Source organism: Gopherus evgoodei, chromosome 1, assembly GCF_007399415.2.
Source record: "Gopherus evgoodei ecotype Sinaloan lineage chromosome 1, rGopEvg1_v1.p, whole genome shotgun sequence".
Classification (NCBI taxonomy): domain Eukaryota; kingdom Metazoa; phylum Chordata; order Testudines; family Testudinidae; genus Gopherus; species Gopherus evgoodei.
The window spans coordinates 91394038-91466126 of NC_044322.1; the positions used below are offsets into that span (position 1 = coordinate 91394038).

Genomic DNA, 72089 nt, shown 5'->3' on the forward strand with positions numbered 1-72089 from the left:
TAAGAACTCCATAAGCTAAGAGTTGTAGGGTGAGGGCATGGAATTGCTCACTGCAGTTAGTGAACAGTGGTTTAGCCGAAAAAACCCATGCCTCTCAGGGAGCTTCCAGAGGCCAGAGCCTTCCGTATGGCCGCCTTGAGCATCCGTACTGGATACAGGACATCCTGTTCCCATTTTGACTCTTTGTAAGTGCAGCTCCAATAGACTCCATGTTGGTCATCGCACAGGAACCCTAACTTGTGGATCAGGATTTGTGTTTCCATACATCAGTTAATATTGATGTCAGTATTATTTTTTGTGCAGATTCCCTGTTCGGTAGATGGGCACCAGGTGATGCATGCTTTACCTGAGCCTACCCCAAAACTATGTGTGTCTCCTTGATCCTGTAGAAAAGCTTGCAGGGAAGGGACATGATTGCACAGGAAAACTCTCCTTTACCCATCTATGTTTGTATGGGTGTAGGACAGTAGATTAGCAACTCCTTGAATTTTACTAGAATATTTTCCTCCCCACGACATTGTGGTTTTACATAGAAAAAAAAAAGAATGTTGTCATCTCCTCCAGAATATAGTGACTAAAGCGGACTGATATAATTAAAAAAATCTCTTCAAAATTGTCATTAAAATATATCAATGCAGCTGAAATATGAGAGCAATAAAATAGAATATTACTGGGACATGTGAAGAGTTTTACCAGTGGCAAAATTTTATTTTGTCTAAAATTCAGAGTTCTGCAGTATGTGTTTGTTGTTGTTGTTGAACAATAAAGAAAAAACAAACAAAAAGGAGAACTTGTGTGTATTATTTCATAGACCATCACTAATAAAATTATCCTAGTACATAGAATCCACAGGAGATATGACAAGTGTCTCTGAATTCTTTGCTTATAGATTTATTGAACACATTCTTTTTCTTCTATGGGTAAAAGTTTTCCTATTCAGTAGCAGAACAAGTAGAGCAACCTTAGACTCACAGCTGACTGAGCAAAGTCTTTAGTATGCATGCACTTGCATAATATCTGGTTTGTCAGTTTTCACAAATAAGGGAACTCAAAGTGTATTATTGTGCAAGAAATACAGCATTTGGCCTTTACCTTGGAACCCTCACTAGTAGAGGAGCCTGATAGACAGTGGAGGACAAAACTGAATGCTGATTGTTCTAATCAGCAGAATGGAGCCTGTTAAAATGCACTTGCAGCAGCTGCCAGGTTCACAGGTGTCTTTTTGAGTGTAGGAGATGGAGAACAGAAAGGGTACTCACACAATAAAAAGTGATAACACTTAATTCTCTATGTCTGACCTACTTAACTGTTTTAAAATGTCCATTATGCAAAATGTCTGCTGTCAGCTTGGATTCTTGGCTGAACAAAGCTTATATCCTCATTCTTCTATACTTATTACTCTGTTGTGAAATCCTCAACTATATTGTTTCAATCTACAATTCAAAAATGTTTCATAACAGCAAAAGGGCATTTGTCATATGACTGGAGTCACTTAAAATGGAGCACTAAGCTTGTTCTCATCCCTTGGGTATGAAAAATTCAAAATGGGTTAACATTTTCTCTTTTTTTAAAAAAAGTTCACTTTTGTTTACACTTTAAAGTGCATGGTGACTTGCATTAATCTATATTCCATGCTGTTTCATTGAGTGAAAGGGCAATAGCTGTGTGGTAAGATTCATTTGGAAAACAACATTTACAAAATACAGTATGCCATCACTAAAGTGGAAGATAGATATAAAGGACGTCTTTTTATTTAAAAAGAATTGAAAATAAAACCATCATATTAAAATGACTTTTTTGGTCCTTTACCTATTCTGACTCATTAAAAAGCATTCCAACACTCACATATGGCCGTAGTCCATCATTACTTTTTCACTTTCATTCTAAATCAGCTAGTTTAGCAAATCGTGAAGGGACAGATTCAGCCATCTTTACCCATGCTGAGCAGTCCCTTACTCTGCAAATAGTATGATTAAAATAATTTATTTCAGTGTGCCTACTTACTGGATAATGTACTGGTCAATGGCTGAGGGTGGCAGAGTCTAACCCCAATAGGATAACTGAAAATAAAGGTGAATATATGGAACTCTGAGTAAAGAGTTAAGCTGTAAAAGGGAGCAGCTTTAACAAGCACCAGAAACAGGTCATGAACATCAAGATAAATCCATCCGTGAGAATGTGCTTTGATGTAACAAGCAAGCTCCTGTGTCCTTTTTCACAGTTCAGGTTGGATTATGGCTGTATTGCACCATCAGATAATTACCTGGGAACTTCCCACTGGTATCACACCATCACAAGCAGTTCCTGGATCAGTCTCTTCCCATGCCTGCGGGATCTACCAATTCATGAGGGAGTGAGAAGCTGTGTTGGCCATGTGTTTAAGCACTGCACTGCTATGCTGATCCTCCACTGGCATAAGTTCCCTTGGGAACTATAAATGTAGCACAAATTAAATTGCTCTAACTCTGAGGACAGGCCAGTGCATATTAAAAGAGTTGTAATTGGTTCCCTGTTGGCCCGCCTCACTTTTCTGGAATTCAGGCACAGAGGAGACTCAAACCCAGTATTTTTCACCTTGTTCTCCACTGACTGACTTTTGTCATGTCATACCTTGCTGGAGAGTTTGGGGTGTTGTCATCTGTAGGAAAAATAATTTTGGAATCTGTCTGTCCAAGTGCACTCCAGCTGTGTTCTTATTAAGCTCAGTTAAGTTGTTTCTTTATTATTGGAATGGACACTTATATTGGCTCAAAGAATTGGAGTGTGACTTGCAGAGCTCAGCCACTATTCAATATTTGATGCCGATTTGCTTTTTAAAGTAACATATTGAATGAATGTTATATTTTATCAGATGATATATTCTCGTGCTCCTTGAAAAGTAGTTTTGCATTGGGAGGACCCTGAATGGAATGTACAAAACTAGAATTTAAAGCTAAATTATTACAAATTCTTTCACCATTTGACTTCCACTGACTTCAGTGGGTTTTGGATTAGGCTTTTAGTGGCATAGTGGCAAATTCTTTTAATACTTTAATTACATAACATGTAGAGTGATTGATCAGGGATTAGATATTACTGATGGGAGCAACAGAAAAAAGAAAGGTAGATGGACTAATAAATTTGTATGTTCATTTTTTTGCAAGCATTCTCTATCTTTTTTGATCAATCAATAACTTTTTCCCTTTAGTCCTTATTTACATTTAATTATTTTAATCGGTATTTCAATCATTTAAGAGCCATTTAAATGGCATTATCTGGATGCTAGTTGAGCAATTTACATTCCTGAAGAACTAATAATTATTTGTATATGGATTCATGATTTAAAATTTAATGTGTATTTTCAAAATATTGCTTTCCATTACTGCAAAATAAAAACTAAATTCAGCTTGCTATAATATTTGCAACAGTTTGAATTTATTACCTAGTGCTGGAACATTTGAAAGTAAAGAGTGTCACAAGGAATTGCTGAATAAATCAGAAGATATTTTGCAGTAAAAGTTTGTTGAAAATATCTCAAGTACTTTTATTTGTCCATGTTAACTAACGTCATAGTTTCACTTCTGAGGCCTGGTCCACACTACGCAGTTAAACCGATTTTAACAGCGTTAAATCGATTTAACGCTGTACCCATCCACACTACAGTGCACTTTATATCGAATTAAAGGGCTCTTTACCCAAAGAGAGGAGTAACGCTAAAATCGATATTAACACATCTATTTAGGGTTAGTGTGGTCGCAAATCGAAGTTATTGGCCTCCGGGCGGTATCCCACAGTGCACCACTGGCCGCTCTGGACAGGTAGCTGAACTCTAATGCACTGGCCAGGTATACAGGAAAAGCCCAGCGAACTTTTGAATTGCATTTCCTGTTTGGCCAGCGTGGAGCTCTGATCAGCACAGGAGACCACGCAGAGCTCATCAGCACAGGTAACAATGCAGTCTCCTGAGAATAGAAAAAGAGCACCAGTATGGACCGCATGGGAGGTACTGGATCTGATCGCTATATAGGAAGAGGATTCAGTGCTAACAGAACTCTGTTCCAAAAGATGAAATGAAAAAACTTTTGAAAAAATTTCCAAGACCATGATGGAGAGAGGCCACACCAGGGACTCAGTGCAGTGCAGAGTGAAAGTGAAGGAGCTCAGACAAGCCTACCAGAAAACCAAAGCAGCAAACGCAAGATCCGGGTCAGGGTCAAAAACATGCCGCTTCTACGCTGAGCTGCATGCAATTTTAGTGGGCTGCGCCACCACTACCCCCCCCCTTGTCCGTGGATTCCGAGGTGGGGGTTATAATCTCAACCATGGATAAGGATTCAGTGGAGGGGGAAGATGAGGAGGAGGAAGAGGAGGATGAGCTTGCAGAGAGCACACAGCACTCCATTCTCCCAACAGCCAGGAGCTTTTTGTGACCCAGACGGAATTACCCTCCCAGCCCTCCCAAGCCACTAGCCCAGACAGTGAAGCCATGGAAGCGACTTCTGGTGAGTGTACCTTTGTAAATATAAAGCATGGTTTAAAAGCAAGAGTTTTTTAATGATTGATTCGCCATGAGGGCTTGGCATGCATTCGCAGTCAGTAAAGTTACTGGAAAAGTTTGTTAACATGCCTGGGGATGGAGTGGAAATCCTCCAGCGACATTTCCATGAAGCGCTCATGGAGCTACTCCAAAAGCCTTTGCAGAAGGTTTCTGGGCAAGGCAGCCTTGTTCCGTCCACCATGGTAGGGACACTTACCACGCCATGCATGTAGCAAGTAATCGGGTATCATTGCATGACAAAGCATAGCTGCGTATGGTCCTGGTGATTGCTGGCATTCAAGAAACATCCGTTCTTTATCTCACTGTGTTATCCTCAGCAGAGTGATATCGTTCATGGGTAACCTGGCTGAAATTAAGGAATTTTATTCAGGGGACAGAGATGGCCATTTTCCTACTGGGTTCTTGCTTAAAATAAAGCCTTCCTTCCACGTAACAAAGCAGAGGGAGGGGAGGAAGGATAGTGCTGAGCTTTTTAGCATTTGGCCAGCAGGAATCTTCCCAGCTACCAGCCACGCTGTTGGGGGTGGGCGGAGAAAGGGGTGTGATTAGCAGTGATCTTCCATGATACCAGCCATGCGGTGGGGGGAGGGGTAAAGCAATTTAGAGAATTGGATTGGGAGGGGAGGGTTAGTGTCTGCTGAGCCTTGTTAACAGGAAAGAAGCAGCAAAGGGAACTGTATATATGAAGGCTGGAGAAGCTGTGCCTTACCATGACTGCATGCAAGCTGAATTGTGATGCCTGGACATGCATCTGTGAGATCTGTAACACCAGAGCCGCAGGCACTTAATATTAAAAGTTTCCAAAAGTGACCTTGTAGTGAAATCACATGTGCTATGTAAGGTGAATAGTGTTGTTCACTATGAAAGAGTATAACCCTTGTTCTGTAAAATGTATCTTTTTAAATCCTTCTCTCCCTATTTTCCCTCCCTCATGCAGCTGCACATTTTTCAAGCCTCCCTACTCCATCCCAAAGGCTAGCTCAGATAAGGTGGAGGAAGAAGAGGACGCGAGATGAAATGTTCTCTGAAATCATGGAAGTAACCCTCAATGAAAGAGCTCATCTGAAGGAGTGGAAGGACGTGGTAGCAAAGCACAGGAAAGATGCCAGTGAATGTGAGGATAGGAGAGACGCTCGAGATGAGAGGTGGCGGCAGGAAGATCAGAGGTGTAGGCAGGAAGATGAGCGATGGCGGGATGCAACACTGGAGCTGCTGTGTGATCAAACTGATATCCTCTGACATCTGGTGGATCTTAAGGAAGACCAGCGGGGTCACAGAGTGCCGCTGCAGCCCATGTTTAACCACCCTTAGTACTCACCATGTTCCATATCTTCCACACCCAGACATGTAAGAATGCGTGGGGGAAGGCTTTGTGCACCCGCCCACTCCACCCCCATAGAGAGTCCAACCCAAAGGCTGTCATTACATTGAAATGTCCTTAATGGCCTTTTCCTTCCCTCCTATCCTCCTACCAAACCACACACGGGATACCTTGTTAATTCTCTTCCTCTTTTTATAATTACATGCTTTTTAAATGATAGTGACTTTATTTCCTTAAGCAAGCTGTAATCAAATGGGGAGGGTGGGTTACTTACAGGGAATGACTTTTAATAAAGAATACATGCTTTTTAAATGATAGTGACTTTATTTCCTTAAAAAAGCTGTAATCGAAGGGGGAGGGTGGGTTGCTTACGGGAAGGAGTCAATAAAGGGGGGGAGGTTCATGAAGGGGAAACAAACACGGCAGTCACACTGTACCCTGGCCCGTGATGAAACTCATTTTCAAAGCTTCTCTGATGTGCACCGCTTCCTGGTGAGCTCTTCTAATCGCCCTGGTGTCTGGCTGCACGTAATCAGCGGCCAGGTGATTTGCTTCAGCCTCCCACCTCGCCATAAAGATCTCCCCCTTACTTTCACAGAGATTGTGGAGCACACAGCAAGCAGCAATAACAAAGGGGACATTGGTTTGGCTGAGGTCTGAGCGAGTGAGTAATGTTCGCCAGCGAGCCTTTAAACGGCCAAAGGCACATTCTACCACCATCTTGCACTTGCTCAGCCTGTAGTTGAACAGCTCCTGACCACTGTCCAGGCTGCCTGTGTCTGGCTTCATGAGCCATGGCATCAAGGGGTAGGCTGGGTCACCCAGGATAACGACAGGCATTTCAACATCCCCAACTGTTATTTTCTGGTCCAGGAAGTAAGTCCCTTGCTGCAGCCGTTTAAACAGAACAGTGCTTCTGAAGACTCGAGCGTCATGAACCCTTCCTGGCCATCGCATGTGGATGTTGGTGAAACGTCCCTTGTGATCCACCAGTGCTTGCAGCACCATTGAAAAGTACCCCTTGCCATTTATGTACTGGGTGCCCTGGTGCTCTGGTGCCAAGATAGGGATATGGGTTCCATCTATCAGCCCCCCACAGTTAGGGAATCCCATTGCAGCAAAGCCATTCACTATGACCTGCACGTTTCCCAGAGTCACAACCTTTTGTAGCAGCAGCTTAATGATTGCTTTGGCTATTTGCAATACAGCAGCCCCCACAGTAGATTTTCCCACTCCAAATTGATTCCCGACTGACCGGTAGCTGTCTGGCGTTGAAAACTTCCAGAGGGCTATTGCCAATCGCTTCTCCACTGTGAGGGCTGCTCTCATCTTGGTGTTATGCCGTTTCAGGGCAAGGGAAAGCAAGTCACAAAGTTCAAAGAAAGTGCTCTTACGCATGCGAAAGTTTCGCAGCCACTGCAAATTGTCCCACACGTGCAAAACTATGCGGTCCCACCAGTCTGTGCTTGTTTCCCGGGCCCAAAATCAGTGTTCAATGGGTAGAACCTCCCCCATTACCAGCAGGATCTCCAAAGCGCAGGGGCCCGCGGTTAGGGAGAATTCAGTGTCCATGTCCTCATCACTCTCATCGCCGCACTGCCGTAGCTGCCTCCTCCTCGCCTGCCTTTGCAGTTCATGGTTCACCATAGACTGCACGAGAATGCGCATGGTGTTTACAAAGTCTACGATTGCGCTATTGATCTGAGCAGGGTCCATGCTTGCTGTGCTGTGGCGTTTGCTTTCAGTTCACCCAGGAAAAAAGGCACAAAATGGTTGTCTGCTGCTTTCAGGAAGGGAGGGGTGAGGCTGTACCCAGAACCACCCGCGACAATGATTTTTGCCCCATCAGGCGCTGGGATCTCAACCCAGAATTCCAATGGGCAGGGGAGACTGCGGGAACTATGGGATAGCTACGGAATAGCTACCCACAGTGCAATGCTCCGGAAATCGATGCTAGCCTCAGACCATGGGCGCACACCACCGAATTAATGTGCCTAGTGTGGCCGCGTGCAATCGACTTTATAATGTCTGTTTTATAAAACCGGTTTAAGTTAATTCGAAATTATCCTTTAGTGTAGACATAGCCTGAGTATTGCACTATATGTGACTGGGTTAGAAATGGCTTGTTTTCTTGTAGGTCAAAATGTGACAGTTGGGAAGAATGTTATGCTTAAATCCTAGATTCTATGGATTTTTGTGTGTCAAGAAAATGGTAAATCTTACTCCAAATTCCTTCCTATCATAAACCTAGCCAGACAGCATATCCAGCCAAATGAAAATATTTTCTAATTCATAATTAGAGTCTATTTGACTGATTGTTTTTTTTCTTAGAGCTAAATCTCCTGTGGGGGCAACCCTATTATTATTACCGGTAGTTATTATTCTTAATTTGTACAGCTCTACAAATATACTTTACAAAGAGAGTAAGAAAAATCAAGTTTGTGAACTACAGTATTAATAATAATTGTATTTTTAATCTAGGGTTTCACTCTATTATTGAAAATACATTCTAAAACAGTGCCACAGTTAGAGCAGTTACATTTCTGATCTCTCAGAATGCATATCCTCAGGTAATAGGCCTCTTTCCTCTAGCTGTCTTGGGGTGGAATCACGCAACTCTTCCACTGCTAGATTGGATCTTGTCTGCAGAATCTCATGTATACCAACTACTTAACATGCTGCAGGTCTGACTGGATTTCAGGCACATGTGATTCCTTCCTTTCTTTCAAAAACTGGGACCAATGAGACTGATAGATTGACCAGCAACATTCTTAAAACTCAGAATTTTTATGTGGTAATTGTAACAAAGCATTAAAGGATTAAAAAAAGCAGGATTATAAAAACAACAAGCAGCCTACACACATATTCTACTACTTCAGTCCTATGCTGATCTAAGTAGGCTTGGCTTCTTCAGACATTCCCACAGGTTCCTGTGTCTGAGTGTCCTTTCAGTCTGGTTCCCTCTGCTTTTAAACCCTGCCAGCATTTTTTTCTCCAGTAAGCTTCTTCAATATTAAGGAGTTGTTTTGGCCCCTCTTCATCATACCAGTTCTGCAGGCTCAAAAGGGAATTAAGCCAGAATGTTAGTGCTAATCATTCTTGCATTATTTCTTAAGTGAAGGCAGACAGTTACCATCTTGACTGACATATCCCTAACAGCTCCCTAGTGTAAAACACTTAAATCAAAATATTTGTGCAGAAAACACAATCCCACGTTCTGATATAACAAACAGATGACAATGGAGGTATGCAGATTATATATCTGTACAGAAATGCCACTGAGATTGTTATTAAAGACATTAGTATTTTGTTTGATACGGGATTCGTAAATGCTCAGATACTACATTGCTGGAAGATGTGGTCTGGCTGGGGAACCTGGCACACAGAAGAAAATGAGAACATGAGGCACTCACACTGGAGCTCCCTTGAGGAACTGTGGCAGCATAGACAGATGCAGTTTAATTTCTTATTAACTCAAAATAAAACATTTTTATTTGGTTCAATAAACTGAAACAGAAAGGTTCAGTTTGGGAACATGAAAATGTTTCATTTCAATCAAAAAAGTTGAAATGAAATGTTTGACGTTTCTGAATAGAATAGTTTTGAACTTTCATTCTTCACAAAGCAGGGAGGTTGTGACTTCTTGTCACAGTTGCCAACTTTCACGCAGTAAATAATCACCCCAACTTTCACAATAAGCCAAAAATCAAGCTAATCCCATTTCAAAACAAGGCCAAAACAAGCCAATCCCTAAGAACCCCAACACTCTATGTGACTACATCCCTGGTGTGCAGTCTAGGACAGTGGTGGGCCCACTGTGCACTCCTGGCTCTCTCCCCTCCTTGCCCCTGCTTGCCAGGAGCCAATCAAAAAAAAACAAAAACAAAAACAAAAAAAGTCCAACAAGCTACTACAAGTAACAAGCCAAAAACTAGCCAACAAGCAAGTCACAAGACAACTAAACCAAAAACAAGCCCAATTTCTGTGTTTTTTTCGCAGGTTTGGCATGTCTGCTTCTTGTCTCAATTCAGGATGAAAACAACTTTCAGAATATCAGAATTTACCACCGGATGGAAAGTCTCATTTTTTAGCAGCTCTGGTTCATAAGTTTCTTTATAGTGCCCATTGCAATAGTTTATAAGCACATCCAGATAGCATTCCTCTGAAGGAAATAATTCCATATAGAGAAACAGCATTGGAAACTGGGCTGGCTTCAGGCACCAGAGTAAGAAGCAGGTGCTTGGGGTGGCCAATTCAAAGGGGTGGCACTCCATCCGGTATTGGGGCATCACGTCCGGGTCTTCAGCGGGAATTCGGGGCTGGTCCCTCATTCCCTCTCTCTCTTTGAGCTGCTGCTGAATTGCCGCCAAAGAAATGGCAAGATTGAGCTGCCATTTCTTTTCTTTTTTTTTCCTGCTTAGGGAGGCAGAAAAGCTGGAGCCAGCCCTGATTGGAAACAAGCTATTGACAAACATAGCATAAACGTATGTTTATGAGCTGACGTAAAAGTTATGTTCAGGAACTGTTTATGTCATAATTAATCATCAAACATGAGAATACAGAAAAAACAATATACACTCAAACTTAAGTGTCCCAAGTTATAATGTTAAAAAGCCATAAAAGGGCCTTACCCAATATCCATTCAAATTCAAGTCTACCATTGACTTTATTGGAAGTTAGATAAGTTGATTAACTCCAGAGCACACATTCAGGGACAGAGTTAAGGATATTTGGGTGCTGGTCAGTGGGAATTTGTCTAATTGGTTTCTATATTTAATGGAATGTTGTCACTTTAAATGCACTTTGCCACTTTAACTAACAAATTGTTGTGTATATGGCCAAAATTTTAAATTGTAGGTGCCTAAGTCACCTTCTGAATATGTGTTTAGGTACCCCAATAAAAGTGGTGTGATTTTCAAAGGTTCTGAGCATCCACTGCCCTCCTTGACTTTAACAGGATTTGTGGAAAATAAGTGAAGGTATATTCTAGAACCTAGCTTTAGGCAACCCAGGTCTGAAAATGTTGGCTATATTTATACAAGTGTAATGTACATTGTAGTACAGGCATCTTGGAAATGAAACATGCCAGCTGGTTAATAGCATATGGCAATATTACACAGTACGTTAAGACAGGAAACAAAAGATGCACATACATTTGAAACTACAAGAATAAATAATGAAAGACTAAAAACAACTCTCACAGAAAGATAAAAATCATATTACTTCACAAATTCTGTGGGAGCCTAATGGGAGTTAATACAATGTTTTCATGGCCTAAAGTCTTTCTAAAGAATATAGTAGAAAGAAATGTATTTTCCACTGTGGGGAAAAATTGTGGTTGATTTTTATGTTGACATAGTTTTAAAGTCAGACTATTTTGCAGGTTTGCAAAGCTAAATTAAAATTGAATTAAGTCTTGTAATGCACCCATTAACAAACCAATTTTTACATCTGGTTGATTTCAGTAGGATTTCTTGCAGGTTCTTAAGTGCTATATAAATATAAGATACTATATTATTATTATATATGCTATGGTGCTTACTCTTTATATACACATGAAATAACCTTTTTTACAGACAATATTCTGCTCTGATTCTGGCTTGATTCTTCATAGTTACTCTATGTGGATTACTTTTTCTAAATGCTTTGATATACCTTTTATTTTTTCAGTTAAATCTTTGAACATGCTTTTGGCACTGCTTTTATTATTATTTCATGCCTTTGATAAAATTATTAATCTTTGGATACTTGTCTAGATAAGCATATGTTCAGAGTGGTGTTGAATTTATTTACACAGAACAAATATTAAACCCATCTGCCTTTTGCACATGCTACAAATGTAACATTTACTATATCTTTGTTTATCTAACTGCAGGGTCATTGTGTGTGAGTATGGGTGAAAGTAAAAGGGCTAACTCCCCCTGCCAAGAAACAAATTAGCTTTTTATGTTGTTTAATAACTGCATCCAATCGTAAATGCCACCAAACAGCTATTAAACAGCAAGCCCCTTGCACAAAAACTCAATGGTGCATGACACCACTGATTACATGCATTCTTTTCTGAAAGGGCCATTATTCTTAGTAGGACTATTTCATTACCATTAATCTGAGTCCAAGTTCATGCACCCACCAACCTAATAACTCCATCTGAATTATCTAATACTATCTAGCTAACCTAAGGATAAGTCTTTTAACATTTGTAAGGTGTCTTATTGAACTATTTGTGGGGCTGAAGTACAGTATTCAAAGTTCTCTGTCACTGATTCTTAAAACTATCATCAGTTGCATTTAGGAGGAAAGAGGTTTTACTATTTTAATGCCTACTTTAAATTTCTCTCAACTGAAACAAAGCAGTATTCTCAGCAGTTTCCAAGCAACGCATCTTTTTCAATTACTGCTTAATATTGGATTCTGTCCCTGGATTACTAAATGCATTTGCCTTTATTCACTCTTTGCCATGCAAAGAATAGTACTTCTGCATTATTATGACCTAATCTGATGCATGTTGTTTGTCAAGTTCTGTCCATAAACAATACTAATAAAATATGCCTTCTAAAACTATATCAGATTGGAGGAGCTGGCTTTTGCTGGGGAATAAATTAGTTTCACCAGTCTGGCCAGAGAAACTGCTGGGTTTATAGAATCCCTGATTCAAGTAATTTTTTTTTTCATTTTGTGAATGAGTCAATGCAGAAAAATCCATGCAGTTGATTTTATTGAACCAGCTACTTGCTACCAGCTACATCATTGAATCTTACAACTCTATATGATAAGCTAACCAAACTAGCAATTAAAAATATATATAGTTCTATACAGTAGCCATATGATTAGCCATTCATAAAGTAACTGAGAATATTCACAAAATATATCCATATTTTACACATATTAAAAACAATCCTTAACCAAGCAGTAATCTATGTAACAAAGTAGCTTTCTTGCAACATTAAGGTGGAGAAATAAAGCACTCAGACTCAGGAAATACAATCTCTAAGGTTGAAGGATCATCTACCACCTCCCTCGGCTGGCACAGTAGAATACACACAGTACGATTCCTAGAAACTGCACCTGCAAATTGCAGCATCCAACTCGATGCTGCTGCAATATTAACTCCCCTTCTTTTCATTAAGCTTCCTCCTCACAGCTGATCCAGTGAGTGTGCTAGCACAGCACCAATGTGAGGTAAATTTTGTTTTCCACAAATCTTAAGGCTCTCTAAAATTTAAAAGCACTCTATACCTTACAACCCAGAGAGCACTGAGGGACTGTGAAAGCTGCAGATTTGTGGAGTCTCTCTCCTCATGATCCTGAGAACTGATCATGTAAGAGAGAAATGGAGGTAATAGTGGGGATCCACAGCTGAATGTTCTCTTGCTTTCAGAAATGCTAAGTTTGGGGGAGTGGCAAAAGTTTGGAAGATGGGTTTTCTTCCTGCTTCTAAATCAGTTTGCCCATCCCTGCTCATGGGCTTGATTCATCTCTCGTTTAGGTCAATGGAAAGGCTTCTACTGTTTATAAATATCATCATTATTACTATTTCTATTAGATTGATCTAGAGACCCACAACTGAGGTTGGAACCCCATTGTGCTCGACACTGCATGCACACACAGTGCAAGACAATCCCTGCCCTAGAATGCTTATGGTCTAAATAGACAAAACAAACAAAGGGAGTGACAGGAACAGTGATGCACAGAAGTGAAATGACTGTCCAAAGGTCACACAGCAGATCAGTTGCAGAGCTGGGATCTGAATCCATGTCACCTGAGTCCCAATCCAATGCCCTGTTCTCTAGAGTATGCTGCTTCCAGAAAGACAGCTATACTTACCCCTAAGGGGACTTGATTTGACAAACTCTGGTTAAGGAGACCTTGTCATAAACAGATAGCTAAGGGTTAATGTCTCTTTCATCTGTAAAGGGTTAACAAACAGTGACCTGAAAACCTGACCAGAGGACCAATCAGGAGACAAGATACTTTCAAATCTGGGTGGAGGGAAGTTTGGGTGTGGGTCCTTTGTTCTTGGTCTGTTCTCTCTGGGCTTTGAGAGTGACCACACGTATCTCCAGGCTCTCTAATCTTCTGTTTCCAATTTATAAGTATAAAGGTAGAAAGACAATATAGGCTTTTACATTGTTTTCTCTATTTGCAAATGTGTAGTTTGCTGGAAATAGTTTAAATTGTATTTTCTTTGGATAAGGCTGTTTATCCATTTTCTATAAGCTAAAAAACCCTGTAACTGTTTACCATCTAAATAGCAGAGATAAACCTTTTACTTTTTCTTTCTTTTTTATTAAAAGCTTTGCTTTAACACCTGTTTGATTTTTTCTCCTAGTTAAGGCTCAAAGGAACTGAATCTGTGTATACCAGGGAATTGGTGGGGAGAAGGGAAAGAGAGCAGAGAGGAGGGAAGAATAAGTTTCCTCTTTGTGTCACATTCAAGGAGCTTGAATTTGTATTGCCCTGAGGGAGGGAAAGGTAAATTTCCTCTTTGTGTTAGATTCACGGAGTTGAATCACGGTGATCTCCTAGGGTACCAAGGGTGGGAAAGATCTGGGGGGAGGTAAAGAGGGGGAAGGGAATGGTTTATTTCCCTTTGTTGTGAGACTCAAGGAATCTGGGTCTTGGGGGTCCCCAGGGAAGGATTTGGGGAAACCAGAGTCTATCAGGCGCTCTACATAAGTCCTGATTGGTGGCAGCCTATCAGATTTAAGCTGGTAATTAAGCTTAGGGGAATTCATGCTAGTACCCATATTTTGGACGCTAAGGTCCAGATTTGGGAATTATACTAAGACAGACCTAAATGAGATGCATTAAGCTACTGGATATGTACAGGGAGTTGGAACAGGTCTATATATCTTTAAAAGATTAATGGAAACATTTGATGTATGGCTAGTAAAGTAGTACCTGAATGTCCCTCCTTTATATGTCATTCCCTCTTAGAGATAATAATAATAAATATTAATTAATAATGCCTTTATGAAACATCGGCCACTCCAGGGGATTTCAAACTTTTTCACAGTATAGACCATATTGTAAGAGAGATGGTTTAGTGGAGACCTTTGCATCCAGTTTGTGTCCACAGTATATCCCTGTGGCAACTACAGCAATTAATTACATGGCAAAGTTCTACTGGGAAAGAGTTTAATGTATTTAGGTGCCTCAAATGGGATTTTATGAGGAAAGAAGGAAGGAAGAAAGATAGGTCACATCTGAGGACAAACCATAAAAACATAGATGATAGGATGATAAGACTAGAAAGTAGCAATGAGTAGGCCAGGTCTACACTAAAAAGTTAAGTCAACTCAGCTATGTCAATCAGGGATGTGAAACATTCACACCTCGGAACAACATAGTTTATATGACCTGAATTCTTCTGTCAACCTAGATATTGCCTCTCAGAGAGGTGGATTACCTACACCTAAGGGAGACCTCCTCCCATCATTGTAGTGAGTGAAGCTGCAGCTGTGCCATTGTAATGGTTTAAATATACCCATAATCTTAGTGCAACCTTCTGCTTCACTAGGAAGGCCCTATTTCACACACACACACACACACACACACCCTTAGCAATATGTGTTGATATAGGAAGAATTAATTATTTCGTACAGAAACAGAGATATACAAGAACAAACACCGCATAGGATGTCATTGTTAACTAAAACAAGATAGTTTTAACACACTGTAAAATGATCCATATACATTAAAGTGGATTAATTTGGTAGGCACATAGTAAAAATTTGTCAAAATAGTAATCCTTGCTTAAATATGTATGTCAAGTGTTCACTTGCACTTTTATTTAACCATTAACATTATTATTCCTACTGTATGCCAGACACTAGTAGCCTGATTCTGCAACTTTTTCTCACACCAAGCAGCATTTATTCACTCAGTAATCCCACTACCATTAAGCAGCCAGTTTACAGAGTCAGGTCCTCAGTGGCAAGTACAAAGTTAAGCTGCCTGTTCCAAAAAATGTCACAACATATAAACACAGGCAGACAAAGAACAGAGGAAGAGAAACAGTAGCAGTCAGCGCAATAAAAACTTTGGTTCACATGCATCTTCCCTTATAAAAATACTACCTATTTTGGAATCATGGTGCACTGCGCTGCAGCATTACTACCCTATGTGGTAATGACCTACCCCATTACTCTAGTTTAAGTGTAGTGCCTTTTGCTTTTCATAAGGATTGCCAGTTCTATAACGTAAGATTTATTTTTTGAAAAATTGCTTTTAATATTCAAAACTTGCAGCTGGTATGGTAATATCGTTCAGATTTTTGCAAAAACTATACCATAACGTTTAAATTAAAAGAAGAAATCTTCCCTGAAATTGGGGTTCTGGATACCGTTCCCTGGGTGAAGAGTGAATAGCAAACAGCACTATAAAAATAATATTGTACTAGAATGGAGATGCCATTTCTTGAGTAGGCACTTAGACCCAAATCCTGTTCTCTTTGGCTACAGTGAGAGCTGGCTTTGGCCTATTACTAACCTTAATTGACTATATTTGTTAGGTTTACTTGAGCACAAAAAAGTGCTCATCATTTCATAGTGAAAACAAAAAATATTATTGCAGATTAATTGTGTTAGAGTAGTATCTCTGATAAGGGCCCGTTGTGCCGGACAATGTATAAATATAGGGGTAAGAGAGATTTACTGGTCTGAAGAATTCACAGTCTAAATAAACAGACAGACTTGTCTTGGGTGTGAGGGAAAAACAGAAGCAGAGAAAGTGCAGCCACTCGCCATGGATCGCAAAGCAGATCAGTGGCAGAACCAGGACAAGAATCGAGGTCTCCTATGTTGGGTCTCAATTCCATAACCACCGCAACACACAGTTCTCAATGTACTGTTTCCTGTTTTCTAAGAATTGTAAATATTAGGTACATCTAAGACTAGTCTACACTGGCATGAATATTCAGTTACTTGACCATGTATATGCTCATGCACATTCCCTATACCTGTGCCAAGGTGGCACATAGGCTTGCTGGACACTACATAATGCTGCATACATGCATATGCTGGCATTACACTTTTGTTATGCAACATTAGTGCTACCTTTTCAGCAGTGGCATTCCAGGGTTCTTTGCATCCCAGGGAGACAATCTAGGAACAGCTTTGCTGTGTGTTGTTGGTAGTGCTCCCGTCTTCACTCATTTGCCGATGGCAGTTTTTGCTTACCTCACCCGTCTGCCAAAATTGGGTGGAAAGTCATGGAGCAATGGGATGATGATGTGATTCTGCTCTTGTCATGGGACAAACGTTTAGGCATGGGATGGAATTTGGAAGAACTTTCTTACACATCTGTACAAGGTGCAGTCCACTCTGCTTTCTTGCACCACAGAAACCTGCTCAGACTCCACTGGTGGGATATCCACACTCTTATTTCTTATCTATGTTCCGTCCACCAGCATCTTTACAGTTTTATGTGAGCAATATTGTTTAATTTTATCCTCAGCCCTTCTCCCCAGAGCCTAAGAAGAGAAGCGATCTCCTTCCTGCAGGCTCTGATTCTGGGCTCAGCCAGCCCTGCTCCTCTCTCTCTGCACTTTCTTCCTGTGCCCTTTTTATCAGTCTTCGGCTGAAGGGCTAATTAATCCTTTAGCTCACCCAGCCTGCTATTCAGATTAGCTAATTGTATTTCATTCCCCAGTGTAGCCTGATCTATAGCTTATGTATTAATTTTAATTGATTACTTAAGAATTTCCAGCTATCACTTTTGAGGGTTGACAGGTTCTTTTCCCAAGATCAGCCTAGTATTATTCAAATTATTATATATCTGGGATCAAATGTGCACAATTTCAACACTCATACTATAAAGCTCATCTATATCTACAAGTCATGTATTAATACATTTAGCACAGTCATACTCTAACCAGCAAGGTAGATAGAGGTAATACAAAATGTACATCTGAATATCCATACTCACACCATCCCTTGCAGAACTACCTGAAATGTTAGCCATTATCTTCCTCATCACCATCACCAGTGTCCATCATTCTGGCACTTTCCAAGGACTACATTTCTCTTTCCTCCCATCCACAGGCTGGGATGTTACTTTTATAATATGTTACATTGATGCCATTTTATCTAATGCATATTCAGAAGGTTCCCCCTCCACTTAAAAAGGTGAACATTAAGTCATGTTCCTGTTCTGTATGCTGTGCCTCCAGCTCCATGAACTAGTTCATCATTGTGTCTTCCTGCTGAAGGGCTCAATCCTAACAAGCCCTAAGGAACCCACAATGCTCCTTGTTCTCCTGGTTCAAACCACTGGTACAGGAGAATGTCTCTGCTGCTCTTGGTGAAGTTGTGGAGGACGGCATACTCCTGCCACACATTGATCAGCAAGCACCCTGGTGTGATTAGCAAGCCAGGCAGCTGCTCTTGGAGCAGAATCCATATTCACTTGGACTGGTCTGTAAAGTTTGCATTGGAAAGAAGTTCTGGTGTGGTCAGAGTAGCTCACTATTATCAGGGGAAATTGGGGAGACAGGAGCTTGTATATAGTGGGTAAGGGTCAGGCAGAAAAAAAAAGTTCATTGCATTGCGGGAATAGGAGTGGAGAATTCATACTCGAGACTCTTTACCACATCCACACTCCCACTGTTGAGTATGGGGCCATGTTATAGCCTGAAGCATGTACTTATCCACTTCCCTCAGGGCATGCTTGCTTACTTGCTCTCTACTCACCTCTGACACATGCTTCTGCAGGTTTACATATGGACAGTAAGGGGATTATGGCAAACCACACACATGGACACATGTGCAGTTGCTAGTGTAGATGTACCTTTCAGACTGTGCTTCTTATATTCAAGCAGTGAACGCAATCAGACGTTGGTGATTGTTGGTGTATAGTTCCCACACACAAACACACACTCCAGTAGTATTTTTGTGTTGGAACAATGGCACAGAAAAAAAAAATGGAGCCACAATCTTGTAGTCTTAATTTAAAAGGAAGTTGCTCGGCTTGCTTTTTCACTTTATAAAATAATGAGATATGTTCCTCATTTAAATTCGGAAGAACGAAAGAGTTAAATAATATTCAACAGACCTTCTTCATGACAAATTCTAAAGAAACTGCAGAAAAGTCTAACTTGTTTTGATTTTACGTTGGCCTGAACTCTGGATTCATGCTGTTTCCTTCATCCACAGTAACCTCACAACACCTCTGTGACATCTATTTATGTCCATCTGCTACCCATTAACACCCAGTTAAGCTGCCCACCTGCAGTGGCTTTATCCTGTGAAAATTGCCTTCATGGCTTTTTAACCCTCTATTAGCCTGTTTCATTTTGTAGGTACAAAAAAGAAAAAGTCATTCTGATTTAGAAATCTTCCAGATTAGTTTTTTGCAATAAGAAAATGTTATGTAGTGTTAGGAGGAATATAGGAAATGGGGTACAACATACATTTTTATTATTTATAAAGAATTATGATTATAAAAATGTAAAAAGGAACATATAATTGAATTTTTAGCTTTTCCACAAAAAGAATGAGACTCTCCTGTTCCCAAATGTCTGATTAATTGTGGTGCGAATATAATCAAAATGATTAAGTTTAATTCTTCATAGTATATGGTTTTAGAGTTAAAACTAGACAAGACAAATAAAAGTTCAAATTCAGGAACTAATCAGTCAAAGTAGAAAGTAGTAGAAATTCAGAGACAAGACAGTAACACTCTAGAACTAGAAATAATTGTCACCTTCACCTTGAAACACCTTGATTGATCAATCTTTCAACCATCATATAGATTGCGCCTATCACAACACATCTTCCATTCTTCTCATGTCCTGGCCTTCCTTCTCTATGTGCTGCCATGTCTTTTCATGATAAAAATCTTTCCATCTTTTTGGAGGTTGGCCAAGTGGTCATTTCAGTTCCTGTGGGTACCACTCAGTGACAGCTGCAGTCCATTAATTGTCAGTCAGCCTTGCTATATGCCCAGCCCATCACATTTTAACTATGCCTACTCTCAAAATGAGTCCCTGCCACTCCACTCTGCTGTCTGATCACTTCATGGGGACTCAGTCACGGATTGAAATTACCAGAATTTTCTTTCCATTGCCCTTTCCATGACAGATAGTTGTTGTCCTCTGTCTTAGTCAGCGCCCATGTTCGCTGCCATACAACATTTCTGGCAGTACTGTTGAGTTTGGGATGGCCGTGTTGCCTTGTCAATTTTTCCTCAGAGGACATCCTTGTGGAATTGAATGTACACCAGCCTACTTTCTTTCTTTGCAAGAGTTCACCTTCCTGATCATTGTGCATGTTAATTTCATGGCCCAAACAGATATATTGGTCAATTTCTTTTATTTGTGCTTTTGGCTTTTGGCAAGGTGTTAGACTGAACAAATTTCATCTTGGAATGGTTAATTTTCAGTCTGACCTGGCTGCTTTTTGTGCTGAGTTCTCACAGCATTTTCTGTAGTTTGATAGCATTTTCGGTGATAAACACAATATTGTCTGTGAATCTGAGATGGTTTAATAATTGTAAAATGAAATAATATATTTTTAAAAAATCTGTTAGCAAAATTGAATAGAGTTTATCTTCATGTTACTTAGCAAAAATTATGTGCATTTCAGCAATCAGTAGTATACATTCATCTCTTTTTGGCTTACATTGTTCTTATGTAGGGCCTGATTTAAAGCCAACTGAAATCCAGGGGAGTCTTTCTATGGACTTCAATGGGATTTGAATCAGGTCTTTAGAGTTATCAGCATATGCTTTTGTCACAATCAGTACAACACTTCATAAAAACTTATTTATTAAGGAGAGTTTAAAGAATAGATATGCCTGTAAGAGAAAAATATGCATAGGTCATACCATGGCAAAGTGACAGCAATTTTTTCTGCAGATTCACAAAGAGAACCCAGCACTTTTAATGCAAAACTCAGAGGCAAAAACAGAATTTATTTTCTCAAGCCTCAAGTCTCCCATCCATCCACACAAGACACACTTATGTTAGTATTGGGCACTAGTAGAATACAAACCATGTTCAGTAAAATATGCCCTTCAGAATTACTTTCTCTCTTTCTGACGTTAATATTCTTTTTCATCACAAAGTTATGTAGAACACAATATAGTAGAATGCACTTAATTGGGACACGATGGTGTACAGTCTTTCATTTGCATTAAGAGTAATCCTTAATTAAGAAAATATACTATTTTAATAGTACTGTTGTTGAGGTAGCTACAGAGTCTGGTACTGCAGTTTGCACCACTGTGATTTTGAATGGTTTTGAAGGTTTGTGATGGATGAAAATTTATCTTCCCCTGCCTTCTTAAAGAACTGGATTACTCAAGAGATTAGTGGGAATTATGAATCCTTTCTGATCTAGTTCTCTCTTATTCAAATCCAACATAGACCATAGTTCATTATTATCAGATAGCTATGCTTTGCAGTGGTGTATGTGCAATGGCTCAGTTGCTTAGAGGACAGGCATTCAAACCACCATTGCTACCAGACTTCACAGTTGCTGAGGTCCTTGTCACAAGTGCTCAAATAACATGGCAATCAGTACTGTATGGAAACCTAAAGAGACAAACTTGGTCCTAATCCTGCAAAGATTTATGCACATGCTTAACTTTGCACACTCTGAGTAGTCCCATCGAGTAATAGGGCTACTCAGAATGCGTGAGTTGAGTATGTACATATACCTTTGCAGATTGGGGTAACAGCTAGAGGCAAGCCACAGCCTGAGTTTAGTTCATAGACACTAAGCTGTCCTCATAATTCCCAGAAGTGGTCGCCCTAAGTCAGGATTCAGAGCATATTTTAGAGAATTATGAGAAGCTTGTATTGCAAATGACATTAACAAATGACATCCATCTTACATTTACACCAAAAAATTACAGAGGATTACAGTCTCCAGGGCTATCAATGTGAAGCATTAACAAGCTAGAATTTGTAAATAATGTTAGAATTGGTTTGGTAGACTTAATTTTTGGGGGAGGGGCAGATTCTCCAATGGCCAATTTATACCAGTTAAGAATCCTGGTGTATTTTTAATACTACTACTTAAACAGCACTATAGACACATACATATATAACATTTAGACATTTTCCATTTTATTGTGTTCTAATATACGTAGCTTGGATTTATTCGGGCCTGATCCTGTACCCACTGGAAACAAATGACAAAATCACATTGATTTCATTGAGAGAGGGACCGGGCCTTCAGTCATACATGTAACATAATAGTTTAGAACCCAGATGCTGGTTAACAAACATTAAGAACAGTAACACATTTAAATATCAAAAAATATCAATTTAAAATTGATTAAGACTTTTTCAAGAACCTTATTGAGACTCCTACACTGATATGAAATGTTGGCAAGTGTGTTTTCAGAAGTGAAGGAGGTGAGTTAGCAAAAATAAAAGAATAGAAAAGTAAAGCGTTATATTTTAATTGAAGCAGAGGAACAGAGAGGATTGTGAAACTAGAAAGAATTATCAGCTCTTTGGATATTTTCTCAAATTATTCAAAGTGAAAAGACAGATCATATTTTTAAAATACACATTTGTCTTCCAAGTACCCTCATAGTAAGATGGTGAGAGTCTTCACAATATTCTATAAATTTCATTCTTGACTTTTATACTTATAAGTACTTCTAATAAATTGTTTGGGCAGGTTTGTTAAAAAAAATTTAGAAATTACATCCAATGTGAGTGGTCATGTACTTGACATGCTTGGTAAGCAAATTCTAAAATATCAAAATTCAGTATGTCACTTTAAAATAATCAGTAAAATAGTGAGAACTGATTTTGTAGAAAAACCAAGATTTTATTTTTTGAGTGTTTTTTTCATTTTGTGTTGGAACAACATTCATGTATATTATTATGATTTATCACAAGACATTAAAAAATTATAATTTTTGAATAAGTCGCAATAATCCACTAAAGAGAGTCTTATCAATACTTTATTACAAAAAGTTTCTGATTGCCGATTACATTAGATCAGTTTTAGGCTGGTATAATGCTGTTAATTTATAATGGTTTAAATTCAATTGACTGGTGAATCAGGCCCTGTCATAACCTTAGTCCCAGATTTGGACCTTAGCGTCCAAAATATGGGGGTTAGCATGAAAACCTCCAAGCTTAGCTACCAGCTTGGACTTGGTACTTGCTGCCACCACCCAAAAAATTAGAGTGTTTGGGGGCACTCTGGTCCCCCTGAAAAACCTTCCCTGGGGACCCCAAGACCCAAATCCCTTGAGTCTCACAACAAAGGGAAATAATCCTTTTTCCCTTCCCCCTCCATGTGCTCCTGGAGAGATCCAGACCAAGCTCTGTGAAACTACACAGAGTGACTCCCCTCTCTGTTCCCAATCCTGGAACCAAAAAGTACTTTCCTCTTCACCCAGATGGAATGCAAAAATCAGCTAGCAAATCCAACACACAGATCTCCCCCCCTGATTTCTTCCTCCCACCAATTCCCTGGTGAGTACAGACTCATTTCCCTGAAATTTCCCAGTAAAGAAAAACTCCAACAGGTCTTAAAAGAAAGCTTTAATATAAAAAGAAAGAAAAAATACATACAAATGGTCTCTCTGTATTAAGGTGACACAATACAGGGTCAATTGCTTAAAATAATATTGAATAAACAGCCTTATTTCAAAAAGAATACAAATCAAAGCACTCCAGCACTTATATTCATGCATACCAAAAGAAAAGAAACCATATAACTTACTATCTGATCTCTTTGTCCTTACACTTAGAAACAGAAGACTAGAAAGTAGAAACTACTTCTCCAAAGCTCAGAGAAAGCAGGCAGACAGAAAACAAAGACTCAGACACAAACTTCCCTCCACCCAGAGTTGAAAAAAATCTGGTTTCCTGATTGGTCCTTTGGTCAGGTGCTTCAGGTGGAAGAGACATTAACCCTTAGCTATCTGTTTATGACAGGCCCACAGTTTTTATTGACAGTAGTTCCAAAGTGATACCTAACATAAACTTCAATCAACCTCAAAGTCATCCAACCGGATTTTTTTCTCCAGAATACAGAGTTGGTCTTTCATTCCACAAAGGGAAAGATACAAAGTTTGTTATAGAAGTAAAACAAAAAGCTAGTTTGAAATTCTACAGATTAATACTATGAAAAAACATTGTGCTGAATGAAGTCCAGTCCTGGAGGATTTTTCCAGATAAATTAATATTAAAAATAAGAGAGTTTAGGAGTTAAAGGCTTCTGTACTCTCTATACTCTAATTTGTTACCCAGGAACTAAAGCTAAATAGAAGCAAAATTGGATGTTTGTTTGATAGGATAAATAGTACTTTATATAGCGTTTGTTTAGCATTTAATACATGTGTGCTCCTGCATTTTGTAGGAAGATTATTTATGAACCGTTCAAAGACCACATAATACATGGGCTAGTGGAATTAACAAGACTATAATTCTATCCAGAGCTTCTAATGATAAAATAACTGGTGAGAGGGAAGATTGAAAAATTTATGTTGTCAGATTGAAAAGTTTATATTGCTATTCAAACTTAAAGATGAATAATCACCATTTTCCTTTACAATACTATGGTGAGTTTTCCATTTATTTCACACCGCCTACCCCACCCCCACCCCCCCATCATCCGGCCACAGAAAGTCATTATGAAACTCACGAAAGAGCAGTTCAATTAACAAATTCCTTCAACTCCTTTCCTGATATAAATAAAAGAGAATATAAGTTGGTTGCTTCTTTAATCTTATCCTCATAAGGATAGTGATCATGATGCAGATTCAAAAAGAGACATAGGAAGTTGAGGATCTCAGCCTAAGTGCCAAAAAAGTTGAGTGTGGTAAAGATTAGTACTGCAACACCTAACTTTCACTGAAGTTTATAGGAGCTAAGCACTAAATACTTAAGGATCTGAGCCCTTAGTGACTCAATGGAATTCAGAAACACTGAGTTAGGTGTTTAGGTTCTTTGAGTGATTGCTCATGTGCAGTCCAATAGGTGTGTGCACGCATTGCATGCATGATCATCAGAAAGTTTTTCCCCTATCAGTACCTGTCGGGGTTGGCTGTGGGAGCCCTCTGGAGTGATGCCTTCATGGTGGTGTATATAGGTCCCTGCTGACCCGCCACCTGCTCAGTTCCTTCTTACCACCAGTGACGGTCATTGGAACAGCTCAACCTCTTGCACTCAGAAGTGCCTACCTAGTGATTCCCCTTTTCTTAGTTGTAAATAGCTTCATAGAGTTAAAGTTACAGTAGGTTGTAGTTTTATAGTTAGTTAAGCTTACTTTGGGGGACCCCCTAGTTTTCCCCAGGGACCAGGACATGCCTCGGTCATACAGATTTAAGGCATGTGAGAGGTGTACAAAACCTATGCCCAGAGGTGATTCACATGCTGCTTGTCTTAAGTGCCTAGGAGAAGGTCATCAGACAGACAAGTGCTCAGTTTGCAGGAGCTTTAGACCCAGGACTAAGAGAGAGAGCGGGACTATCATTTGAAGCTCCTCTTAATGGAGTCAGCCCTCCAACCTCAGCTGGTACCGGAAACTGCATTGGCATCATCAGTGCGCAGCACCCCATCTCGGTGCAGGAGCAGCACCAAACACAGTCCTCAGTATCACATAAGAAGAAGTTAGACAGGGTTCATTTCCCCATAAAGAAACCATGAGGGGATTCCAGCGAGGTCCGTTCCATGTCAGGACACCCATGGACTGGCACTCAAGACCTGGCACTGCTGAATCCAGCCCCAACTGGAGGTCCGTCAAGACTGGTGCTGGTGGGCCTCCTGACTTGGGAGAAATTGAAGACCTCAATCACCCCTCCACACCGGATATCTTCAAGACAACACAAAACATTATTGCCATGATGGACCCGCAGATGAGAACACCAGTACCGCTCCAGACGTCGGCCCAAGTTCAAGCACCGTCAGTGGCACAGATGACTGCACTGTCTACAGCATCCATGGTGGTGCTGCACATGGCACCATCTCTGGCACCCTTTGCGGCACCAATGGTGGCACTGGCCCCTGTTCACCATCGGGGCAAGCACCACTCTTTATTGCCTGGTATGGCTCCCTGGATCCACTGGGCTCCACTTCGCCATGGTTGGGCTCAAAGTACTCTTCCAAGTTGGAAGCTGAGTCATCTATCTCCTGATGCAGACAGTACCACTCATGGTCTCGGCACCGCAGAGTTGTGGACTCGTCAGCATCGAAGGTATCCTGGCCACCAAAGTGGCTTGGCTCAGTACAGTGGCACTTTTGGTCTCCTTGGGCCTATCATCAGGCTCAGGAACAAGGCTCCAGGGCCATATCGGTGGCATCCACACTCCATGCTTTCTCCTCAGCAACTTCAGTGTCATTCCATGCCCCCAGGGCTCTGGAGGACACCCCACAGGACAAGGATTCTGGGCCTTCACACCCAGGCACAGCATCCGAGCCAGCATCACCAGTGGTACTGGAACCACCTCCAGTCATGGGATAGACTTACGCACCTGACCCAGCCTCTAAGGAGCCAAAAGTTCAGAAAGATCCTATCCCACGGGCCGACTCCTCCTCCTTGCAGGACACCAGGGGGCACCAGGACCTTCTTAGCATGGTGGCCTTAAACCTAAACCTCCAAGCGGAAGAGTTAACAGAGTCAGACACAATAGTGGACATCCTTGCCCCGGAGGGTCCATCTAACATGCCCTTGCCCCTGATAAGCACTATCAGGAACACCACTAAGTGTTCTGACAGACCCCAGCCTCAAAACCACCCACTGCTAAAGGAGTGGATAGAAGGTACTTTGTGCCGCAGAAAGAGTATAAACCCCTATTCACCCACCCCCAACTGGGGACTCTAGTGGTTGATGCGGCAAATCATAAGAAGCGGCGGAGCAGCCAGGTCCCATTCCAAAGTCACGGGATGCTAAGAAGCTGGATCTTTTCAGCTGAAAGGTTTACTTGACTGAAAGGCTCCAGCTTTGAGTTGCCAACTAGCAAGTGGTACTCAGCTGCTATTGCTTTCAATTCCTGGAGCGTGTTGACAAAGTTTCAGGAGTTGCTCCCAGCTGACTCATGCAAGGAGTTTAATGCAATTCTAGAGGAGGGCAGGGTGGTCTCAAGAACCTCCCTCCAGGCTGTGTTAGACTTGGCAGATTCGGCGGCTCAGACTATGGCCACCACCATTTCAATGAGATGCAGCGCGTGGCTGCAGGTGTCAGGGATACCACCAGAGATCCAGAACACCATCCAGAACCTGCCCTTTGACTATGCGGGCTTGTTTGCCAAAAATACGGACTCTCGCTTGCACAGTGTTAAGGACTCGCGGGAGAACCTAAGGTCTTTGGGGATCCACAATCCTGCACCTCAGAGAAAGCCATTCAAGGCTCATTCCCCTTCCAGAGTCTACTCTGGGACCCTGAGGAGGAACTCATCCAGGAGAAGGGGCAGGAACAACAGGAGGCGCCCATAGCAGTCCTCCTCAGGCCAAGGCCAGGATTCTTCCAAATAGCCTCTGGCCAGAAGCCTAACTTTTGAAGGTGTGCCTGAGGATAGTGCACCAGTACCAAGCTTGGATCCTTACCTCCCAACCTTTGTGAGTCAACTGTCCCATTTCTACCATGCTTGGTCCCAGATAACATCAGATCACTGGGTTCTGAGCATGGTGGACATGGGATATTCTCTCCAATTCTGTTCCCTCCTTCCCCATCTCTCTCCAGGGACCCTTCTCATGAGCAACTCCTCCTGCAGGAGGTGCAATCTCTCCTCACTCTAGGGACGATGGAGGAGGTTCCTCATCCCCAAGGCCAAGGGTGGGCTCTGGACTATCCTGGATCTGCAAGACCTCAACACATTCATAAACAAAGTGAAGTTTTGCATGATCTCCCTGGCCTCCATCATTACTTCCCTGGATCCGGGGGACTGGTATGCTGTCCTTGACTTGAAAGATGCATACTTTCATATCTCCATTATCCCATCCCACAGATGGTTTCTTCACTTTGTGGTCAGTGGCCAGCAGTATCAGTTCAGGGTGCTTCTGTTTGGGCTTTCAGTGGCCCCCCTGAGTCTTCACAGAATCTATGGTGGTCATGGCAACCTTCCTCCGCAAACGTCAGGTGCAAGTTTTCCCGAACCTGGCACCCTTCAAGGCACAGATGGTGGCACGACTGGGGCAAGGCCACGATGTTACCGCATCACTCCCTATCAACTTTGGGGGAGGGGTGTGGAGGGGAGAGAATACAGAAGAGCAGAGTATTGAACCAAACTTTGCCATCATGTCTGCCATCCCAATTGTGTCCTGGGACCCCAGACATTATTCTTCCTAATCCTGAAAGATGTCCTAACCAGATCAGCTCGGAGAGAGAGATCCACCCCAACCAGCTCCAACTGAATCCCAAACACCAGTAAGACATTTATTATCTATTTTTGAGAGCACCAAAGAGACTGTCAAACAACAGTATTTTTTCCTTCTAAAACTCTCTCAGTTAAAGGAAAGGGAGCAAGAAATGTTGTTCAGCTGAAAGCCTTACTTAATATTTTACATTTCAAATGCTTTTACTATTTTTCCTTCTTTTTGGTATCTTTACCAAAAGTTTTAAAGGATTTGAATAGTGGGTTTGCCATTGTACTAAGCAGGCGATATCTCTGTATACCAAACTATAGACCTTGTTTAACCATGTTGAATAGTGAGTGGATTATGTTAACACCTTAGTCCCATGTATTCCATCTAAATTAATAAAACAGTCCTAAGCTCTGCCCCTCTCAAGTAGCTAGGTATCTATGTCCAGGCTGGAAGGAGGTGCCTATCTCTGCTTGGAATCCACAGCTGGAATCTCTTTGCTGGAATCAGGTGCCTAAGCTGCTGCTTGAAAGCACAGCAGCAGCACATGCCTATCTTCACATTAAAAAAGCCTATGATTGTAGGGGAAAGACAAGGAGAATAACACTGACTCAGTTTTTCCCCTTAGGAACTCACAAAGGTTCTGGAAGATCCTATGGCAGTTCAACTCCACTTACATCCCAGGAAGCAAAGGGATTCAAATATGATTTTTTCACCTCTCAGAAAAGTGCCCTATCCAGTATCCAGCCCTATCCAGAATAATTTTTGTGGTGGTGCTGGCCTGATGTATATTTATTTTTTTATACAAAGTGGAAGAGTTTCAATGGGAGAAATTGAGGGAGACCCACATCTGAATATTCCATAGTCCAATGGAAATTTATTTTCTCATTATGTTTATAAGAAAAGATAATATTAAATATCTATATATATCTATATATCTATATATCGATATGAGTGTACCAAATGCTGTTTTATTGAAATATTAAATATGTACCCTAGAGAAATCAAAAACAAAGGGCACTTCTTCACTAGCAACGTTAAAGCGCTGGGCGTGGCAGCACTGCCGCAGCAGTACTTTAACATGGCTATGTCGTCATGGCATAGCGGCTATAAAAATCCCACCTCCACCAGAGGCTTAGCTACCAGTGCTAGGAGCGCAGCTACCAGTGCTGGGGCACTGTCCGCACTGGCACTTTATAGCACTGAAACTTGCAGCGCTCAAGAGGGTGTTTTTTTCACACCCCTGAGCAAGGAAGTTGCAGTGCTGTAAAATGGCAGTGTAGACAAGCCCAAAGTGTTAGTCTACATAGCTTTCTACAGATCTATAAAATTGAAACATATTTTCATAGTTCATTAATGAATTAATGTTATGCTCATAATTATTTTGTTCAACTGTTGCTAAGGTCATTTATGACCTATACACCTAAATCACTAAATCACTTTAATAAATCACTTAGGCATTGCAATGGTGAGTGGAGAATCTAGGCCTTATCCTTTACCTTGGTGAGCTGAAACTAGAGGCGCAAAAGGACTTAGGTGTCTAATTTCCGCTTTAGGTGCCTGAATCAGAGAATAAGGCCCCACTGGGATTCACAAAACACTGGCTCAACTGCCCCACAATTCCTGTAGACATCTAAACTTGCTTGGCACTACATTTTTACTGTGAAAGTTCCCTCGGCACCTATGTTTCTACCTATGAGCATGCACACTACTGTCGCACATCAGGAAAAGGATGCCTAAGCCCCAGAGCGATTCATGAAGTGGGTGAAGTTAGGATTTCCTCTGCATAACTCACCTCATCTGGTAAGTATGCTGCAACCTTGTCTACCAGATCAGGTCCCCAAAGGTGAATTTGCCCAAATAGGCCAAGAAGAAGAAGCTCTCTCATAATTTTTAGCCCAATGGCTATGGGAGATCCAGCTTCACTTCTTATTGGTTTTCTAGATGCTTTGGTTTATTTGTAACAAAGAGTCCTGTGGCACCTTACAAACTAATGGATGTATTGGAGCATAAGCTTTCGTGGGTGAATACGAACTTAGTCAGACACATGCATCTGATGAAGCGGGTATTCATCCACGAAACTTTATGCTCCAATACATCCGTTAGTCCATAAGGTGCCACAGGACTCTTTGTTGCTTTTTACAGATCCAGACTAATATGGCTACCCCTTTCATATTTGGTTTATTTGTGAATCTAGCCTGTTGACCCACAAAATGATATCTGAACATTAGAAGCAGCTTGTCAATAGAGAGATTTTTTCCACCAAAAATGAAGTTATTCATACTCACCATAATGAGAGCAAAACCCAAACAGTCATAGTTATTCTGACTAATAGTTAGTAAATCAAGCAAAGAGTCCTGTGTCACCTTATAGACTAACAGATGTTTTGGAGCATGAGCCTTCGTGAGTGAATACCCACTTCGTTGGATGCATGTAGTGGAAATTTCCAAGGGCAGGTATATATATGCAAGCAAGAAGGAGGCTAGAGATAACGAGGTTAGTTCAATCAGGGAGGATGAGGCCCTCTTCTAGCAGCTGGGATGTGAAAACCAAGAGAGGAGAAACTGGTTTTGTAGTTGGCAAGCCATTCACAGTCTTTGTTTAATCCTGAGCTGATGGTGTCAAATTTGCAGATGAACTGAAGCTCAGCAGTTTCTCTTTGAACTCTGGTCTTGAAGTTTTTTTGCTGCAGGATAGCCACCTTAAGGTCTGCTATTGTGTGGCCAGGGAGCTGGAAATGTTCTCCTACAGGTTTTTGTATATTGCCATTCCTAATATCTGATGTGTGTCCATTTATCCTTTTCCGTAGAGACTGTCCAGTTTGGCCAATATACGTAGCAGAGGGGCATTGCTGGCATATGATGGCATATATTACATTGGTGGACATGCAGGTGAATGAACTGGTGATGGTGTGGCTGATCTAGTTATGTCCTGTGATGGTGTCGCTGGTGTAGATATGTGGGCAGAGGTGGCATTGAGGTTAGTTGCATGGATTGTAGATCTCTGATGATGAGTTGGAGGGGTTTGAGCTGGGGACTGTATGTGATTGCCAATGGAGTCCTGTTGGTTTCTTTCTTGGGTTTGTCTTGCAGTAGGAGTACCACACGGGAAGAGGGTAGGTTTAGAAGATAAAATAAAAAAAGAGCAAGTAAAAAATCACTTAGAAAAGTTAGATGCCTGCAAGTCACCAGGGCCTGATGAAATGCATCCTAGAATACTCAAGGAGTTAATAGAAGAGGTATCTGAGCCTCTAGCTATTATCTTTGGGAAATCATGGGAGATGGGGGAGATTCCAGAAGTTTGGAAGGGGGCAAATATAGTGCCCATCTATAAAAAGGGAAATAAAAACAACCCGGGAAACTACAGACCAGTTAGTTTAACTTCTGTGCCAGGGAAGATAATGGAGCAGGTAATCAAAGAAATCATCTGCAAACACTTGGAAGGTGCTAAGGTGATAGGGAATAGCCAGCATGGATTTGTAAAGAACAAATCATGTCAAACTAATCTGATAGCTTTCTTTGATAGGATAACGAGCCTTGTGGATAAGGGAGAAGCGGTGGATGTGATATACCTAGACTTTAGTAAGGCATTTGATATGGTCTCGCATGATATTCTTATAGATAAACTAGGAAAGTACAATTTAGATGGGGCTACTATAAGGTGGGTGCATAACTGGCTGGATAACCGTACTCAGAGAGTAGTTGTTAATGGCTCCCAATCCTGCTGGAAAGGTATAACAAGTGGGGTTCCGCAGGGGTCTGTTTTGGGACCGGTTCTGTTCAATATCTTCATCAACGATTTAGATGTTAGCATAGAAAGTACGCTTATTAAGTTTGCGGACAATACCAAACTGGGAGGGATTGCAACTGCTTTGGAGGACAGGGTCAAAATTCAAAATGATCTGGACCAATTGGAGAAATGGTCTGAGATAAACAGGATGAAGTTCAATAAAGATAAATGCAAAGTGCTCCACCTAGAAAGGAACAATCAGTTTCACACATACAGAATGGGAAGAGACTGTCTAGGAAGGAGTATGGCAGAAAGAGGTCAAGAGGTCATAGTAGACCACAAGCTTAATATGAGTCAACAGTGTGATACTGTTGCAAAAAAAGCAAATGTGATTCTGGGATGCATTAACAGGTGTGTTGTAAACAAGACACGAGAAGTCATTCTTCCACTTTACTCTGCGCTGGTTAGGCCTCAACTGGAGTATTGTGTCCAGTTCTGGGCACCGCATTTCAAGAAAGATGTGGAGAAATTGGAGAGGGTCCAGAGAAGAGCAACGAGAATGATTAAAGGTCTTGAGAACATGACCTGTGAAGGAAGGCTGAAGGAATTGGGTTTGTTTAGTTTGGAAAAGAGAAGACTGAGAGGGGACATGATAGCAGTTTTCAGGTATCTAAAAGGGTGTCATCAGGAGGAGGGAGAAAACTTATTCACCTTAGCCTCCAATGATAGAACAAGAAGCAATGGGCTTAAACTGCAGCAAGGGAGATTTAGGTTGGACATTAGGAAAAAGTTCCTAACTGTCAGGATAGTTAAACACTGGAATAAATTGCCTAGGGAGGTTGTGAAATCTCCCTCTCTGGAGATATTTAAGAGTAGGTTAGATAAATGTCTATCAGGGATGGTCTAGACAGTATTTGGTTCTGCCATGAGGGCAGGGGACAGGACTCGATGACCTCTCGAGGTCCCTTCCAGTCCTAGAGTCTGAGTCTATGAGGAGGCTTCTGGGTACACGTCTGGCTCTGTTGATCTGTTTCCTTATTTCCTCATGCGGGTATTGTAGTTTTGAGAATGCTTGGTGGAGATTTTATAGGTGTTGGTCTCTGTCTGAGGGGTTAGAGCAGATGCAGTTGTACCTCAGTGCTTGGTTGTAGACAATGGATAGTGTGGTGTGCCCGGGATGGAAGCTGGAGGCATGAAGGTAGGCATAGTGGTCGGTAGGTTTTTGGTATAGGATAGTGTTAATGTGACCATCACTTATTTGCACCGTGGTGTCTAGGAAGAGCACCACCCATGTAGAATGGTCAGTGCTGAAATTGATGGTGGGGTGGAAGCTGTTGAAATCGTGGTGGAATTTTTCCAGAGTCTCTTTCCCTTGGGTCCCAATGATGAAGATGTCATCAATGTAGCGTAGGTAGAGAAGGGGCATGAGTGGACGAGAGCTGATGAAGCATTGTTCCAGGTCGGCCATAAAAATAATGGCATATTGTGGGGCCATGCGGGTGCCCATAGCGGTGCCACTGATCTGGAGATATATACTGTCGTCAAATTTGAAATAGTTGTGTGTGAGAATAAAGGCACAGAGCTCAGCAACCAGTTGTGCTGTGGCATCATGAGGGATACTGTTCTTGACAGCTTGTATTCCATCTGTGTGGGGGATGTTTGTGTAGAGAGCCTCTACATCCATGGTGGCTAGGATGGTGTTTTCTGGAAGGTCACCAATGCATGTAGTGTCCTCAGGAAATCACTGGTGTCAGAGATAGCTGGGAGTGCTGCTGGCATAGGGTCTGAGGAGAGAGTCCACATATCCAGACAGTTCTTCAGTGAGAGTGCAAAAATCTCCACCAACCATCCTCAAAACTACAATACCCACACGAGGAAATAAGGAAACAGAACAACAGAGCCAGACGTGTACCCAGAAGCCTCCTACTGCAAGACAATCCCAAGAAAGAAACCAACAGGGCTCCACTGGCCATCACATACAGTCCCCAGCTAAAACTCCTCCAACGCATCATCAGGGATCTACAACCCATCCTGGACAATGATCCCACACTTTCACAGGCCTTGGGTGGCAGGCCAGTCCTCGCCCACAGACAACCTGCCAACCTGAAGCATATTCTCACCAGTAACTGCACACCGCACCATAGTAACTCTAACTCAGGAACCAATCTATGCAACAAACCTCAATGCCAACTCTGCCCACATATCAACACCATCACAGGACCTAACCAGATCAGCCACACCATCACCGGTTCATTCACCTGCACATCCACAAATGTAATATATGACATCATATGCCAGCAATGCCCCTCTGCTATGTACATCGGCCAGACTGGACAGTATCTATGGAAAAGGATAAATGGACACACATCAGATATTAGGAATGGCAATATACAAAAACCTGTAGGAGAACACTTCAACCTCCCTGGCCACACAATAGCGGATCTCAAGGTGGCCATCCTGCAGCAAAAAAACTTCAGGACCAGAGTTCAAAGAGAAACTACTGAGCTTCGGTTTATCTGCAAATTTGACACCATCAGCTCAGGATTAAACAAAGACTGTGAATGGCTTGCCAGCTACAAAACTAGTTTCTCCTCCCTTGGTTTTCACATCCCAGCTGCTAGAAGAGGGCCTCATCCTCCCTGATTTAACTAACCTCGTTATCTCTAGCCTCCTTCTTGCTTGCATATATATACCTGCCCCTGGAAATTTCCACTACATGCATCCAACGAAGTGGGTATTCACTCACGAAAGCTCATGCTCCAAAACGTCTGTTAATCTATAATGTACCACAGGACTCTTTGCTGCTTTTACAGATCCAGACTAACACGGCTACCCCTCTGATACTTAGTAAATCACGACACACAAAAGTCATAGTTACAATGAATTTTTTTTTCTAATTTTTGGCAATTGTAACCTAAGAAAGGGAGTTGGAGCACTGCAAAATAATTGTATTGGTTTTATCTGTTTGATTGTAGAGGGGGAATAAGGTTTTGAGAATCTTTCTGGGATAAGGTCATTTGGGCACCTTACCTGTGAAAATTTACATACTGTCTAATATTTAGTATTCATGTAAAATTAGCCTTAACTCCGAATTTCCTAGTTTGTAATTTTTTTAAAAAACTGTCATGTTATTGAAAGGAAATCAACATTCAAGGCACTGATCTGTGCCTGCAGCAGTAACTTTATCTTAACCAGGATTTTTTATGCAAGATTCACACAAGTATCCCATTAGAAATGTTCATGCAGATATCTCAAAAGACTTTTGATGTTACCCAATCAGGGAGGAAAAGAAATTTTATTTCAGTATAAGAAAAGAATGCTCATTATATTTTCACATCACTCTCAAGAGGTATACTTTATAGATACTAAGGGAATTACATCCATAATATTATGTTTTGTTTTTCCCTGCTTCTCCTATCACAGAGCTAAGCACACTTATTCTGTAACTGGTCCTACATTCTGCCAGGAGACTGTGGGACAAATTCAAAACTTGTGCAATTCTATTGTTCTCAGTAAACTTGCACCTATTTACACCATCTGAATATTACCTATCATCCTAAAAAATAAAGAGAAATTAATGTATTTGGCCAAATCCCATTAGTGGGTCCGGAAGCAATTTTACTAGTGCATCATTAAGTTACATGATTTAATCAAGGATTTGTAGAGAGTTTAAACCTGTATCTGTAGACGATAATGACATTGACAGGAGTGGGAGTACAATCAGGCCCTAAAGAAGAAAACTATTACATTTTTACCTGGATCATGCCTGAAAGTGTTCTAAAGAAATTCAGGACCACTAACTGGGGAAAGATACATAGCCCTAAATACACACACAAAACCAAAAATCCACTATACTGAAATACGACGAGCATATAGGTGTTCACACATTTCGTTGATACCTAATGGCCAGTGTGCAGGCTTAGTATCAGAGGGGTAGCTGTGTTAATCTGGATCTGTAAAAACCGCAAAGAATCCTGTGGCACCTTATAGACTAACAGACGTTTTGGAGCATGAGCTTTCGTGGGTGAATACATCTGACGAAGTGGGTATTCACCCACGAAAGCTCATGCTCCAAAACGTCTGTTAGTCTATAAAGTGCCACAGGATTCTTTGCTGCTTGTTCAGGCTTACTAAGAAATTCTTGTTGTTCTTGAGTGTGAAGATTTTGAAGCAAGTATATAGCTATTACCATTTTTGATATCTTGGAAAATGCTTTCCAAGTGACAGATTCCAGCACACAACTGCCATCTTGTCAGTTTTTGCTTTCCGTTCCATCTTTTGTCTTTTCTCCCTAAGCATACTTTTCTCCTTAATGGATTTTGCATTTACATTGATTGGCCCCATGTCAATCCAATAAAGTTTTTCATATTTAGAAGAGCATCTGTATTATCTCAGCTCCTCCAAATTTTCTCTACATACCTATTGTTATTGGAAAGAGAATGAAACCAATTCCTCCTAGATCCAACACCATCATTTTTTCTTACACCTACATACATGACAATAAGGAGTCTTAAAAGTTTAATTTCCAGATGATTTAGTCATCAATATTAGAGATTTACAGAATGAGGGGTGGTCTGGATTTTTCAAAATTTCAAGAGCTCTTTTTTCTCTAAGCAATATTATCATGTATTCCAAAATTAAACCTGGAAACAGACATTATGCCCTCATGCTTCATTTTTTTCTTTAAAGTTTAGTCAGTTATATTCCACATACAAATTCTTGAATGGTGTCACAAGAACAGAAGAATAGCCATACTGTGTCAAACTCATGGTCCATCTAGCCCAGTATCCCATTTTCCAACAGTTGCCAATGTCAGATGCTTCAAAGTTTGTGAATAGAACAGGGCAATTGTCAAGTGATCCATCTTTTGTCATCTGGTCCCAGTACCTGGCACTTAGAGGCTTAGGGTCACCCAGAGCAAGTTGGCTATAGTCATTGATTGACCTATCTCCTCGTGAACTTCTAATTCTTTTTTAACCCTATTATAGTTTTGGCCTTCACAACCTCTTCTGCCAAGATGTTCCACTGGTTGACTACGCATTGTGTGAAGAATTACTTCCTTTTGTTTGTTTTAAACCTGCCTTCCTATTAATTTCATTGAGTGACCTCTGGTTCTTGTGTTATGTGAAGGGTAAATAAACTTCCTTATTCACTTTCGCCACACCATTTATGATTGTATAGACCTCTAGTATAAGCCTACTTAGTCATCTCGTTTCCAGGCTGAACAGGTCCCAGTCTTTTTAATCTCATCCTCAAATGGACGCTATTCCATGCCTTTGATCCTTTTGTTTCCCTTTTCTGCCTCTTATCCATTTAGAATATATCTTTTTTAGATTGGGGGCAACTACAACTGCACTCAGTATGTCAAGGCATGGGCAGAGCATGAAATTTATACAGTGATATTATGATATTCACTGTCTTATTAGCTGTCCTTTCCTATTGGTTTCCCAACATTCTTTTAACCTTTTTGACTGCTGCACTGCACACCGAGCAGATGTTTTCAGAGAATTACTCCACAATGACTCCAAGATCTCTTTCTTGAATGGTAACAGCTAACTGAAAACCCCATCATTTTGTATGTATAGTTAGGATTATATATTCCAATATGCTGTAATTTTCATTTAGCAACATTGAATTTCATCTGTCATTTGTTGCCCGGTCACCAACTTTTATCATACCAAAAACAGTACTGGTATTGTTGCATTTGAGGATCTAAAAGTGCTTTCTAGCTATTAATTAATTATGCCTATCCTGTGAGGTAGATGAGTGATATAGAAGGGTCACTTCACCCAACATTGAAATGTAGCCACCTGGGGTGTGGGACTCAGCAACTGTTTAACAGTGCACACTAACATAGTTTAAGATAGAGATTGAAGAAGGATACTACATCTAATTGCAACTGCAGGGGGGATTTTGTAGACAGAAAGCAATTATCTGAACTGGAATTTATGGCCAAGATATAAAGAGTAAAATTCTCTCTTTCAAAAAGAGAAAAAGTGGGGTCTTTAATGACCACAGGTGATCTAATGTTCTGTTTTATATATCTTCTGAGAGACAGCACTTCCAGTAGCACAAGGCCTTTTAATGCCATGAAGTAGCAATTGTTCAGTTCTTTACTCTGAGGTAAGAATACCATTTTTAGAGTCGTAATCATCATCATCATCATCATTTCCTGTAACATCCAAATGCTCCATCTAGGTCTCCCATGCAAGTGAACCCATGGATTCAATGTAAAGTTTATTCTATTCAGATTGTTATTCCAGAGTCATCACTTAGCATCTGAGCACCTTTTAGAAATGTAAAAACAATGTGACTCACAGCTGTGATGTGTGAGTCTCTCTCATTTTCTTTTCACTCCAATGGGAAAGTTATGAGAGGTTTTTAAAAAGATATTTGTATATATTGTTGTCATAAACAGATAGTTAAGGGTTAATGTCTCTTTTACCTGTAAAGGGTTAACAAACAGGGAACCAAACACCTGACCAGAGGACCAATCAGTAAACAAGATACTTTCAAATCTCGGTGGAGGGAAGCCTTTGTTTGTGTTTTTTGGGTTTGGCTTTGTTCTCTCTGGGTCCTGGAAGGGACTAGACGTGCAGCCAGGTTTCTTGCTAATCTCTCTGCTACAGTCTCTTATATATTCAGAATAGTGAATATTAAGGAAGAAGTGGTTATAGTCTTTTTAATTGGTTTTCTTTATTTGCAAATGTATATCTGGCTGGTAGAGTTTTAATGTGTATTTGGCTGGAAGTATTTTAAATTGTATTTCTGCTGGAGGAGGCTTTTTCTCCAGTTTTCATAATCTGACAGACCCTGTAACTTTTACCATCTAAATTGCAGAGATAATTTTTACTCTTTTTCTTTCTTTTTATTAAAAGTTTTGTATTTAAGACCTGTCTGATTTTTCCCCTTGTTGAGTATCAAGGGAATTGAGTCTGTACTTAACAGAGAGGGAGGGGAGAAAGGGGAATCCCTTTGTTTTAGATTCACGGAGCTTGAATCTGTATTGCCTCTGGGTGAAGGAGAAAGGGGACGGAGGGGAAGGGACATTCCTCCCTGTTTTAAGATTCAAGGAGTTTGAATCACGGTAATCTTCCAGGGTAACCCAGGGAGGGAAATCCTAGGAGAGGCAACGGTGAGGAAAGGGGTTTACTTTCCTTGTGTTAAGATCCAGGGGGTCTGGGTCTTGGGGGTCCCCAGGGAAGGTTTTGGGGGAACCAGAATGTATCAGGCACTGGAATTCCTGATTGGTGGCAGCTTATCAGACCTAAGCAGGTAATTAAGCTTAGAGGAATTCATGCTGGTACCCCAACTTTTGGACTCTAAGTTTCAGATTGGGGAAAGATACTATGACAATTGTTATGCCTACTGTGCTAGGTGTGTATTAGAGTAGGCAAGATCAAAGCACTGCACTTTGCACTTGGAATGAAAAGTGGTGAGGTTTGAGGTTAGAGCTTGAGAGGGTAAGCTCTGACACCATGGACGAACTCCAGAGAAAATTCTGCTGCTGCACACACACAAGCTTTACCCTTGATGTGGAAAGCTGCATTATGCCTGAGGAGCAGAGCTGCTCGCAGTGTTCTTTAGAGCCTCAGGCAATCATTTAGACACAGACCATTTCGCAGCTTGAAGACAAGAACAGAGATCTTGAACTTTGCTTGATATTGAATGGGAAACAAATGTAGAGAATGGAGGACAGTTGTGATGTACTCCAGGCAGCCCCTGTTGCTGAGGAGATGTGCTGTAGCTTTCTATACTAGCAGGAGTTTCCTCAAGGCCAATTATATAATGCCCAAGTATATGCATTGCTGCAATCAGGCCCACTGACAGCAATTCCAGGCCCCAGGGCAGAACAGTCAATAGGCCCCCACGCATGCACAAGCCGCGCCTGCGCAATACGGTCCACCTGACATTTGGGTGGTGCTGCGCCTTCACTGGCTGGTGCCCAGAAAGTTACTGGCTGTGTCGCTGGGCACCCTCTTCCAGCATGGCCAGGGCTTCCACATGCCCACCTGGTAGGGCTGCCAATTGTCTAATCGCACAAAGCCAAAGACTCAGAATTCATCTGGGTGACAGATGTACATTTTGTTCCAATAATATATTAATTCTGAGGTCAAAATTGGCAATGTTAGCAACTGCTGCATATCATTGCCATACCATATTATGAGCACCTGGTTTAGAGAAGCAAACATCCATCCCAGTACAAATGATCTGCTTCAAGGGCTCAGTCACCTTCCTTAGAAAGATAACTTTGCCTATGCTGTTTTATGTTCTTTTGCAGAAATGCATGTACAGACATATACACAATTCCCATTCATTCCACTTCCCAGAGAGCCACATTCCAAGATGAAAATAGTATACATCTTTAGAGTTTCTTTGCTCTAGCAGAATCTGATGCATAGGGTTAAAAGAGAGAGAGAGAAAAGAGAAGAAGCTTCCACTTTTCAGAGGGAAAAAACAATATAATCCCTTCTTCCATTTACAGCAAACCTCCATGCAATCTTGGGCACCTCCAAGATAACCACTTATAGAACTTCTCTATCAAAATAAAAGGGTTGGCCAGAACTTTGCTATGATAGCCAGTGCAAAAATAGAGACACAGTAGTACTATTAGTCAAATTTTATGTTGTTGCCGCCTGTGAACCACTATATATGAGACTGTGTCTCTGAATTTTGGGTAATGAAAAAATCCCATCCTCCCTACTATAAGTGTAGGTATACTAAGTTATCCAAATTTCCCAACATTTAACTACTGCAGCACTCAGGGCCTCCTCTCTATAATATCCCCAGACATTTTTTGAACAAGGAAATAAAATATATATATTTTTCCTCACTGAAAACAACCACTGAAAACTGCAAACTTGCCAACAAAAAAAATTTCAGCAGATTTTATTGACTTTGTTAAAAATTTTCTAAACATTATTTTAGCATATTCCAAAATATTTACAAGAATGAGAAAAAAAATAGTATAAAAAAGTTTTACTTGTAGAAGTGGAGGTGTAGATGTTTTCAGTTAAGCATGAGTTACACAAGAGTAAGCCAGTAGTCTAGTAGCACCACAACCACATCTTTTTCAGATTTGTCTATATCAGAGGCCAATCACTGGACATTATAAAGTTAAAGTTAAACGTATAATACACTATAGTTATAATACTGGAAAGTTATTAGTCATTGTCAAGTGAATAGATATTGCTCTCTGTGTCAGCAAAAGGAGATTCAACTAGAAGCTGGAGAAGTGCATACTATTGCTCTTCAGCTGCTATGGTGGATAGTTACTCGGCAGAAATCAGTACTGGAATTAGAGAACATTGTTATAGTGATGTTTCTGGAAAAGCATTTGCCGAACACTTAGTGATGCAACCATTACAATACTCTCCATTGTCCATTGTTCTGAAAGGCATGTTAGGTCTATGGAGAACTGGTTATTGACCTCCCCAAAGAAGTGAAATCTGATCAGGTGGAAAAAATAACCTGCAAAGGTCTTGTTCTGGGGCTTTAGTTATTTGAATTGGAGCAGGAGTTTGCCCAAAGATATGATTTTTTTTGAATTTTGACCTGCTTTCTGTTACTTATTGTTCACTGATATACAGCAAGAGAACACTCATCTAGATTAGGGAATAAAATTTAGCCTAGTGGTCTGATACATTGAGGTGCTGAGTGTCAGCGACTCCCATTAACTTCAATGGAGGTTAAGAAGATTCAGCTCTGTCACGAAGTTTCATAACGAGATATGTTGAGAACATCTGAATAAAGATAATATTTAAAACTTGGAGTTCAATTATTTTTGTAAATATCACTCTACATCTTTGTTGAAGGACTTTTGGAAGTTATGACTAATATTTAGATTTTTCTCTTTACCCTATTTGGAAAATATTTTTGAGGGTCTATGTGGCTACAAGGAGAGATTTTAATAGATTATCTGGACAATCTGGTCTGTATGCTGTCTTTTCAAGATTGATTTTGAAGTACAAAATTTTGGACACTTAATTATTTTCCCCAGAACACTGATGAGTTGTTTAGATACATTTTCTTTATCGATGCAGGTATTAAGTTCACATTTTGAATGTGAACTGATAAGGGAAGTGCTATTTACACATGAAAAACTCTCCACCTTCAGTTCCATGTATCATATTAACTCTAAAGAGATAAAAACAAAGGATAATATGTCTTTCTTGCCATGATGTTTCACTGTAGGGAGAATTCCCCCTCCTTTCCTCCCACCCCACACACATTTGCCAGTACATCAGACAAGAGTTCTGACTTTCTCTTTTTAAAGAATGACAGAAAAGGCATTCAGTGAATGGTTATATCTGTCCAATGGAAGTCCAACTAGAATGTTCAGAGTTGTTACTCTTTTCTTCTGACACTGTTCTGCAGGGCTGTCATCCCACTGTTGCAATAAGAAAACACTTTAAATATACACTAAAATATAAGCATAAACAAATCTACTTTAAGCATATGTCAGAAAGCCATTGTACATCCTTGTTTTGTACTCTCAAAACAGAAAATTGACCTTGATACTGAAGCACCTTCTTCCTATCTATGTCAATTAATTGCAAAAATAATGTTTAGGGCCAAATTGGTCCTAGTTGCTGCGTGGCTGTGCAAGGGGAGAAGGGCAGACCACAAGGAGCTCCCTGTGTGCATCTTGCACACCACCTGGGATCAATCCCTGCTCCCTCAGTGTGCTCCTGGGGAGAGTAAGACACTCCAAAGAGGAAAGGGATCAATCTCCCCAGTATCCCATTTTGGCATATACGCCCTCATGCCAAGATAGAATATTTGCCCTGTACAATCTCTATAAAGATGTTCTATAAAGGGCTATTCTATAAGACAAAAAGTAGCCTATTCTTCAGGCTTTCTAAATTTCTACTAATTAATGCTCACATCATATGATGTAGGTCATTATTATTGCTATTACACAGAAATGTAAATCAAGGCAGAAAGATTAAGGTAAACATTTCAAAATTTTCTACTGAGTTTGGGTGCCCTATCTAAGGCATAGTACCCATAGAAATCAATTGGAGCTTTGCTATTGACTTCAGTGGGGTCAGCATTTCATAGAATCATAGGGACCTCAGGAGGTCATCTAGTCCAACCCCCTGCTTAAAGCAGGACCAATCCCCAGATTTTTACCACAGTTCCCAAAATGGTCCCCTCAAGGATTGAGCTCACAGCCCTGGGTTTAACAGGCCAATACTCAACCACTGAGCTATCCCTGTCTCCCACCCTTCACCCCCAGTGTCTCAGATTGGATGTGCAAAGACTAAGATACTGACTATAAGTGGAAGCTTTTGAAAATATATCCCCTAGTGACTTATTCATGTCAAATGATGAATCAGCAGCCAAGCCAGGAATAAAAAAATTCAGGAGTTCTTAATTTCAGCCCTTACTAGTTTGTGCCTCTTTTTCAATGCTGATTATATTTTACTTTTAGTAATTTACCATTCAAGGAGGAAAAACTGGTCTGGGAAGTAATATAGTCTTGTGAATAAGAGACGGAAACAGGAGTTTTGAATACTTCTATACCTAGCTCTTTTGCAGATTTTTTGGGTGATCTCAGGTCACTTAATCTCTCTCTCTGTCTCAGTCTTCCCATTGGTAAAATTTGCTTGAATGTATTAACTTCAACTTTCTCAAACACTAAGTGAATAATATTAATAAACCACAACATTCCCTTGACTTTTAAAGGCATGAGGATTAATTCATTAATACTTGCGAAATACTTTGAGCTCCTCAGATAGAAGGTGCTATATAAATCCAAATTATTCTTATAATTATCTTGGCATTCCACAGACCAATCTTGAATGGACAAATAAGATTAATGTTTACATAACAGACCAAAGCCAATGGAATTATGGGTATGTCAACCATGATGACCACAGCCTTGTGGTGGAGTCCCACTTCAACCAGTCTGAGTTACTCCTGGGCTCAGATAACAATAGTTCCAACCAAATCTGCAAAAAAAAAAAAAAAAAAAGCTAAGTGTATTAATATAACATGAAAAAGAGTCAAAAGACCCTAGATCCTGAGGACTTTTGCCTCCATTTACCTTCCATATCCTTACAAGGAGAGTTAATAGTATCTCAGGCTCGGTCTACACTGTCATGCATACTGAGTTAATTGACCACGTACATGCCAAAGCATGTTCTCCATACCCTCACCAAGTGTCCTAATATGTCGTAAAGGACATTTGTATAACACTTGTATAACTTTTGATGGGAAAAGTACGTGAACCAAAAAGGATACCATTAACTCATTCTGCAAAGAGAGAGTGGATCACAGAGGCAGAAGTTATCAAAAGGGAGCACTAGAAAGGTTCATGATGCCAGGGTGATGAGAAGATTGAGGGGAAGAAGGGACTTCTACCAAAAATGATATGTTTCTTTATGGTGTGTCTGTGCCAACAGTTACTGGGAGAACCGCACATACCTGCCTCTAACTTGTCTCATGAAACCATACTTTGACAGCAATGAAAAAGAAAATTCAGTAGCTGCAGAATTCTTAGTTTGAAAATTAGTAGACACTGCTTATGTACCTATCTGGATGCCAGTGTGGCCAACACTGTTCACATAATAATCATAAAAGCAGCAAAGAATCCAGTGGCACCTTATAGACTAACAGACGTTTTGGAGCATGAGCTTTCGTGGGTGAATACCCACTTTGTCAGATGCATGTAGTGGAAATTTCCAGGGGCAAGTATATATAAGCAAAGATAACGAGGTTAGTTCAGTCAGGGAGGATGAGGCCCTGTTCTAGCAGTTGAGGTTTGAAAACCAAGGGAAGAGAAACTGGTTTTGTAGTTGGCAAGCAATTCAGTCTTTGTTTAATCCTGAGCTTATGGTGTCAAATTTGCAGATGAACTGAAGCTCAGCAGTTTCTCTTTGAAGTCTGATCCTGAAGTTTTTTTGCTGCAGGATGGCCACCTTAAGATCTGCTATAGTGTGGCCAGTGAGGCTGAAGTGTTCTCCTACAGGTTTTTGTATATTGTCATTCCTAATATTGATGTGTGTCCATTTATCCTTTTCCGTAGAGACTGTCCAGTTTGGCCGATGTACATAGCAGAGGGGCATTGCTGGCATATGATGGCGTATATTACATTAGTGGAAGTGCAGGTGAATGAACCGGTGATGGTGTGGCTGATCTGGTTAGGTCCTGTGATGGTGTCGCTGGTGTAGATATGTGGGCAGAGTTGGCATTGAGATTTGTTGCATGGATTGGTTCCTGAGCTAGAGTTACTATGGTGCAGTGTGCAGTTACTGGTGAGAATATGTTTCAGGTTGGCAGGTTGTCTGTGGACGAGGACTGGCCTGCCACCCAAGGCCTATGAAAGTGCAGGATGATTGTCCAGGATGGGTTGTAGATCCCTGATGATGCGTTGGAAGAGTTTTAGCTGGGGACTGTATGTGATGGCCAGTGGAGTCCTGTTGGTTTCTTTCTTGGGTTTGTCTTGCAGTAGGAGGCTTCTGGGTACATGTCTGGCTCTGTTGTTCTGTTTCCTTATTTCCTCGTGTGAGTATTGTAGTTTTGAGAATGCTTGGTGGAGATTTTGTAGGTGTTAGTCTCTGTCTGAAGGGTTAGAGCAGATATGGCTGTACCTCAGTGCTTGGCTGTAGACAATGGATAGTGTGATGTGCCCCGGATGGAAGCTGGAGGCATGAAGGTAGGCATAGCGGTCGGTAGGTTTTTGGTATAGGGTGGTGTTAATGTGACCATCACTTATTTGCATTGTGGTGTCTAGGAAGTGGACCTCCCGTGTAGATTGGTCCAGGCTGAGGTTGATGGTGGGGTGGAAGCTGTTGAAATATTGTGGCATTTTTCCAGAGTCTCTTTCCCATGGGTCCCAATGATGAAGATGTCATCAATGTAGCATAGGTAGAGAAGGGGCGTGAGTGGACAAGAGCAGAGGAAGCATTGTTTCAGGTCGGCCATAAAAATATTGGCATATTGTGGGGCCATGCGAGTGCCCATGGCGGTGCCACTGATCTGGAGATATATATTGTCATCAAATTTGAAATAGTTGTGTGTAAGTATAAAGGCACAGACCTCAGGAACCAGTTGTGCTGTGGCATCATCAGGGATACTGTTCCTGACAGCTTGTATTCCATCTGTGTGTGGGATGTTTGTGTAGAGAGCCTCTACATCCATGGTGGCTAGGATGGTGTTTTCTGGAAGGTCACCCATGCATTATAGTTTCCTCAGGAAATCAGTGTTGTCACGGAGATAGCTGGGAGTGCTGCTGGCATAGGGTCTGAGTAGAGAGTCCACATATCCAGACAATCCTTCAGAGAGAGTGCCAAGGCTCTAGATGATGGGGCGTCCAGGATTTCCGGGTTTGTGGATCTTGGGTAGTAGATAGAATAACCCTGGTCGGGGCTCTAGGGGTATGTTGATTTGTTCCGGTGTTAGTGTAGGGAGTATCCTGAGTAGATGGTGCAGTTTCTTAGTGTATTCCTCAGTGGGATCTGAGGGAAGTGGCCTGTAGAATCTTGTATCGGAGAGTTGTCTGGTGGCCTCCTTTTGGTAGTCAGACCTGTTCATGATGACAACAGCACCTTCTTTATCAGCCTCTTTGATGATAATGTCAGGCTAGTGTCTGTGGCTGTGGATGGCATTGCGTTCTGCATGACTTAGGTTATGAGGCAAGCGATGTTGTTTTTCCACAATTTCTGCCTGTGCACGTTGGCGGAATCATTCAATGTATAGGTTCAGACTGGACACAAATCAGATATTAGGAATGGCAATATACAAAAACCTGTAGGAGAACACTTCAACCTCCCTGGCCACACAATAGCAGACCTTAAGGTGGCCATCCTGCAGCAAAAAAACTTCAGGACCAGACTTCAAAGAGAAACTGCTGAGCTTCAGTTCACCTGCAAATTTGACACCATCAGCTCAGGATTAAACAAAGACTGTGAATGGCTTGCCAGCTACAAAACTAGTTTCTCCTCCCTTGGTTTTCACACCTCAACTGCTAGAACAGGGCCTCATCCTCCCTGGTTGAACTAACCTCGTTATCTCTAGCTTGCCTGCTTATATATACCTGCCCCTGGAAATTTCCACTACATGCATCTGACAAAGTGGGTATTCACCCACGAAAGCTCATGCTCCAAAACATCTGTTAGTCTATAAGGTGCCACAGGATTCTTTGCTGCTTTTAGAGATCCAGACTAACACGGCTACCCCTTTGATACATAATCATCATACTTAGCAGGAGGGTCCATACACAAGTCAACATTTATTAAGAGTACTATTGGAAGAAATAATTTTAAAAAATCCATGTAAATCAATAAAACACAACAGAACTGAATCTATGAACAATGTCATTGTCTCATAGCTCATTTCCTTGCCCTTCTCCTCTCCTTGACAAGAGGGGCAGGGGAAAATTGTTCTTGGGAACAACTGGGGACCTCTCCCATGTAGGGTTTGGTGGGTAGGCTTGGTGGGCTTTCGGGACTTCCACAAGTCCATTGGTCCACTCCTGAATTCTCAGGCAAGTCCTGCTGCAAGAGTTTTCAGATGCCAGTTGAGGGTGTGATTGCAGGAGTCCTTCAATTTCCTCTGGGGATGTTCGGAGGGGCGGGGGGGAGGACTATTCAAACTCAAGACTTGGTACGCCCTTTCCCCCCTCCATACTGCACACTGGCAGATACAGGGTAGTGCCACAGCCTAAGGCCTGTGCATACCTCCCCACTCAGACATGTTAGCTTACCCACCCTATACTCTCCTTCAGAGCCATGCTTCTGGGGTTTAGATGTGGACATTATGGCACAACCGTGCACATGTCCCTAATGTAGGCATACCTTCAGAGGCAGTCTGGTGCTGGCTGACAGGTCTGGGTGTGATCATCAATAATTGGCATTTCTCACAACTGAGCTGGGACATGGCTAGTTTGGCTGCTTGGAGACAGGTTGTTCACAACCTTATGTCTGTGTTTTGTGTGTCATTTGTAGAGCTTATCATAGAGTACCAAGGGGCTGCAGACCAAATTGTGTAGGGGTCTGTCTGGTAGTTTTTGTTTTTCAGCAGAATCCAAGCATTCATGAGATCTCCTCAGCTGGAGTAAATCAGAGTATCTCCAATTACTTCAGTGGAGATATGCCAGTTTACACTAGCTGAGGATCCAGCCTTAAATTTCTAATGCAGGAACGGTCAGCTACCAGTTGTTGCAGCCTTTTAGGAATAAATAACAGAAGCATAACAAAACTGGGGACTAAACAAGATGCACCTTCTCATGGCCAGAGTGCCTATGTACTGCCTTGTCCTTTATTCTCCTTCTTCCAGGCCCTTTTATAGAGACTCTACACACTTGCTTTTCTGATTACCTTCCTTGTTGGGGTCTGGTTTTATTCAGACAAATAACCTACAAATAAAATTCAAAGTCCCCAAAATCTGTCCAAGGTATGTCTCTTACCTCAGAGCCCAGGTGAGCAAAAGGTTTCCTTCACAGGGTCCTTTTTTATGAATTCTTAGGGTGTGTCCCATCCTGAAGTTCATCTTGCAGCTATCCTGCTCAGAGTCCTGACTCCCCTGTAGACTTCCCAAAGACAGTTCTTTCAAATAACTGCTTCAGTTCTCTTATAAGAAATCAGCTACTTGAAGATCCCTTCCTGCACCAGTTGTCTTGGTTAGATCATTTAACAAGCCTGCTCCAGGCTTTACCTCTCCTGCAGACAACTCTCTCACTCCCTTTGCATTTTCACAGCAACTCTTCCACTTCTCCTACCATTCATCTCAGCGAGACACTAGCTTAGGCTCTGATCCAGCAAAGCACCTTAGGCATATATTTAACTTTAAGCATCTGAGTGTCCATTTGAGGACAATGCATGGCTTCTTCCTTTTATTCAGTAGTTCCTCACATGACAGCTCCCTGTGGAGCACCTCTCTGCTGAGCCTGTCAGTGAGGTAACAAACTGCATGTGGCTTCAGAATTATTACCGTTTAAAGGGAAACATTTTGAAGCCTAGATTTTCCAAGCGTTTTTTTCCCCTTCCAGTTTTTGTTGACCATGCTGTCTAAGGTCTGGTTAAAGGTAAATTGAATGACTGTGTACTGAGGCAGGGGTTGGGCAAAAAAACTGCAGTTTGCCTCATCACTGTTGGTAGTTCCACTGTCTGGTGACATCATAAACTCATTGCAACTACCTACATAATTGAGTTTTTAAATAAAAATGCATAAAATAGAAAAAGCAAAATACTTTTTTTTGGACAAGGGCCTCAGTTTTACTAGTTTCTAAACCAGATGAAATGTAAAACTGGTTCTAAGCAAATTGAGAATCCCATGGTACTTTTTGCTAGAATAGGTTTTAGTCTAGGAGTCCTTGACAAATTCTAAATGAGTTCTACTCATCTAAACTCCACCAGTAGTTTTCCTAAACTATTGTATAAGGTTGTTGTGTGCTGTTAAATAGATATTGTACCTTGTTTTGCCTCAGAGGCAGCTGCATTTCAGTGATGAATGAAATCATTCTTTTATAAGGCATATAGTTTGAAAGGTCATTAGTACTCTTCATGATGAAAGGTTCTATATAAATACATCCAAGCTCTGTTTTTTTTTATTACTGATGCTGCTGCCTTCAAACAAAATATCACAATGCATACCAACTGCCTGTTATTGAAGACAGTAACTCTGGGCTACACTGTGTCTCTTACGGACACACACAGAGTGACCTGCAGTGTAGAACTACTCCACCCTAAGGAGTACTGGAAGACATTATGCCTCAAAAGCTCCCCAGTACACTATGATTATTAATTATCTGCAGCCCCCAATCTCACCATACTAGGCACTGTGCATATTCATAGTAAGAGAGAATGTCTGCACCAAAAATCACAAAAAGATAAATTAACTTGTCCAAGGTCACATAGGACCTCTATGGTAGAGATGGGAAATGAACCAGCATCTCTGAGTACTAGTCTATCCCTTAACCATGAAGCCATCTTTCCTTAATCGGTGTCCTACAACATGCTAGTCTAGCTCTGTCAGTTCTTGTGAAGGTAAGCCACTGTGATGCTTTATCTCTCTCCCTCATACTTTCCCTGTGTGCTATGGGGCACTGTATGAGAATAGGTAGGGACTGCAGTAATGTCTGTTCCTCATGAGGCCTGCATAAGGGGAGACAATGCTCCTTGCTCCCGCCTCCACTTACTGTCCCCTCCTGTTATGGCCAGGCACAAACTGGTCTTATACTATCTTACTCTTCTCAGTGCAGCTCTGTCATCTACTGAAGACTTGACAGACATATGCACTGAGGGACATGCCGGAATTTCCCCTGTAAAGATGCTTGTTGAAAACAATAGAATAAAAAAATAATCAAACAAAAAATCATGGCATGCAATTTATAAATGAATATCTAATCATGTGTACATCCAAGTGTTCTAGTCTTTGGGGACTCTTCTAGATGAAAAGTGCAACATGTAAGCAAATGATTATAATTGCTGTTCATTCATTGGTATTATTGCAAGGTCAACAGACTATTTAAAAGCAGCAAAAGTGGGTAAATCCCTTCATTCAATTCAAGCTTCATACAGTCTTTCATTACACAAGGGGGCTAAATACTGTCCATGGGATTTCATGAGTAAAATTCAAGACAGAATTGTATTTGAAATCTAACAGGCGATCGTGCTAGGCAAGATCCCATTTCATTTATTAGATTTATACCCAAAAGCTATTCTGATTTACATTCTAAGAAAAATGTGAAACAAAATGGGAATTAAACTTTAATTTTTGCATATGCATGTTCACTTTTCTTTAAAAATGACTTTATTCCATCACTATAATGTCATTGCATTTGAATATTTTAAATAGTTCAGCTTTATAGCTTTTCCTACACAAAAAAACAGAAAACAGAAAGCAAAAATAAAATCACACACTTCTGTAAGCATAACATCCAAGTTTACTTTCACTTTATTTTGCTTTTCATGTGACCTTTGAAACCCATTCCTACATTTCTAATTTTAAATAAAACACATTTCCTTATACTCACAAAGATGCACCAAACTGTGAATTCAATATACCAAGTTTTAATTCACTTTGCTTCACTGTTCATCCAATACAACATGCTGTGATTTCATTGCTAAAATTACTGTCAGTAAATCCCCCTTTTGACAGCATCTATATTAATATAATTACTACTTGCCATTCAAAGAAAAAAATAATCATATTTTTGTGTGTGTAAAATAGCCTGAATATTTGTATTGAGAACTTTCAAAATGGTCTAGATTCTGCAGTTAATGTAAATATAAATGTTTGCATCAGAAGATATTTGAACTCTAATAGATTTTTCTCTTTCTTTTTTTTTTTCTTTCTTTCTTTCTTTCTTTCTTTCTTTCTTTCTTTCTTTCTTTCTTTCTTTCTTTCTATAATAATGAAAAACTTATTTTTAATGCAGCTATTTAGTCATTTTATGGTATTATGTATAAAATGCTCCTGCTTTGTACAGTGCTTGTTATCCCTCATATCATCAACACTCTTCTGAAAATGTGTCTTTGCTAGAGTTAGTTGCTGTTTTTTTATACTATTATATTTGTCCTTGAAACTGTCTTTGCCTATTTGCTAACATGCCAGCTGTTAACTGCTAGTAACAGATTTTAAGAAGCAATTTCTTAAAGAGAACTAATAGTTAATTAATTTACATGTTTGTTAAGTAGCTGAATGTTCTGTTTATATCAACGTGTATTATCATCAACTTTTAATCTTAGGTTATAAAATTAGATAATTAAATTGCATTTGTCTGTGGAGCAGAAAACCTGATGAGAATTCTAGAGCCATGCTTATTTTTCAGACCACAATTCGTTCTCAAGTGTCATCTTCAGTTATTGGAAGGTCAGCTAAAGAAAAGAAAATCAGTTTACACACTCTATAGTACTTTTTGCTTTGCAGTGGCAAGGTGCTCATCTACTAGAGCTGGCTGAACAATTCATTCATTACAAATATTCTTGTTACAAATATAGCTCCTCTTTTGGTAAGCAAATCGCTCACAAACTGTTGTTGTTGTTCTTTGAACATCTTTGTCATTCGTAAGTGTTCACTTGACTGTCTGGATGAAGCATTTTTAATCTATGGATTCTTTGCAAACTGTTCACTTGCGCTTATCACGCTTTAGAATTCACAATGTGGGCTGTTCACTATTTTTTCTGCTATTTGATTAGGTGACTGAAACATTTTGAAAAGGAGACTACTCAATAACAGACCAGGACTATCCAATAAACATATTCCTGGTATAAATAGTTAGAGGCATAGATATCAGCGCTAGAATTCAAGAAACTTCTGGAATTTGGAAATATTTTCATGAAATCTCAATAACTGTCAATGCTCATGAATAGCGAATGATATGGCTCCGTGAACTATAGCAAAGCCACCTTAGTGGTTTTACTTTTAAAAATGTTTGTGAATCACGTATTTTTTTTAACTAGTCCTCTTTTAAGATGATGTCTGACTGTAGCACAAGACTTCTCCAATAACTGCTATGCACTATATTGGGCAAGATTTTCAAAGGTACTTAGGTGCCTAAAGATGGATCTTTGGCATCTAACTCACTTAAGAACTTTTGAAAATCCCACTAAATACCTATATGCATCTTTAGGTACCTAATTACCTTTGAAAATCTTGTTCATCATGCTTTATACTATCAGTGTAAGACCAACATAAGAACATAAGAATGGTCACATTGGGTCAAACCAAAGGTCCACCTAGTTCAGTATCCTGTCTTCTGACAGTGACCAATGCCAGATGCTTCAGAGGGAATGAACAGAACAGGTAATCATCAAGTGACCCATCAAAAGATATAGAGAACTCAGGATCTGAGGCCCCTAGGGCTGGAGAAATGAAGCTGACATTTATTTATTTTTTGGCTCCTCATTATATCCGCCTCACTACAACCCCCTGTGGTGGGTACCACTTCAAAATAGACATTTACTACAATGTAGTGTTGATGTGAAATTCCTAATACTGGAAGGAGAAACACGGCAAAGAACATGGTGAATAATAACTAAATAGCAGATGATAATGACTCAATTTCAAATGGTACTCGTGTATTTGTAGCTCATTTCCATCCAAAGGTCTAACTAGCAAGAGAGCATGGTGGTATAATATATCAACTGCCATACTGAAATTTGAATTCTGATCCAACACATGACAGACTATATTATTACTTTTAGAACAGCAGGCTGGCAGATCTTTTGATATTTTAAACAGAATTTGTAATCATCAAAGAGAAGTCAAAACAAATGCAGCATTCTGAAATTTAACTGAAGTAAAAAGAAATGTACTAAGATGTTTATATAAGTAATATGGTCTTTCTACAGCTCTCAGTATGCTATCCATAATTTAAAAAATTATACTTTCTTTTTCTTCTCCCAGCTAATCTAAACTATCTCTTAATTCCTTACCATGGTAATAAAATAGATGCTAATTGCTATGTGAATGTAATTTTTTAAATGCTATGACATTCACTAGAGAGACTAAGCTCCAGTTTGCATTTCAATTAATGAACTAGCCACTTTCTAGATGTAACCCAAATGGTCAAATCTGTCTAATGACTACTTGTTTAGCTTGCTGGGAGCAAACTGAGCCCAATTAAAAGAGTTATGGGTATCTTAACTGTGACCTTAAATTCTTTGCTAATGACCTTGCCAACTATTAGGATTTGGACCGTTATTATATCAAAGTCCAAACACCAAATTAGTCACATAACATGAAAATTATTTTTTTAAATAGCTTGATCATGAAAACGATTAAGATGGTTTTTATGACTGTTTAATTAGACAAATTAAATAACCCATCCCTACAAGAAGAAAACTTGATAGAATATTGTGGTCAAGAAACTAGCTAAACAAAGGTCAATACATTGAAAGCAATAGTTGAATTAGCAATCAATATATATGCTCCTTGGCACATATATAACATTTCCCCTTACAGTGTATTCTGAATACTTTTGTATGTTAAGACACCACCAATGTAACCAGAGCCGACTCCAGGATTTTTGCCGTCCCAAGCAGCAAAAAGGAAGAAAAAAAAAAAGCCACGATCTTAATCTGTGGCACTACCACTGCTGCTTCAATCTTCAGCAGCAATTCAGTGGCTGGTCCTTCGCTCTCAGAAGGAGTGAGGGACGCGCCGCTGAAGATCCCCTCTCTGTTGGCCTCCCCAAGCACCTGATTGCTGGGCTGGTGCCTGGAGCCGGCCCTGAATGTAACTAAATTACAATAGTTGTCAGAGACATGTTTTGTTTCCTATCCTTTTGTACATGTGAATTGTCATCAATAACACTGAATGAGCATAGGATTTTTACAAATAGAACCTCATTTTTAAATAGGCCATTCCCACACAAAAAGAAAACAGTGTTTCAAAAATCAGACTCGATACATTGTGTACGTACAAAGCTCTGTTTACATTTAATTATAACTTTTTTATTTCTCCGCTGTTGTTTAAAACTCTTTGAAAACATTCATTCCTAACTGATGACTACATACAATATATGCCCAGTTTGAATATTTAAAATGAAACTGGTTATCTGAGGATGGGGGGAAGGCATCTGAATAATTTTATTAAAGTGTGAAAACAAATTGTCATACTCAGAAAACATCAAAGTGACAAACATAAATTTTACTGAACTTTCCAAAAAATCACCTTTAGGTTGAAAATAAGCATGGAAAAAAATAGTTGAAAGGGTTTGGGGTTTATTTTGGAAAGTTATGAGCTCTGACAAATAGCTGCTTAGAATGAGTGTATAACAGACATATCTATATTACTGACACTATGACATATATTACTAGATGCACAGTTTTAGATAGTGAAGGTATTTTTTTTCAAAATTACCCAGGTGATTTAGGAGCCAATGTTCCTTTTTTTTAAAGAAGTCACTTGAATGTACAGGATCCAGTGTTCCAAGTGACTTAGGCACATTTGGAAATTTTAGCCATTTGGTCCCTCACTGGCAAACTTCCATTCACTTCAATTGTGGAGGATTAGGCATATTATGCTGGATAACTTATTTTTGTGGAATACCATTTCATTCATTCATTCATTCATTCATTCATTCATTCTCATTTTATTTAATTTTAAGCATAATTCCAGATTTTGGGCTAGTCTAGAATACTCCATTTTCCATTACCTCCCTTTTCTCCATTTAAGCACACTTTAAATTCTTACTTTGACCAGTCATGCTTTTTGAGCGATTTCAAGAGCAGTAATGGCCTCTTTGTATCACCTTTCATACATTCTTTAAAGTCAAGGGAGATTAATGATGGGAAGTCAACTGTTCCTCTTGCTGAGTATTTAATATTATTTAGCTTTTCCAAGAGCTGACCAGACCTTTCACTTTCTGCCATAAACTGTAAAATAATCACATTTAGGGAAGATTATTAAATATGAATAATTTCTTTGTCTGTGTTGCCATGTCTCCTCTTCTCAGATCACATCCTATTGCATGATATGGGGAAGATAATAAAATATTAAGCATCCTAATTGTGCAGCATTAGAAAAAAACATTGCACTTTTTTTTGCTGATCTCAAAGCATCTTTTCACATCCATGAGATGTAGATAAAACCAGTACTGTTACAATCATTTTCTGGAAACCCACAGAAGCCAAATGACTTGCCCAACTTCACATAACAAAATCACAAACAAAGCTAGGAAGTGAACCCAGCAATCCTGAATCTTTGCCCAATTCTCTATGCACGTGAACAAAATTCCTGAGCTGTTCGCCCCCATTAAAAAAGTTTAGACCTGAGTTATACCACAGAACATGTGGGATGATTATAAATGGGGCTTGGAGATTTTGCCCTCCTCTTCCTTCTCATGATAATTTTCAATCTCTCACTTCAGGATTTTTCATTGTTTCAGTTTTACAGGATGCATTTCCCATTCCAACCCTATAGAGATGAATTGTCTTCCTCCTGATACTGAGTCTTTGATCTTGGAGGATGAAGGTGGTTCACTAATGATTTGCCACATATGCTGCTCTGTCTGACTCACTGCTCAGTCCAGATTCCCTCTTTCTATGGATTCTAGATCTCAAATGCTATGTGTTGCAGGATCCAACCCTGTACCACAGAATGTACAGTTGGATAGGCTGATTTCCCCCTTCCACCCAAGGAAACTGACAACAGACAGCTTGTGAACAATAAGGATATTTTCATTTTGCTGCTATTGTATTGGCACATGAAAATGGGGAGAAGAGTAAAAATATCTTATGTGTTACTGAATTGGGATTTCTAACAGATTTTACATCTTATTTTCAGGTCTAACACTCTAATCAATCTGCATTTAATAGCCAGTGTTACTTTCTAACACAGTAGAATGATGTTTATTTTTAGGATTCAATAATACCTCTATTTCTCTGCAATGTACAGTTTTCAGTAGTATTATATTATAATGTATACTCACTTTTTCTGTAGGATGGAGGCAGTACAGTCAATGCCAATGAGTCTGGTTTTGAGAGTATATTAGTTTTAATTTGGAAGTATAATTAGAAATGCTGCTGGGAAGGTCATATTTCAAAAATAATGAAGCTAACTCTCCTGTAGGAAAGGTCTTCTAGTCTGAGAATATCTTTCCTTCTGTTTAGCTGACTGGTAATTCCTTATCACCATTGTGAGTACATGAGCTACTGCCTGGTAGAACAATAATATATTCAAAGTTTTTGCTACCAATAGTTTTCTATTTCCTTCCTAATGTAAAACATAAAGCATTGATTAATGTAAGGTTTTAATTTTGACAGGTTTAACCAAACACAAAGTTTAGTGCCATAAATTTAGCGGGGTGATATTATAAAATGCCTCTCCTGGCTTAAATCTGAAATTAAACCCTAAGGATGCTCTTTAGGCAAGTTAATGCAATATTTAAGGGAAAGATAATGCAAACATAGCTGGAAAATATTTTGCCCTTGAGCTTCAGTTTTGTGTTCCACCCTCTACTTCTATTTATTTCTCCACCCCACCCCAAAATTATTGATCACACAATATAGTCGCATATAATATTTGTACAGAACTCTGCTGTCAGGGTTTTATCTGTGAGACACCTGATAGCTAGACTAAGGGTCTGTCTATACAGGAGCTAGAAATTACACTTTAGACCTACCGTTAGGCCAGGGGTTCCCAAACTTGATTTGCGGCTTGTTCAGGGTAAGCCCCTGGCAGGCTGCAAGACATATTTTTTATCTGAGCATCCTCAGATATAGCCACTTGCAGCTCCCACTAGCCGCAGTTCGCCATTCCCGGCCAATGGGAGCTGCAGGAAGCTGTGGCCCGGCCTGCACCACTTCCCACAGCTCCCATTGGCCGGGAATGGCAAACTGCGGCCAGTGGCAGCTATGAGTGTCTGTATCAGGGGACGCTTAGGTAAACAAAGCATCTTGCGGCCTGCCAGGGGCTTACCCTGAACAAGCCATGAACTAAATATGGGAATCCCTGCCTTAGGCTATTTAAACTTGTCATATGGATTGAATCAACTTCTTCTCCAACTATCCAGTATGTTTTGATCTAACCTGATTCAGATTCAGATAAAGTCTCTTTTTTCCTAAATAATTTGACAATAGCAACTGCAAGTGACAGATGGCTTGCAATAGCAGGCTATCCTCCCCTCACACCAAAGTACAGAGTTCAGGACATGTGCAGAAACTTTAAGAATTGGGCCCTATAGAGATCACAGCCCTTCTTCCAGAAGTGAGAGATGTTGTCTTTAAAATTAAATAAATAAAGTTGTCAGGGAGCTTTTGTTTGAAACATTTTTTTAATCTCTAAGCTACCTTGTGCTTTTGATAACAATATTAGATTTGAATTAACAAAGCCATAGAAAGAATATTTAGAATGAAAAATTTGAACACGAGTAAGATCTTGGGGCTTTTTAAGCTCTTTAGAGTAAAGAGAAAATTTCAACCAGTTTTATAAGCATTAAACATTCTTAGTATATAATCAATATAAAGCTATTTAAGAAAACTCAAGACTGTGTAGCTAGGTCTTGAGCATTTAAAAAGTATGTGACTATCAGTTGTGATTTTCCTTGGTCTATTTTTTTCTGTAGAGGTCAGAGAGAGTATGGAACCCAATATGTTGAACTTGCAAGTCTTAGTTTTCCAACTGTCAAGAAAAATAGTGATCAAGAAGGTAATGCTAAAGTGGTCTGTTAGTAAATGTGGAATTGGAAGGTATGAGGGAGTAAAACAAAGAGCAAATTATTAGATTAGGATCTAAGCAAAAATGTATCTACAGGCCTGTTCCAAAGCCCAGAGCAGTCAATGAAGAGATTCTGATTTATTTCCACAATCCTTTGATCAGACCCTATATCTCTTTCCTCTCCCATAGCATTTTCCTTTTCCAGCCAGGTAGAGAAGTTTCCATGTTTTCTAATATAAACTCATGGTTTTACCCTATGTGCTGCCATGTTTTTTTTTTTTTCTGAATCTTTCCTAGTATGCCCAGACCTTTACTCTTTGGGACTTGCACAGAAGATGCAGCCTTCAAGTTACAGCCTGCTGTAAATGTATTGTAAAATCTTCACAGCTAGAACTTCTTTTTTATGCTGTCTATAAAGTACCAAGCACACTTTTGCACTACAAAAGTAAATCTTCTGTCTCCTGGTGGAAAATTTGCAGATTATGACAATTTTCAGATTAGGAAGTTGTAGTAGAAAGAGAGAACCTGAGACATGAGACCTGGTACAAGGAGCCTGGTGTGAGGCTAAAGTCAGGCCCTGGTGATATAAAGCAAAGTTAGCAAGAGTCAGGATATCAGCAAAAGCCAGGCCCTATTACAAGACATGCCTGCTTGCACGTTCACTGTCCGGGACATGAACTTGTCAAGAACGTGGCTAATGTTGCAAAAACACAAACACTCCTAAGAAGCGCTAGCCACTGGATGCTTGCATAAACACATTCCATAAATATCATGCCAGAACACCCCACTACCAAGAAATTGTGTAAATACACTCCCTGAAGATGATATAAGGATAAACATATCCCTCCTATAGATAAGGTCAGGTTGACAAGGTAATGGATAGAGATGTTTTCAATGAGCCAACATGTACAAGGTAAAGGGTGATAACTAACCATGTCAGAGGGGCAATACATAACTTGTTTGTATTAGTGTATAAAAGAGGACTCACAGAGTGGGGGTCTTTGTCTGGCCAACGGTGGAGCAGAAAGTCCAGCCACTCACTAAGCTGGTCCATTGTAGCAGGCATACATGTCTTAGTATCCCTGTAGAATCCATGGAGTTCTATTATCATATTTCATTGACAATATATCTGGCCAAGTGCCTTCACTACTGAATCAAGTGTGTGGTGTTTTGGGGCAGTTCTATCGAGGTCTTCTGGATCAACTATCTGAGCAGAGCCAACACAGCACACCAAGAGAACACATATGTAGCCAACAACTGACAACAGAAATTACTTTTGGCTTGCTCCTTCAAGGTGCTGAGTGCCCTCAATCCCCAGGGAAGTGAATGGGAGTTGAGGACTCTCAGCACCCTCCAGAATTGAGCCCTCTCCCCAGGCAGTTTCATTTGCATAAGGAATTATTCTTCTATCCTGTCCTAAATACCTGTGACATATTGATAGATTGTGGTAAACAGTAACCACATTTTACTGAAGAGAGGGCTGCATTTTGGTAGCTGCTAAAGTGATCCTGTGTGGTGTTTGCATATCTGCTTGTAAAGCCCTTTGCATTGTTTGGGAGGAAAGATCTACATGAATGTAAGATTATTATCGGTGTTGGATACATGTATGTGTAATCTTATAAAACAAAAGAAAAAGTCTGGGAGGGTAGGGAGAACAACTTTCACAGAATCCATACCTTGGAGTCAGTGACAAGTTAATACAGTGACAAGACAGCCTTCTAAAACAAAAGTATTGTCTAATCTTAAAAGTAGGAAAACAAGCATATCATAAGAGAAAAAGGATTATAAAACAATAAACAAGTCTACATATGTCAATCTTACTTAAAGCCTGAGCATTATGTGATTGTAATCTAGTTGCTTTGCACACTTCAGCAGGCCCTGGGTGTCAGCCTGAACAGCTCCCCAGCTATAACCAACTGATCCCTTGACAGAGAGAGACATTTAACTGTTTATAGTTTGTTTGATCTGCTGGCTCACAGCATTGGCCCCATTAGCAAAACAAGTTTAGTAACTTGGCTAGAGCATGGAGGAAGGATTTTCACAGCTAATATCTCAGGCATTGTCTCTTGAAAACTTGAAGTGTTTACTGCAGGTGGCTTATCTTGAATCATTCTTCTTGTTTTCCTTACATTTTCATTATTAAACTAAACCAACTTATTCAAACAGCAAACACCCCAATATTTAACACAATACAGTCATACACTAAACAATCCAATAGCAAGATTAACATACAGTATTTCTAAATTATTATAAAGCAGTTCCACAGCCATCACAGAAGTTTTTGCCTGAAATTTAGTATTTTAAAATCCATAAATATGTAGATTGGCCCAGACACCAATCTCTTCAGTGAAGTATTATGGAAGGGTCAAGAGTGGTTATAGATAAAACAAGCAAAAACTACATGCACAATTCTTATGGCAGATCCTGAAAGAAAGCTGTAAACAAGTTCTCCTGTCTCTCAAAGACACCAGATGCATCAAGAAAAAAATGTCTCTGTGCAAATCTCATTACTGTGTTACAGGATAAAAAGACAGTGCAGGCACTGAAAAAGGACAGAAGATGCATTTCAACCAATATCCTCTTCTTCTTGGTCTTTGTTGCAATATTACAAGCCATTGGTAATAGAATATCTAATCTCTCAACAATATGTTAGAATGTTTCTATGGGACCGGAACAGTGGGCCAGATCCTCAGCTGTGGAGGAGGCTTAGACAGATTTTCAGAGGAATTGCTCACTGGTGAGAAAGCCCTGGTCTTGCCTCTTTGAATTTCACCCTGAAAAGACTAGCAACCTAACCATTCCTGCTGAATGCAGGTGTACTGGTGGAGTACAAAAAGGATTTAATAGACAAGTATACCATTTAGGAGATTTATGGATCATAGCCAGCACCTTCAGTTATAACCAGAACTGCGCTGAGAATCACAGCACAGAAAGCCACATAGGTATATTGTGGTTTTGGTGAGGTTGGGGCTGGGAGGGTAATTTTTTGTTTGGTTGGTTAAGATTTTTTTGGTCTGTTAATTTCATCATGTGTATCTCTTCTTCATATCCCTTCACAGTTTTCCCCTCACCTTCCACATCAGATTTCAGCTTCTTGCCCTGGTCTCCCTGTACAAACTAGGTTCTTCCTACCTCTCTGCTGTCATTGTCTTTTGTGTCTCTTATCCCTCTTTCATTCCACCCAAGCTTCATAAATTAATACCCTATTTGTATCTTTCACCCATTCTTGTATCTGAGGCACACTGTAACAGTCCACTAATCCTTGGAAAACTTGCATATATTCCAGTACATCTTTTTAAATCTGGGAGCTGTAGTTTCATATACATGACTAGAACAAAGCATGTTACCAACAAGAAGACAGTTATAAGGTTTTCTGCCTCTTAGACAAAGGCAGGAGAGAGTGGAGATCCAGTGTCAAGGATGCCCTTGTGTGAGTCTCTCCATAGTAGCCAAAGTCCCCCATAGTCTGTAACTCAACCTGCTAATTTGAAAACTAAAACTGCCTTGTCATCCCTTTTAGCTTGAGTTAGTTAAGCAAGTTAATTAAGTTTAGGAGGGCCTGAAGCAGAAAACGATGTGGGAGGCTTGTATCCAGTAGTTTGATCTGATTTATTCTGGTTTTGAGTTTTTGTTTTGGAAATAAAGAACATCATGAAGAAAAGGATCTGAAGAGATCTGTAGCTTGGATGTTATTTTTTCCATTCCTGGCTTGTGAATTTGAAAACTAATCTATACCCGTATAACTGGAATGCTAGAGGCTCTCTGAATCCCCGATCCAATATATCAGGCCTTCACACTCTCCTTTTCCATAAAAGATACTTCTTAAAATAGGCTGTTTATGCTAGGCCTCAGTACAGAGAACTGTCAACTAATGAGGTTATTAAAGCTATCTTTAAAAGTGTGGAACTAAGATGTCGTGAGCAAAACTTCATCATTTGATTATATTGCTTTTTATTATATCTTATCCTACAGAATTCATAGTGCCTATCTGGATTGTGAACCATTTGACACAAAGACCCTGAGCCTGATTATTTATCTTCTCTGGTGGTTAAAAGCATCCAGATCCCCCCGGACAGCTCAAGGTTACCCCTAAATAGTATGACTCTCTAGGTGACAAAGGACTACTGCTGAGACTTTTCACCTCTCTCACAACCTTGTATAGGGGACATAGCCAGAAAAAAGGGTGCATAGCATGGATATTGCTGCACCTGGCTGATCCCTGGCTGCTGGAATGGTCTCTTAGGGGATGCTGGGAGTTAGACTTGCATTAGAGCCAATGGATGGCCCAAGGATTGGAGGAACACAAAGATGCAGTAAATCCACTCCATTGTCCTTTCTTCTACAAGTGCCACTCAGAAGAACCAGAGAATCTGGGTCTTTAACTTCTTACAGCTCCTGTCTATAATGCATCAAGCATGCTATTGGCAATGTATATGCAACTATATAAATAACCAAATAAATATAAGGATTGTCCTATATACAGAGTGTTGCAGCAGCCTAGCATTGAGGGGAAAGGGTGGGAAAAACAGTGAACAAGAATACATATGAGAAGAAAGAGTACAGTCTCTTGGACAACTGAAGATGCCATTTTTTCCAACCACTATGGCTTTCTGGGTACCCAAGATCAACAATGCTTCCAGGAAGACCCCAGGACTGTGAATAACCTTTACAGTCCATTGGCAGATATCTTTAGCAGGAGGTGCCCTCACAGCCAACGACCACTTCTTCTAAGAGTTTTTCTTGTCAGTAGGCATTATTTCTGTTTTATTAGGCTAGATTCTAAACCAGCTAGCTTTCCCTCAAGACTCAATCTCTGCCAGACACTGGGTTTACAGTGGGTCAGCCCTGTTTGTGTTTCACATGGAAATACAGAACTGAGTGTCAATAGAATATGGATGATACTGAGGCCCATTGCACCTCACAGTCTCACTCATTGTGTTTCATATGCACATAAAAGAAAACTGATAGGATTGAACCATATAAAATACCATATAGGAGAGTCCTCAGAGTGGAAGAATGATGATTCATCTCACCATAACCCTTTGAGTTCTTACCAAAAGGAGTGAATGAAGTAAATTCCACCTTAAAGTAAATACCACCTTAAAGTAAATCAATACACTTCTATCAGTCCTGCAAATGATTCTACATACTTCATGATCAACAGCACAGACCACTGCTGATATATAATAGTATCCACATGGATGCTGACCTAAGAATATCATAGAATCATAGAAATGTAGGACTGGCAGGGACTTTGACACGTCATGTAGTCCAGTTCCCTGGATTGAGGCAGGATCAACCCTTACAGGAGTGTATCTAACCTTTTCTGAAAAATTCCAATGATACAGATTCCACAACCTCCTTAGATCAATTTGTCCCAGTGCTTAACTACCATTACATATAGAAAGTTTTTCCTAACGTCTAATTTAAATCTCCCTTCCTGAAATTTATGCCCATTATTTCTTGACCTGTCTTTAGTGGTTAAGGAGAAGAATTTATCACCTTCCTCTTTAAAGCAACCTTTTACAGATTTGAAGACTGTTATGTCCGACATCAGTCTTCTCTCCTCCAAACTAAACAAACCAAGGTGCTTTTTTCCAGTCTTTCCTCAGAAGACATTCTCCAGTTTGTCCACATCTTTCCTAAGTGGACAGAGTACTCCAGCGGAGTCCTTATCAATGCTGAGTAGAACAGAAGAATTACTTCTTGTGTCTTGCTTAAAACACTGCTGCTAATACATTCCAGAATGAAATTCACTTTTTTTGCAACAGTATTACATAGCTGAGTCATATTTAGTCTGTGATCCACCATAAGCCCCCAGATCCTTTTCTTCGGTATTCCTTTTGAGGCATTCATTTCCCATGTTGTGTTTGGTCAATCAATTATTCCTTCTTAAGTGTAGTTTGCATTTGTCCTTATTGAATTTTATCCTCCTTATTTCAGACCATTACTCCAGTTTGTCAAGATCATTTTGAATTGTAACCCTGTCTGCCAAAGCACTTGCAACCCCTTCCAGATTGGTACTGTCTGAAAACTTCATAAGTATACTCTCTATTCCATTATCCAAAACATTTATGAAGCAATTGAATAGAACCACAGTCAGGACAGATCCTTGCAGGATCCTAATGAACATGTCCTTTCAGCATGACTATGAGCCATTGATAGCAACTTTCTGAGTATGGTTTTCCAAACAATTGTGCATCTACATTATAGTAGGTTCATCTAGGCTATATTTCTCTATTTTATTTACGGGAAGGTCATGTTAGATAATAACAAAAGCCTTACTAAAGTCAAGTTATATCACAACTACTGCTTCCCCCATCCACAATGCTTGTTACCCTGTCAAAGAAGGTTATTAGGTTGGTTTGACTTAATTTGTTCTGACAAATCCATATTGACTGTTACTTATCACCTTATTATCTTCTAGGTGCTTACCGACTGATTGATGATTATTTTCTTCATTATCTTTGTGGGTAATTAATAAAAATAGGTCTTGCCATAACCAAGTCTGTAGTCTTTTGTTTGGGGACTAGTTGATTAGAGGATATCTGATTCTGTTGGAGTCAGCTTGTCACCATCTTTTAATTGACTTTCAGAAAGAGTAAATTGAAAATTGGCATCTAGGACGTAATTTCTGAGGGAATTGACATTGAAAGACAATACTCTTGTGGTCTTAGAGCGACTCTGCCAATTCGCTGGAGTTTTCTTTTGGATGTGTAAGCAGGTATTTGTATGTATAATTTATTTAGCTATACTAACTGACTGCATACATATTTTCAGGACTTTTTTGTGTATATATATGCTTTTTTTAGTACATGAATATAGGATCTTCAATAAATAAATTTGCATATATGTTAGACACTGCAAAAATCTGACCTGTTTTCCAGTTTTTCCCCTGTAAAATATTTTATTTTTCAATAAAAAATAATTTTGTATTATTTTAAAATGTGTTTATTTTCCCATTTTATTCTATGTTTCTGAAGCATTTTTATCCATCCATAAGTAATCTGCATTCACCCCAGCAAAGCCGAGATTCGAAGTGTTGTCAGTTTTAGTTGGGGCTGCCCTTCTATATCAATTAAATAACCTGAGGGATAGCTGGTGCTGCCTAAGCAACCTACATTTCCGGCAAACTTCTGTCAGACAACTTTTTTGTACAAATGGGATAGCTGAGCACTGGCAGAAAAAATACTGCACTTGTCACATTTTTTCAGTCTATAGAGCAAATACAGAGTTTCCAGACAACAGTATGCAGAGTGGTCAGCATTGTTTTACCCAGAATATAAAATAAAAATGTATGCATGTATTTTCCACTACTTTCAGCCAATGCTTACTGGTAAATGGTGTACCAGTAGCAGCCAAAACTAATCCTCCTTTTCTATCATTCTGTAATCCTCCTCCAGCCAGTGAGCAACTCAGATAAACAGTAAATTGTTCGACACTTTGTTGGTTGCTGTTTTAGCATTTTTATTTTTATTGGAAAGTCAGTATTTTTAAGATGTCATGACATTTTCATTTTCCTGTAAGATAGATATAATGCCAGTGCAGTGAACAATGATAAGATTAAAGCTTATTTTGTTCAATCCAATTTTTAGGAAAATTTTCTAAAGAGACAAAATGAGTTAAACGCAGACATTTTGTCAGGACCCATGAGCTTCAGTAAAGCTAAACTCCAGCTCTCTAGCACATTTCTAATTAAATATGCAATTAAAAACCTTTCAGTGATCCCCTAAGGCTTCCCAGCCGAGTTAATAGAAAACTTCGCGTTCTATTTTAACAAGCAAGTTAAAAACTTTTTTTATTTAAGAATACTTTGTTAAATAAAATCCTCTCATACTTTGTTTCCTGCATTTGCTGAAAGGGTTTGTTATACGTAGAATCACTTGGCTCGGGTGTTTAAAAGCAAAATAATTCTGATAGCAAGTACATTAAGCCACTTGCTTGAGAATTTTACAGTAATTTCCACATAATTATAGACAATTGTGTGTGACAAAACAAATGTGAACTGTTTTAGACAAAGCACTGTGCATTTAGTGACATACATAAAGAGGGGCTTTTTGTTTTTGTTTTTTGCTTAGTGAAAATGACTGAACAGGCTGAATAATAATCATTAAATAAACTATAACAATAGCATATTTTGTAGAAAAGCCAAAGTACTTAACAAAATGTATAAATGAACATTAGGGATTTTACAATGAAACAGGGAGCTAACTGTGCAAAACACTACTACATAACAGTATAGTACAGAGAGCAAAGAATCCCATGTCCATTTGAAATCATAAAGGATGTAAGGTAGACTAAATGAAGTTACCTAAGCAGGAATTTTGCTCGGACACTAGGACTAGTACCCTTACTTTTGGAAAAAAAGGATGGCTAATAAGTATAAATGGTCAAAACTTGAGATTAACTGCTTGTTTTACTTCAGTGATGGCTACTCTAGTGGCACACTGTTCCTTGAAGCACCTGGATGGAATGCTGTTTCCATCCCCTGTGGCAGCATTCTAAGTTTTCCTTGAGAATCTCTCATACAAGTATCAGGCCAAACATAGCTTAGTTTGTGATATCTGAGAAGATTAAAGTTTGTAGTGTCATGCCTGTAGGCAATATTATAATTGTTAAATTTCCCTGCATCCTCTGGAGTCAGTCTCTAATTCAGAGTTTGTTTAGAAATGCAAGTGAATGCTGTGCAGTCTCTCTTTCTCTGTCTCACTCTCTCTCACACATGGTATCTGCAGAGCAACATTCTATACATGCAGTTGTAGATCCATAAGCCATTTCAAGGCCTTCTTTGTGACACTGTGCATATCATGCAATTCACTTATATTTGGGGCAATGTGTTATGATTCTCACTACAGTTGCATGAAGGGGAGTCTTTGATTTTCCACTTCTACATCAAGTAGTTGCATCATCCATGTTTTGTTTGGATGCAGTTCATTGTGGTCCAAAGTCTGTGTGGCAGGTTGAAACTGGGAGGCTGGCTTGTTGGGTCACTAGTAATGTGCTTGTCTGGAATGGTAGATAAGGTCCAGACCCTGTGCCATTCCCTGATCAGATCCAGAGACATGAGGTGGTCACATTTGGTCCATAGTGGTTTTCATGATTTCGGGGATTGTACAAGTATGTTATTCATAACCTGACAGATGGAAAGTTCTGGGTAGTCTTCAGTGTCCTTAAGTTCTCATGCTCTGGCTATAGCTCAATGGATAACTGGAGGTTCAGTGTTTGCTAATACAGAAAGCTACAGTAGAGGCTTTGGTTTTCAAGTTCCCATGATGATTCTCGTGATGTGTTTCAGCTGCATATCCACAAGCTGGGTAAGCTAGCTTCTTGTACATGCTGGTTCACAGCACTCTGCAACTGAGTATACCATTGTGAAGACCAGTGTTTGCAGCACCAGGGCAGATGATCCCAGGCTTGTTCCTGATAACTTCTGAATAATGTTGATGCAAGTCTTGGCTTCAGAGGCTACTTTCTCTGGGGTGGAAGATGATGACCTTCATATAGCCCACACTGTTAAGTGGGAAACCATGGCTAATGACAGCAAACTGGCAACCAAATGTCAACTGTCAACCTCACAGTCAAAAGAGCAACAAAATAAGTGACCTCTCTGTGCAGTAAAAATGTCTAAATGGAGAATGACCTATTGTAGAAAGATATATCTGATTTCTGTTAAGATATGTATGCCTGTAAGGAGGCGCCCTGGCTCCCCGCTGCGCCTGAGAGGGATGAGCCAGAGCAGGTGCCTCAGTGGGCGGAGTCAGCACGGCCTGTCCCTGCCCCCTGGAAATCAAGGGGTGGGACAGGAAGTATAAAAGCCCGGCCCCAGCACTCAGTTGGGCGCAGGCTGCCGGAGAGGACAGACGCTGGTGCCCGGGCTCCCACCGGGCCAGACCTGCCCCGCGCCCACTACCCAGAGGAGCGCTGGCCTGGCCTGCCCAGCGCCCATTACCCGGAGGAGCGCAGCCCGGACCTGCCTCGCGCCCACTACCCAGAGGAACGCTGGCCGGACCTGCCCCGCGCCCACTACCCAGAGGAGCGCTGGCTGGACTTGCCTCAGACCCGGTACCCGGAGGAACGTCGGCCTGACCTGCCGTGTGCCCGATACCCCAAGGAGTGGCCTGAGCTTCCCCACGACCGGTACCCGGAGGAGCCCATGGTCTGGGACCCCCCAGACGATGCTGGCAAGGACCAGGTACCCAGAGAGGGGGAGGTGGGAAGTAGCCCGGGGATAGCCGACCCTGGTTTGGCTCCTGAAGAGCCGGAACCCATGTCAGTGTGTTGCGGCCAGGATCCCCACTGACCGCAGCGGGTCTTGACCGCTGATAGGGCCCCGGGCTGGAACGCAGTGGAGTGGGAGGGCCTGCGTTCCCCCTGCCACCCGTAACCGGGTGGCAGACTCCCCCTCTTCCCACCTATTGCCACTGCTCTGCCCTGACCCAAAGGGCCAGAGCTAATTAGACTTGTGTTTGGTGCCCCGCCCGAACCAAGGGGTGGGCCCCTTTGACTTTGCCACTGCTCTGCCCTGACCCAGAGGGCCAGAGCGAACTAGACTTGTGTTTGGTGCCCCGCCCGAGCCAAGGGCCCGGGCTGATATTGTGTTTGCTCAGCCCCTGCTAGAGGCCTGAGCCTGAACTTCTACTGCCCCGCCCTGCCAAGGGCCTTGGCTGATACTGTGTTTGCTCAGCCCCTGTGTTTGCTCAGCCCCTGCTAGAGGCCTGAGCCTGGACTATTACTGCCCGCCCTGTCCAAGGGCTGGGGCTTATCTACTTTGAGAGCCCCGACCCCGGCTAGAGGGCCGGGACTCTACCTTGTTTACAGACCTTGTACCCCGTTCAACACCTGCCGAGGGGCTAAGCCTACCCGGACTGCAGTGCGTAAGTAGGCGCCCTGGCTCCCCGCCACGCCTGAGAGGGACGAGCCCCGACACGACCGGCTTACACGTGGAGGCACCACTGGGAAGTACACAGCGCCAGGATGTGGGCGCGGACCCTTAACGCCGGTGAACGGGGGGCCGTGGGAGAGGGAGCCTCCTCCCCCGAGATGGACCTGTCGCACCTCGCCGCCCTTCTGACTGAGAACCAGGATCGGCAGCAGGCGGCGCAGGCACGACGGCAAGAGGAGCAGCAGGCTGCCCAGCTTCAGCAGCAGCCGCAGCTCGTCGAGCAGCTGGGGACTCAACAACGCCAGCTGATCCAGGACCTGGTTCAGCAGCAGCAGGAGTTCCAGCTGAAATGCCTCCAGCACCTTGCAGCGGAGCGGGGGCCCTGAGAGGGGTTCCAGTCGGGGGGCACCGATGGCGGCCCGGGGCCCCGCCCACCGATCCGACTGACCAAGATGGGCCCGGGTGATGACCCGGAGGCCTTCCTGGTTACCTTTGAGCGGGTGGCCACCGTCACGGGGTGGAACCCTGACCACTGGGCCTCCATCCTGGCGCCGTACCTGACAGGAGTGGCTCAGGCAGTCTACCGAGGCCTGTCTGCCGAGGCCACCCAGGACTATGGGCAGGTGAAATCCGCCATCCTGGACGCCCTCGATGTGAGCCCGGAGACGTTTCAACAGCGGTTCAAGGGCCTGACGTATCCCACGGTGGCCCGGCCTCGTATGGTGGCCCAGGAACTGCGGGAGACCTGCCGGCGGTGGTTGCAGCCCGACCGTCGAACGTCGGAAGAGCTAGCCGAGCAGGTAATCCTCGAACAGTTCACCCACATCCTGCCACCGCGAGGAAGGGCCTGGGTCCTCCGTCATCGACCGGCAACACTGGCCACCGCTGTCACCCTGACGGAGGACTTCCTGGAGGCAGAAGCCCCGATGGGCCCGACAGGCCGCCCAACCCCACCAGGACCAGCACGCCCCGACCCCGGGAAGAAGGCGACACCCACCCAGGCTGCAGCCCCACCAGCACGGCCAGCCCAAGCCCCAATGCCCGCTCCCCGGAAGGTGCCCTGGAACCTCGCCAGGGACTCCCCGAGGACCTGGCCCCGAGTCGGACGACCCGACCTAGGGCCTTGTTTCTCCTGCGGCAAGTCGGGATATCTCCAGAGGGATTGCGCCCACATGGAGTGTACCTTTGGCCAAGTCTGCTCCGGGGAGGCTCGGGGCCGGCGCCGACAGCCCGCCAAGATTACGGCGCCTGTGATGGTGGAGGGATACCTGACCGTGGCCCTCCTCAACTCCGGTTGCGGACAGACCTTAATCCGCAACCACTTAGGTCCCCCAGCGGATGTACGCCTGGGGGAAATTCGTTTACAATGTATCCACGGCAACGTACGGCCGTACCCCAGCGCCTGGGCCCGACTGACAATAGACGGAGAGACCCGACGGATGGTGGTAGGTCTTGCACCGAGTCTGGCGTATCCAGTAATCCTGGGCCGGGACTGGCCCGGGTTTCCGGCCGTCCTACGCCGACATGCCGGAGGCAGCCTGGGTCCTGTACCAGCCTTGGAAGGAGAGGCCTCAGAAGAGAAGGACGATGAGCGGGGGCCCCCAGAAACGGAGGAGGATGAGCTGGACCCCCCGGAGGACCCCGCCGCCGAGGATGGGGACGATGTTTCCCCGGGCGAGGCCAGGGATCCCTCGGCCCCCACGGACTTCTGCTGGGACCAAAGAGCTAACCCCACCCTCAGTGAGGCATATGAACAGCTCGCCGCCGTGGATGGAACTATCCTCGATCCCGGGCGAGCTGCCCGGTGGCCACACTTCGAGTTGCGCCAGAACCGCTTGTATCGGGTTGAGAGGGATCCACACACCAGGGAGCCCTGATCGCAACTCCTCGTACCCCGCTGTCATCGGCGGGCGGTCATGAAACTGGCCCATGACGTCCCGGCTGCCGGACATCTGGGTACTGAAAAGACCCTAGCCCGAGTATTGGGGCGCTTCTATTGGCTGGGGATATACCGCGAGGTGAAGGACTATTGTACCTCATGCCCGGAGTGCCAGTTGACCGTGCTGGCGAGGACGCCTAAGGCACCACTGGTCCCGATGCCATTAGTCGAGACCCCTTTCGAGCGGGTGGCCATGGACCTGGTGGGACCCCTCCCCAAGAGTGTTGCGGGGTTCCAGTACATGCTCGTGATGCTGGACTACGCCACCCGGTTCCCTGAGGCAATACCGCTCCGTAACATCACCGCCTGCACCATCGCAGGCGAGCTGGTTAAGGTCTTCGCCCGCGTTGGCTTGCCCCGGGAGATCCTCACGGATCAGGGGACCAATTTCACCTCGCGGCTGTTGGAGCAGGTGTGCAGCTCCTGGGGATCAAGCAACTGCGAACCTTGGTGTACCATCCCCAAACCGATGGCTTGGTAGAGAGGTTTAATCGCACCCTCAAGGATATGTTGTGAAAATTCCCCCTAGAAGACCTCCGCCGGTGGGACCAACTACTCCCGCCCCTGCTCTTGGCGGTGCGAGAGGTCCCCCAGGCCTCAACCAAGTTCTCGCCGTTCGAGCTATTATATGGCCACCAACCGCGGGGCCTGTTGGACCTGATGAGGGAGACTGGGAGCAAACCCCCTCACCCACCCAGGGTCTCCTGCAATATGTGATCCAGCTCCAAGAGCGTCTCAAGCAGGCTGGGACCCTGGGACAAGCAAACTTAAAAGCCACCCAAGAGATGCAGGCCCAGGCGTACAACCGGGATGCGCGCACCCGGGACTTCCAACCTGGAGACCGGGTCTTACTCCTCCCCTCCAGCGAGTCCAAGATCCTGGCTCGATGGCAGGGCCCATACGAGGTGGTGCAAAAGGTTGGCCCCGTCACCTATGATATTCGTCAGTCCGGCCGGTGGAAAGAGCTTCAACGATATCACATTAACCTCCTTAAACCCTGGCGGGAGCGAGAAGGGTTGCTGATCAATCCCTGTCCACCAGAACCCGAACTCGGGCCCCAGGTACACACTACGGAAGACCCCGAGGGACCCCAGCTCGGGGAAACGCTGACAGACGAGCAGCTGGAGCAAACCCGCTGCCTCCTTAAAGCATTCCCTCGCACTTTTACGGCCCAGCCCGGGTACACCTCCATGGCCTATCATCAGATTCAGACGGAACCGGGAGTGGTGATCCAGGCCACGACCAGACCCCTGACGTATCACCGAAGGCAAATCGTTGAAGACGAGGTACGGGCGA

At 41.5% G+C, this 72089-nt stretch overlaps 1 long non-coding RNA gene across 1 annotated transcript; it reads right to left on the bottom strand.

The window, feature by feature from the left end:
• Positions 1 to 40772: 40772 nt before the first annotated feature.
• Positions 40773 to 56332, bottom strand: LOC115646065. The gene is made up of 3 exons (XR_003998922.1): positions 56246 to 56332; positions 43702 to 43817; positions 40773 to 42250 (listed from the first exon to the last, which is right to left on the bottom strand). It is a non-coding gene; the product is annotated as an uncharacterized LOC115646065 (long non-coding RNA).
• Positions 56333 to 72089: the final 15757 nt, after the last annotated feature.